General features: G+C 40.3%; 3 protein-coding genes across 6 annotated transcripts; 1 reads left to right on the top strand and 2 right to left on the bottom strand.

Moving 5' to 3' along the window:
• Positions 1-3585: 3585 nt before the first annotated feature.
• Positions 3586-18680, bottom strand: ATMIN (ATM interactor). Its single transcript, XM_059481638.1, has 4 exons — positions 18468-18680; positions 13035-13160; positions 11892-12091; positions 3586-10947 (listed from the first exon to the last, which is right to left on the bottom strand). The coding sequence occupies exons 1-4, from the start codon at positions 18678-18680 to the stop codon at positions 9117-9119; spliced, it is 2370 nt and encodes a 789-aa protein (XP_059337621.1). The 3' UTR covers positions 3586-9116.
• A 1513-nt stretch (positions 18681-20193) lies between these two features.
• On the bottom strand, positions 20194-28872 carry CENPN (centromere protein N). 3 transcript variants are annotated; one of them, XM_059481497.1, is made up of 11 exons: positions 28711-28872; positions 27933-28122; positions 26789-26834; positions 26176-26232; positions 25667-25743; positions 24445-24621; positions 23634-23735; positions 23000-23057; positions 22477-22589; positions 21739-21862; positions 20194-21372 (listed from the first exon to the last, which is right to left on the bottom strand). In XM_059481497.1, the coding sequence occupies exons 2-11, from the start codon at positions 28101-28103 to the stop codon at positions 21257-21259; spliced, it is 1041 nt and encodes a 346-aa protein (XP_059337480.1). In that variant the 5' UTR covers positions 28104-28122; positions 28711-28872; the 3' UTR covers positions 20194-21256. The 3 variants fall into 3 exon arrangements, with proteins under 3 accessions (XP_059337480.1, XP_059337479.1, XP_059337481.1); XM_059481496.1 differs by having other exon boundaries at positions 27933-28114; positions 28711-28814; XM_059481498.1 differs by having other exon boundaries at positions 22477-22586; positions 27933-28114; positions 28711-28814.
• A 104-nt stretch (positions 28873-28976) lies between these two features.
• On the top strand, positions 28977-43553 carry CMC2 (C-X9-C motif containing 2). 2 transcript variants are annotated; one of them, XM_059481195.1, is made up of 4 exons: positions 28977-29046; positions 35090-35226; positions 39312-39383; positions 41296-43553. In XM_059481195.1, the coding sequence occupies exons 2-4, from the start codon at positions 35146-35148 to the stop codon at positions 41368-41370; spliced, it is 228 nt and encodes a 75-aa protein (XP_059337178.1). In that variant the 5' UTR covers positions 28977-29046; positions 35090-35145; the 3' UTR covers positions 41371-43553. The 2 variants fall into 2 exon arrangements, with proteins under 2 accessions (XP_059337178.1, XP_059337179.1); XM_059481196.1 differs by lacking the exon at positions 28977-29046 and adding an exon at positions 32664-32703.
• The last annotated feature ends 20673 nt before the right edge of the window (positions 43554-64226 follow it).

The raw sequence follows: 64226 nt of genomic DNA, 5'->3' as shown, positions 1-64226 counted from the left end.
AAAGTGGCCCCTGTCACATGTGCACTTTAACTTTCCAGAACAGGTTTATATTTAGCAGGCAGATAAAATGGATGTAAAGGCGAAGTGCCTTACGGTTACAGCAGCTTTGGAGATGAAGTTGTGACTCAGTACATGAACTGTAAAGGTCAACTGCTACTCTCATTTGTGCAGCTCCTCTGAAGCTGATGAACTATGTAGGTGTTGCATGAGAATATCACCCCCAAATTTAATAATCTTATGTGACTACATGAATGTCACAATGGTATTTACACCGGCAGTCTGTAAGCCTTGTGTGATACAGTTGTTCTGCATGCTTCTACTTTAAAAATACCTTCCCACACTGATGATTAACTCAGACTTTATTTATTTCCCCAAGAAAATATCTTAGTCACATCTCAAGAAGTGCCAGATTAGAATTAGATAGTGTGCCTGAGGTGTATAAAAGAACAATGGTATTGATTTCTGTGTCAAATACTATCTTTACCAATCAGGTTATGCAGTCTTTATCTATTAAGTGAAAATTCTTTGATTCAGAGTTGTATCAAGGATATTTGATGTCAAATCAGTGAGCTGATTCCAGCAGGCTGAAAGTTCTGCTAAACACTGTGACACTTGGAAAGGGTGCTTAGTGCTTGGGTATTGGTTTCTAGGGTATTGGTTTTGATTTTTGTTTTTTTTTTTTTTTTTTTTTTACATATTGGGATCCAAATGAAGACATGGCATTAACAAGAAAATAGAATTTTAACAGTTTACCTATGTTCATGACCTTGTGAATCTGCCTTATAGTGATGCTCACACAAAATTTTATTAATTAAGCATTAACTGTCTGTTGCCTCCGGAGTGACTTAAGAATTTTGAAGAGGGCAAAACAAAAAAGGCCAGTTACGACAGTGAAAAAGAAAAAATACCCTAGCATATACATCACATTTCTGGAGAAAATTACAAAGAGCATTTATTTTTCTTATAGAAATAATTCTGCACTTTTTAGAAGGATTGAATTTTCTTAACAAGGATTAAGTAACAGCGAGCAGGTTTGGGACTCTTTTAGTCCTAGAATTTTTAACACAACTCTTCACACAAGTATCTGAAAAAATGCACTTAGGGATGTCCCCAAATCCCATCTCCTGGTAAGTCCTTGTGACTCAGTCTTCATGCCATGCTGTAAAATAACCACAGGGCTTTCTATCAACTGCAAATGGTCTCAGTGGCACTAGAGTTCATGACTTTATAGAACCAAAAATAACCTTGTTGCATACTTTATTTTTTTCCCCACAGTTAGAAGAAAACAGACCATTTTCTTCCCTTCTTTGTACCTTTGCCCCATAGTAAAATATTTTCTAATCTGTTTTCCATATTTAGATACAAAATGCAACCTCTACAAAACAAGCATCCTTCACAAATAGCCCCAAGATAAAGAAATTCATATATACTTGTTTCAGTCGCATTTTCCACCAAATAGAAAATGCAAGATATCTATATATATATATAGCTGTGAAACTAGAAACTGTAATTTCTTCCATTCAGACAACTGAAAATAATGCTGCTTCAGTGAGAAAGCTGAAAAATTAATGTGTTACCAATTGAAAGTAAAGCCAAAGATGTTTGTTATACTAATTTTAAATTGCAGCCATTGCAGACAATCAGTTTTTTAGGACTACATAAAAAGAAAAAAAAAAAGTTGCAGGAAAAACTATAAACATTATTTCCATGTTTTGCAGTGTTTCATACCAGGTAAGAGTTTTGCTGTGTTTTTTGAAACTGTCAGATTAGACAGAGGTTTTACTACAACCTGATCCAAGAACACAGACTACACTCACAGATTATTCTACAAGACCCACGGCAGAAGGCCAGAAAAGCTGCTGATTAAGGACCTAGAACAAATAACAAAGAAACAAATACACAAAACTTCAGCCATCATAAACTTAATCAAGTTATGTGCCTTTGAACAGACTGGGTTCTTCCAGCAGAGGAAACAGCAGCTTCTTGTTTTGTGTTAAATCTCTGAAGAACAACACCATTTCTGTTCAAGGAAAGGAAACAAAGTTACAGGCTGGATCAGCCAGAAGTGCTTCCTCCAGTCAAGGTGCCAGAACAAAACACGTGAATTGTTGACAACAATGTGGAAATGCAATGATGGAACACCTGAAAGTTAAATCAACATTTTTCTCCTATTGTTTTAGGTGCAAACATCCAAAGGACAGGTTCACTGTGAAATCCTGGAGCCAGAAAGAAAATCAGCCTCTGACTGCATTGTTCTGATGGAAAACAATCAGCTTGCCAGCATGAAATCTCTTCAAGTGAAAGAAATTCAGGAACTAAACCCAAACCAGTCAGGAACAATTTCACTGCCAGCAAAATTCTCAGCAACAGCAGGCAAGAAAGTAGTTTCAAAATACATGGGGCTTCCCTATCTCTGAACAGCCACTTTCTTCTCAATCTGTTCTCAATCAAAAGTTAGTTCTTCCTGACTTTTCGACTGTCTACCATTTGTGAAAGTTTCCAGAGGTGCAGTCTGTCAAAATAGGTGACTTCTGCCTGTAAGTCAAATCCATTCTAAATGATGAAAAGCCTAAAACAACAACCTAATCTAAAGCAGAACCATCCCTATGATGGAATAGGGCTGTTACTCCAGAAGGATCTTACATATCTGACTGTTCCATGATTTTAAATGCTCCAAACAGGAATTTAGTTTCTAGATATTTATGACATCTTCCCATTTAGAAATATCTCCCCTTCTCCTCTGGAAATACCTGAATGCTGCTGTTTGCAAATGCTTACCTCAAGCTGTGATGGGGCCGAACACAGCAGCCTCCTGCTGTCCATCAGGGAATGCTCCATCCATGACTACAGCTGAGGGAACAGCTGATTGAAGCTGCAGATGAACCTTCAGCCACGAGGCTTCTGCTCATTCACCTCCTCTGAATCACACAGGCAAGACTTACAGGTAACACCAAAAATCAGCATTTTATATCCTCCAACTAACAGAAAATGGTGGGATCATCACTAAGCATGGGAGCTGTGCAGGAAGAAACAGGATAGAGTATGAGACATGCTCAAATCAAGCCACTCTAGGGTTTGGGGTTTTTTTTAATATTTACAGTGGCAAAAAATATTTTCTCAGTTAAATAAAATACATTGTAAAATAATAAAGAGTTAGAATAGAATACCTTGAACACCAACCAGCATACTGCAGGTGAATTTCTACTAGAGATCTTAAATCACCCCTACAGGAGGGGTGGATTGTAAGGTTGAGGAAGAAAGCAAAGGAGCCCTGTCCTGAGAGTCTGTTGTAGAGGTGAGGCATCTGCCACAGAGCTGAAGCTGCAGAAGTTCCCATTCCACTGCAGGTAAAAGGCAAGGATTACATTTTGAGCTGATGAGGTTTGAGACAGAGAACCTTTCTGCATCTCCAGACATCAAGAACTGACACTGTAGGATATGTTTTGAAAGCTTTTCAGTTGGTAGAGATTTTGTAAACTAAACTAAGATGTTCAGGAGCAATGGGTGGTACTTGCCAAGAGGCACTGAATCCCCCACCCAGGCCTGGGCAGGGAGAGGTCATGGCCATTAAAACAGAAGGCAAAAAATGATTGAAGTTAACTTTATTCCAAAATATGTATAATTTACAGGACTGAATAAGTGCTTCATTTGTGAACAAAACATTTCAATACTTGTGAATAACTTACTAGTAGCTTTGTGTAACACTTCAGTTTCCAACAGAGGGAAATATGAAACAGTATTTTGGCACAAGGTTTTCTCTGCATGCAATAATGTAATTACAAGTTTCACAGTTACTAGGACAACATTCCTTCTTTGGGATTGTCACTTGTAAAATAGGTCTAAGAAATGAATGCTTGATTTTGTCTGGTCACTGCAAGTTTACTGGCTTAAATAGCAAGAATTAAACATGAACATACTTTGAAAACTAGATTTGTCTACTAAATAAAAAAAAAAATCCCACCAGTAATGAAAAGAAAAGTATTTTAAGGACATTTCTCAGCCTTGCTGAGATTAACTCACACACACTTTGGGAAAGACTCACCCACATGAGATTTATTACTCATTCATTGCAAATAATTACAAACTTAAATGAGATTGTAATCAGGTGTTGAAGTCTTTAAGCTGTAGAGATATGGCCATATTTCATACCTAGCTTTATCAGAGATGCACTTGCAAATGTCTGTAGATAGAGGTACTGTCAATCTAGCTCTGCATGCAGGTGCTTGAAGCATGTAAAGCACTGGATGTTGTGAAATGTAGAGCTGGCATCACCACAAGCCATCTATTATATTCCACAGCTAGTTGTTGCAGGTGCTGTAAAGCCAGCATATGAAAAATGGTCACAGGTAAAGGGACTTCTGTTATTTAACCCAGCAGATCCTTGAGGCGTTTCCACCACTTCAGGCTGTCTGGTGACATTTCCAGTGCAGTCACACACACAAACACAAACACTCCTCACCCTGACTGCGGGGCTGAGCACTGAGTTCTGTTCATTGCATAGCAATGGCACTTGAAACAAGAGAATTCAGTCCTGTTCTAAGCAGCAAGTCCTTCTTGCACATGTTTAAATTCACATCAACTCTTAAAAAACAACAACAAAAGAAACAGAAGATGCATGATTGCACCATACACTGGTTTGCTACCATTAAACAGCCAAATCCTCACAGTGTTCCTGTTCTCAATGGCAGCCTGGTTACTGGAGGCCCATCCTACCAGGACACAAGCATAGCAGCACCTTAAACCAAACAGGAATGAGAAAGCTTGCAAGGCCCAGAATGTTACCAACAGTTTGGTGTGAATGTATTTGGAACAGTAAATGGTACATTAAGATCATGTTTAAAAAATCAGCACATGTCAGAAACATATTAAAGCAAAGGAAGCTGTACAACCCTCATGATAAAGGCAAGCACATTTGGTTCACTCAAAGTTGCCATTTCAGGAACATGTTCTTTTGCAAGTTCAGCACCCTATGTTGACTCAGTATCAGTTCTACTAAATTTCCCTACATTTAAAAGGCTATTAAACTCCCTCTAGCCCCCTGAGCCCCCAGTCCTGTCAACTCTTACATTTCTACCCAGGTACACAAAAAATCAATTCACATCTTAGCAGCATAAGGATTTAGAACAGTGGAAGGCAGCCATCATTCTTTGTTCTCTTGCTCCTACGTAACTGGGGTCCATATGACTAACAGGGAAATTCAGCCTCTTGTTTCCAACAGAAAAAAACCTGTGTATTGTGCCATGAAATAAAAATCTCTAAGGAGTTAATTACATACATTAAGTTACAGACACTGATCAAGTTGTTCAAAACAAAACGAGGTTTCACAAGGTTTCTTTTACAGCTGTTTAATTCACAGCTGCAAGTATTTACACATTTTTTAATGCATTCATATCCTTTGGAAATGAGAATTTTCTAAACTCAAGCAGCTTTACATAACTAAGAATACGTAGCATTAGCAGACTCTGACTTAAAACTACAATTTTTCTAGGCCAACACAAAGTTTTGGGGAGGACTCCCTCCCTATCCACAACAAAAAGTATTTACAGGTGTATTAGCAGAAATAGACACAAATAAAGCTGTAAGAAGAGGAAACATCTACTGTCAGACAAACTTTTAGCATTCTGACAAACAAATATGGAAGGCAACAAGACAGACCTTTCATTTTTCAGCTTATTTGTGCTTATGTTCTCACAGAGTGCAAGTTCCAAATCTGCTGTTTCTTTTGTTTGACTCTTTATATATTAAAGAAAAGCACAAATGAAACTACAAAAGTACTAATTAAATTTTATAATAGTGTTACACAGGCATCCAGATCAAGATCCAGCAATCACAGCTTAAAAGAATTAAGCAGGAAACAAAAAGGGTAAGTACACATAACATTAGTATCACTTCCAGATAAAAACCTGTGCTAAGAGGCTACAGAGAATCTGATGTTACTTTCTGTATAGCAGCTCTAATGGCAATAGAGGATACAAAAAAGAGTGAGACAGTAAGTCACTGCTGACCAATACTTACAGTGCCTTGAAAATCAAATCAAACTGCAGAAAAAGGGAGATAAGTATCATTTTAGTTCTACCCAGAAATAGTTGTGTCTGAAGTTTATTTTATAACAAAGGCAAAAATAGAAAATCAGCCTTTTTCAAAATTTGTTTAAATGTGAAGAATTCGTAATATTCAGCTATAGTGTTTCAGATAAGGTTTCATGAAGTTTTCTGTGGGATTCACCAAACTATGAAGTCTGGCTGCAGTCCTCACATTTTCACAAAAGTACTTAATAAATCCAAACTGAGTGACATATGCCAGACATACATGATCCAAACCTGTTTTTGAATGAATAATTTTATTATGACTTTAATGAATAATTTATGGAGAACCAAATTAGTGAAGAAAGAAGTTAATTTTGGTCAGAAGTTAATTTCATCTTTCCTAAGACAGTGCAGACATTTAATAATTTCTTAATACTGCACTTTCAATAAATGACTTCATGTTGTAGTACTGTGTTCACCTAATCACATGCAAATTGTTTTAAACATATAGAATGAGTGAAAGGATTGTGATTTGAATGTTCTAATAAAATACACAAAGCTCAAAAAGACTTCTAATTAAAAACTACAATAACTGGGTAATGATTACATTATAAGATTTTGTCCACACAAACTTTTGGGTCTTTTCCTGACAGTCCCTGATGCTAAGGGCTTTGTCTTACACAGTAACATGGCAATTATGACTCTAATTTGTAAATTAGTTTCCAAGTACTTTAAACCTCGCTGTTCTCTCAGATGGCTACAATTCAAACCCTTCAGTAATTCTCCTCAGCACCCAAGGTTCCTTCTCCTGCAGAGTAAAGGCTGACTTTCTAAATTCAGAGGTAATGAACAGCTTCTACAGCTGCGGAAAATACCCTTTTCCCAAACCAGGTTTATAGTGACTGCCTCACTTTCACGTGTCAGTACAGACAACTTGCACATGGGAAACACAGAAATCAGGGTATGAAGAAGCATTCTCTGGTATTCCAGCCAGGGAAAGGAAGGAGAAGGAAAAACACTTCAAAATCTGAAGTTGCAACATTACCAGAAAGATATTGCAATAGAGTAAATTAACCTAATTTTCTTCTTTATCTTACATCTCAGTTTCAAAGTAGGCAAGTAAATATGAGTCAGTCATCTTCACAAGAAACAAAATTACAAGTGAGGCCTTCCTTTTTAAAATATATCCCACCCTTGAGATGAGAACTCTACAGACACTGTGAAACCTGGGGGCATTCCCCACAGCAGAGTAACTTTCTCCTGAGGAACTGCAAGATTCCCATCTGCAGTTTCTTCAGCCAGACTGGAAGTGTCTGAAATCATACCTAGAAATGTTGAAAAATCAAACAGGCAACACAGATGGGGTTTCAGGAGGAAAATATGAGTTTCAGGATTAATCTGAAGAGATTATTTCAGTAAAGACACTGACCACAGCAATATTAAGAGTATTAAGACAAAGGAAAAAAAAAGGAAAAAAGAAAGGTATTGCTCATCTGCAACAAAAACAAGCTGGCTGCAATGGATGAGTAACTCAACTCCCACATTCTTGAACTGAGAATATGCACACAAAGCACAGGGAGTCCTCAAACCTAAGGCTTGGACATACATTTGCTGCTGGGCTGCACAGTAAATATGCAGCCAATACCTCTCCTCTAACAATGGAGGAGTAAAGTCTGTTACAGGCTCAGGAATTTGACACAAAGAGTTTTCCTTTAAGGTTACAGTAAAACTAAAACCTGTCCAGTACAAAACCAGAGGCCTACATTTCACAGATACAGTAAGACAGAAAAATTACTTAAGGCCAAATTCCAACATACATTCACAACTGGCTTAATGTAAATGAAAATACTGCAAACAGGGGCATGAGAGGGGTAACCAAAACATTAAAAAAAAGGTGCCAAGAGGTCATATGCTTCTCTGAAAAATCAGTTTGAGTTTGACTATACTGTGGGAAATTGTGAAAGCTGCAGGAATTGAGGGCTGTAGATCAAAGTGCAAAAGCAAGATAGAGCTGTTCTGGAAGGGCTTCTGTGAGCTGATCTCCCAGCTCTGCTGTATGGATTCCAACTCTTTTTGGAAGTAGGAAGTCCAAAACCAGAAGTCAAGGTGAGTGTTTTAAGGAATTTAATTGTCCATTTTTAAGATTTCTCTTAAGGTAGTAAACCACTGTAACATTTCTGAACTCGTATCTCAATAAAGCTAGGAGAATGTCAGCAAAAACAAATGATTCCAGTCTCTGAGGCACACATATTGTAACATTTGCATCTTCAAGACAGACATAATTTAAGCAAATCCCTTCTGAAGACTCTAAAAATGTCAGTCCCATGTATTACACTAGCTAAAAGGACAACATACTAATTTTCCCTACAATTACGAATTCCAAGTTCTTTTCCTACCCTTCAAAGAGCATCAGTGCCACTCAGGGAAAAAAAAATACCGCTTGCTACACACTTGTTTAATAATAAATATTTTCAACAATTCAAGAATCTCTATGTGTCTAGTGTGTTGGACAGGTATTTGGAAAATGTCAGCTTGTGCAGGAGAAAGAGCTGTGAAGGCATAAAGTAAAAGAAGACAATAGGGCTGATTATGTTCATGCCGGATTTAAAGTACAAGCTACTAAAAAAAGTAAACAGAAGTAGCTTACACTAATAGAATCCTCCCCCGCAAGTTCAGGGAAGCATCTCAACTGAACAGCTCAGGGTTTTGGTCCAGCACATTGGAACCCTGCATGGAAGCCAGGAATAGAGAGAGAGAGAGATAGAGAACAACTTTAAAAGTTCTTCCACTTAGATGAAAGCAGTAACAGGTTCGTAACGAAGTTTGAGGAAAAAACATAGGCACCACATAATTTTTTAAGGTTCAAATGTACATTAACAAGTTACAGCCCCCCCCTTTCCCCTCTATTTATACACACATAGTTATGTAAAGTTACATATTCAATAGAGTACCTTCAGCATGAAAAGTCTCTTAGGTCAACTGCTCGCGACAAGTACATTCAATAATGAAAGTGGATCACTTGGTAAAGCCATCTCTCCCACCCCAATAAGTTAAATTCAAACCACAAGAAACAGTTCTATTATGTAGCACTCAGTGGCTGGGCTTGTCAGAGCTCTGGAACAAGGAGCACAGCTCTTCACAGGTCTGTGTTTCTACTGAACTGAACTGGGACTCCATTGTATTCCAGGCTAAGTCAGCCAGAAGGAAGTCATCCATTGCTGTCTGTGTTTCATTGCTGGTAAGGAATAAACTCCCCAGATTCTCAAAGCAGCTATCCATAGTCTGGGTCTCAGCACTGCTGAGCTGGACTTTGCTTTCAATATTCTGAGCAGGTGTGTTTTTAGTAGCCATATACACTTCTGTCTGGGTTTCTGTATCAGATGAGTCAGTGCTCATTGAGAAACTGGACTGTTTCAGAATACTTCCTAAAGGCAGATGGGTAGTACTGTCCAAAAAGAAATTCAAGTCTGTCTGTGTCTGTGTATCAAACATCTCCAAACCTAAGAAGTTAGAATTGCCTCGGCAGTTATAGGATTGAGTGGCACTATCTGAAAATAAGAAATCAGTCTGAGTTTCAATGTCCAGTGACTCCAAAACTGGCTCAGAGTTCAGGGTACCAAGCTCACTCTCTTCAGTCTGAGTTTGGATGTTGGATGCTGAAAAGAACTCTTCAATGTCGAAGTCTATGCCTGTGCTCTGTGATGGAGCAGATGGAAGATGTGTGTCAGCATTAGAACTCGTCTCAGACAAAAGGCCACGATTATCCAGGGTCTGGCCAGACATGTTTCCTGAAAAAATGTTTTCCAGATCACTTAGCAGGTCCATTGTCTGGGTTTGATTATCTGTTGTATTTTGAGATGGAAGTATATTAGTCTGTGTATTGAAGCTGATAAGGGATTCAGACTTAACCGTATCCTGATTCAGGGTCTTGCAACTACTTCTTTGCAGCAAGGTTTGATCTATATTTGCAGGCATTAAATTGTTTTCTGGAAGTTCAATGTGAGTAGAAACATTGTATGATGAAGGAACATTGTCAAAAATGTCACTGCACATTACAGCCTGGTCCATCTGTACCCTTCCATCAATACAGTCCTGTGTCCTGCTGGTTTGAGTCTCTCTGGAAATGCCACATGTTGGAAAACAGCCCTGGCTGAAAGCATCAGTCTGAGCAGCTATGGATGAAGTCAGCTTGGAAGCAGGCAGCAGTGTCTGTGTCTGCACACTGATGGGCAATGAGACCTGGGAACTGAATGACAGATCTGTCTGAGAACAAGAGGACACAGAAGAATTGGGAGTCCAGGCTGCAGCTGGTACAAAGCTCTGGGAGATGTAAGATAAGTCAGTCTGTATATTTATTGAAGAAATTTTGTTCTTGTGACAAACATTCCCCAGTTCTTGTCCTGGGTTATTTGATGTCACCTTGTCCAATTCAACTTGTACACCAGTACTTACTGGTTCCCGATCACCAGAAGCTGTCACCTTTGAAACAGGCATAGTGTCTTTAAATACAAGTGTTTCTGCCTCCAGGGCTGGAATCAGGATTCCTATAGACTGAGGCAATAAATGAACAGTACTTACAACAGAACCTTGATTATCAACAGCCACTACAGCAGGTTTGACAGAAGAGTCTGTTGCAGATACATACACAGGCAAGTGAGCAACCTGCATCACTGGAAGTTTAACCAAAGCCACCTTGGGCTTGGGTAAAAGCATCTTTGGTGCACATTTTGGCTGCATTTGGTTTGTGAAGTTAGAACTGCAGGAGCCTTCAAGAGAGGCTGCTACTTTCACTTCAGAGGACTCCAATTCCTGAGTGCCAGGAGCAGTACTGTGGGTATTGCTGAATGCTTCGTTTGCCTTCTCTGCCAACTGCTGATTATGAACTGAGGACTCCATTTTCCTTTTCTTACTAGGAGGATCCCTGTGAACATGAGATCAATAATTTATACTTCTTTCCAACACAGAACATCTGCCTTCCATTCTTTTGAGTCACTGCATTGAAAATACCAACTGAAGTCACAGATGAGGTTGGACATGAGAAGACAATTAATCCAGATTAAAACATAAAAAGACTCCATGAAGTTCAATTTTGCTAAATGTCATTCCTCACTCTCTCATTTTAAATAAGAATAAATACTACCCCTTATAGAGACCTATTTCCAAATGGATGTGCAAGTTTAGATGGTGTCTTCCCCTCTCACATTAAGCACACTGATTTGAAGACTTTTAATGTGTTATTGTGACACTGACTCAGACTGAGGCTTGAAGGGACAGAGCTCTTACAATATGTGTACAAGTAATGGTCTCTCATGGAAATGGAAGATAAAAAATAGCAATTCTTCACACAAAACTTAAATTTTGAAGCAGCTGAACCTCAAAGACAGGCTAGGCTTCAAAAAGTAGATTGCCCTTTATGAAATAGATTTATAGTTTCAGTATGTCCATATAAGCATAGGTGGTAAAAAATACATCCACCAACAATTGCAACAATGACTAGACTGTACAAGAAAGTAACCTGAACTGCATTCCACACCTCAGTTACCAGCTATAAATATCTCCAAATCATGTCTACTCTCACAGAACTGGAAAAGCAGATGCAACAAGAACCACCACCATTTATGCCAAGCGCTGCAGTGTCATCAGTACTTTTTGTTTTCTCTGTAGGGAAACCAGATCTTACTGATTAGATGACCACCACTGCTTTCCACAAAACAGAAATTCCTAAAAGCAACAAAGAAACTGCAAACTGCTAAAACAACATGTCCTAATTTCCTATTTAATCAACAGAAAGGAGACAAAAAGGCAGCACATGAGACACACAGGACTTGGTGATGAATTATCATTTTTTCACTGCTTCACTTTTACCTGTGTTCTGCAGGGATTTCATGGCCAGTTCTGTAAATGTGAGACAGTAATGCTGTTCTGCTGGCATAAGGGCACCCACAAGTACACTGGAAAGTCTTGCCACAGACCTCTATGTGCCGTTTCAAGTACCATTCTGTGCCATAGGAGTTACTACATTTATCACATTTGTGCTTCTTTTCAGCATGCATTTTCATAAAGTGCTAGAATACACAAGGGAAAGTAAACATTAGCATTCAGTGAAGATTAAAAGAAGAAAATCACGGTTAGGGAAGAAAATATCGGCAATTTTTTAGTTGCTAAGTAGCACTGAAGTGTAGCATTAATTATTTTTTTAAAGTGTTACTACAAATAAATTTAAAGAAGTCAATAGAGAGAATGTGAAGTTTGCAAATCTGCTGATGCTACATGCATCTTAAAAACACAGATTATCCTCTACCCATTCTAATGCCATTGAAGGATTCCTGTGGACATCAATAAATCTACAGATCAACTTTGCCCAAAGAGCACAGTAAGTCTGTGCTACATCCTACTCCTGAGGATGCACAAGTGAGCAAATAATCTCAAGTCATACAGGTCAACACCAGAGCAAATACTAGAATTCTTTCTTTTCATCTATGGCACCAAGTGCCAGCCACTCAGCTCCTCCAGGTAACCCCAGCTCAGCACAGGTAACCCAGAGCAGCACAGGGCTCTTTTTGCTCACCAATGCAGAAACAAGTCTTAGATGTTTCCTTAAACAGGTTAACTAGTAAACAAATGCATTTTGGTATTAAAGCAGAGAAAAGCTCTTAATCCTTGACCACTTGAAAAAAGCAGTTAAAAGCATCAGCCACAGTTAAAACCTTCATCAGTTGCTACTGAGATTTTTCCCCCCTCTTCTTAAATCTGTCTCCATCTATTTCATTTGTTGAGAGGGGCTCTGATCTAGTTTAGAAGAACATACTGGCATCTGTCTGATCAAAAGGTTCAAGTCCTCAAATATAAACATACAAACATGCAAACTCATGAATCACATGTGCACTTGTTCTCTAACTTCTGCTATGTGCTGAGAGGTTATGCTCGTATCTGTAGGCAAAAGTGCACATTCTTTGGAGTAGAGACAGGACTAAATCAGTGTGAAAATACTTCAGGAAACAGGAATACCTGTTTTACAAGAGAAAATTGGGAAAATGGTCTGTTTGGTCCTCTAGGGCAGCCTTCAATAGGACAGCAGTAGAATTTCTGTGAAGTTTTCAAACCCTTCCTTACTGGTGCATTAAGTTTTCCATCCTGAAAAAGAACCAGTTGAGAGGTTGACAATTCTGCAGGTTTGCATATTCAAGACAATATTCAGAATACCCACCAACTACGGCTCATTGAGTTTACACATCTCAGTGAGCTGGAGGCACTTCCCTATGCGATTTGAAAGTTTAAATGGAATTTTTGCCCTGTGTGAATGCCACTTTGCAAATATCCCATCAAAATTACCAGGTGCAATTACAACAAGCTCAATGGAGCAGTGGTACTGTACTATTTACTTTTACCAAGACACTCCCTGTCCCATGTTTCCTGTTATTTCAGCAAAAAAAAATTTTAGCCATACAGATACTACCCTAGACTGCTGATTCAATGTGGTTTTACTTGTTAGCAGCACAGAATGTGAAGCTCCATTAAGATCAGTCACTGAAACACAACTTCCTTGATGCTGGAATTCTGTTTGCACTTTTTAGAGTTTACTTGTAAAAAAAAAAGAAAAATGCCAAGTATGCTCTGCCACTTAATTTATATAATGAACCAAATCTCATTAAAGTCTATGCAACAACTGGTATGATAATTCTGACCCTCCAAACACTGAGTGACCAATCTATCCAGGCATCCATGTGAGCTGTCTCACTGACCCTCACTTGTACATAGAAGAAAACAACACAACTTGCTCAAAGAGGACCACAAAAGTACATATGAGAAGGACATCCTAGTGGAATTGTCCAGATTGTTCAACCACATAGAATCCCTTCCTGCTGAGGACACTGGCATGGAAACCAGACAAGTCATATACCTCAAGACACACCCTAGCTGAAATGGTCTCAGTGGAAGCATCAGGCATCTGTGTCTAAGCAAAAAATTAAAAGTGAACTATTTAAAATCTGATGCTCAGAGTAGCTATGAGTGGCTGAACTGGGGCCAAACACAGTCCCCAGAGGCAGTTAGTGCAGTCCATGATGGCATCCCCAAGATGATTTTTCAGGGAAGAAATGGGACCATGCCCTGCTTGGACTCTGCACCTGATTTTCCTTAGCAGGAGGACAGTGAGCACAGTCAGTAATGGAAGGTTGATTTCACACCAGGCACTCCCTAACCACCTCTGTGGGCAGATCTCTAGCTGGTGCTGTGGACACAATTACACCAAACACAGAGAATGCACAAAGCACAACAGCCCTCCCAGCGTGAGGCAAACCAAGAGTGCACCTCAGTGCCAGGGCCCAAAGGGCTTCACTGCCCATACCCCCACCTTACCCAGCTGCAGTTACTCACAACCCAACAGTGCTGTCCTCAGCCACCCGTGCCTTGTTTTTGAAGTCCATTTACACCTCAGGAAGCTGGGGATATTTCAATGATTTTGTATTCCCTCAAATTGCCTCTTAAGATAAAATAATCTGTAAAATGTAATCCCTTCAAGCAACATTTCAGTTGTATTTCCACACGACACTGCTACTTGCTGCCATTGTCACAAGTTCATTTTTATCAATGACATATCAGACTCAAACAAGCAACGTTTAAAGCCTCTTGATCAAAATGATCACCTGCCATATCAAGAAAACCCGGAATAAGTCTCTAAAAAGGGAGTTTTCATGTAACATTTTTACCTTCTAAGCACCTTGTACAGCAGTTTTCCCTGTGGACAGCCCATTCACAAACAGGCCTGTTCTATCTCTGCTGAATCATCACTGTGACTATTGTTGTACCTCCTAGAGCCACTGCCCTAAACAGGAACATGACACAAAGAAATCTAGCTGCTCCAGCCCTAATTCCACTTTTTAACCCTGACTTTACACAGAACACTTTCATCACATGTCAAAGTCCTCAGGAAAAAAGATCTGCCTTTAAGTCAAAGCTATGCTTGGCCTCTCCCACTGCAGATGATACCAACATGCTGAGTAACTGGCAATTGGAGTTACTTATTCCTAAATAAAGTTATTAAATGTGTTATATTTAACATCACAACCCAACAACTGACAGGGCAATATGGGAAACATGTTCAGCCACTTCACAGGTAAACCTCAGTCAGGTTATTTCAAATGACTGAAACACTAAGGTATAGAATAACACCAAGTGTTTAAAAGCTTTATAGACACCAGTAAAATGCCTTTTTACAGCTGGAACACAGCCTTTGGTGGCAGAGACCACAACACTTTAGTTGTGACAAGCTGAGACATACTCTACACATGTTAGATGTTGTTTATGGTCAGTAATCCTGCTTTGACCTTTCCCAAGTCCTTGTGGCTGTAAATGGTTAATTCTGCATCTTCTCAAAGCTCATCTGGCCAGTCCTGTTTCAGACATTCTCACAGCTTCCTTCCTTACCCATCTGATTTTATGTCCCATGTTTCTACAACATCCACCCACCACAATTATTGGTAGATATTGGTGCAATGAACTTCTCCCAGTGCAGACACTCGCAGGGTAAGGAACACTGCCATGGCTTGTGACACCAGCTGGGAAGGCAGCAATTAACAGTCCCTGCTGCAGACTGAGTCAAGGTGAACTTAGTGACGTCTCACTCTCCTGCCCCAGAAAGGCTTACTCCAAAGGATTAATCTGAAATGATGCTGCAGTAGACTGTAGTCAACTATTTAAAACATGGGGGTTTTGCAGCAGAAGTTCAGTCATTTCTTTACTAAATAGGACAGGGAGAGAAGTGCATTTATTCTTATGATAACAACCACTGTGGCAGTGCAGTACCTGAGTAACTCACCCCAAGGGTGTGCTCCCCTTCCAGCTCACACTGACTACAGCTCCCAGCTATCACAGGAATCCACAGAATCTCCTCCTTTACATGAACTCTTCTAGCTTCGTTTTAAACTACATACATGTAGTTTCCCTTCTTCCCATAAAATAATATAGCCAAAAGACCAAAGAATTAAAATAAAAAAATTCAAGTTTATATCCACTGCTCTCATTTTTTTAATTAGCTTATCCTCTGTCAAAGAGCCAAAAAAATTATGTATCAACACTTCATATCTTCTTTGCTAGGCAAAACAAGCCAATTTTTTCTAATTTCCCTTTGTCAGAAACACTTGCCATTAATCACCCTTAGCAGTTATTTTCTACACATCTCCCGGTTCATTTAAACTTACTTGAATCAGATTCTTACCCTACAGTGCTGACACAGAATATCCCTCTGCCATATTTTAGGATTGCCCTTTTCACAGCAGCTTTACCCTAAATGCTCATTCGTGTATGACCAAATTATTTTGCAAGTGTTTCCCACCTCAGGTTATTTCTGTTACAAACCAGAGCTGATCAAACTGTTTGTTATCACTTCACAAGACTAACACCTGGTACTGCTGCACTTGACTCTGCTTTTACAGGGCAGTCTCTTTGTAAATGTCCTTCCTTTGCCACTGCAATCCCTCTTGGGTTTTGGTATAAAAACATCCTACTGGTGCTACTTTTATTAATGAAAATTGATCAAGTCATTCTCCCTTTTCCTCAGGAGTGTTCTCTCCTTCCTCAATAGCACCATACCATCTCATTTGCCAAGTTGCCTCTTCATTATTTTAATATTTCACTAATAAATGCAATCTACTAAATATTTTTCATCTGGGAAATCAGCTACCTCTTAATAGGGAATACCAATATTAAAATATTTTGTCTCCCTTAAACCTCAACAACATTTTAGTCTCAATTACAATACCCTTGAAACAAGTCAAGAAGTTTCTGAAAGTCTGCATTCATCCACATTTCAGTATTTACTCCAAGCTATCCCCAGCTTCAGTAATTAGGTATATGGAGTTGCTCTAATTCTACAAGCACTGGTGGCTAACAGCAAGCTGGGTGAGAAAGCAGCATTTGCTCACCCACCATAGCCTGAGTTATGTAACCCACCAGCTGCACTGCACGCTCAGAGCATCAGCTCACAACCAAAATGACTCTGCTGACCTTAAAGAACACTTGGAACTTCTGCTGTACCTCCCCACACACAGACATGGGAGATCTAACACATAACACACAGTGAAGCTGTTGGTTGGCATAGGAAATGAAATGAAAACATCCCATAGAGACACAAGACAGCAGGTACACTTGACACTATTTCCTTTTGTCCCTCGCCAAAGGGGCACGTGTGACCCACGCTTGACTCTGCAGCCATTTCACAGAACAGGGATGTTCATTGTTCCCCCACTGAGGCTGCACTTTCAGAATGCAGCACTCAAAGTTTTCCAGGAATACAATTTGTCCTTGCACACTTGGCATTACAATTTTGGGAAAAGCAAGGATATCTTTCCAAAAGGCCCACTCTCAATGTGTGCCTGCTGAACTGTGCTTCTCCTCCCCCCCAGCACATGCTTAGCTCAGGAGTATTATGGAAATGAGGGCTTGTTTCCAAAATGGCATCCATCTGTTTTGCTGGGGTTTTTTTAGCTCAGACATTTAAAAAAAAAACAAACAAAACCCCAGCATAACAGCCCTCGGCGTTGGGATGGAGATGGTTTGCCAGCTGATAAGGTTAGGAAATGCTGCATGTTTGCACAGCACCTCACAAGCGGGGCTTTAAAGTCTTACTGCAGAAAGATTGGTGATAAGCAAGTAAAACAACAGAAGCTGTGTCCCAAAGAACTCCTAACTGCCTGTGGTATGTTTACAAAAATGTGCAAAATTGGTTATTTTCTGTAAGTAATTTTAGAGGAATCCTCAACACAACTGGCCAGCCCATTCACATACACACTTTTGTATTTATACAGGGACCTGCAAGGGCCTTTCACGAGGGGAAATTTAAACAAAAGACAACGAGAAACATTTCATTATTCCCACCTGGAATCACAGAATAGTTTGGGCTGCAAGGGGACCTTGAACATCATCTTGCTCCATGGGCAGGGAAACCTTCCACAATGCCAGGTTGCTCCAAGCCCCGTCCAACCTGGCCTTGGACACTTCCAGGGATGGGGCAACCTGTGCCAGAGCCTTCCCATCGTCACAGTGAAGAACTTCCCCCTAATATCTGACCTAAACCCACTCTTGCATTTGAACCCGTCCCCTTGTCCTGCCACTCCAGGCTCCTGTCCCCATCCTTCCTGGGAGTTCCCTTCAGGTACCAGAAGGCCTCAGTGAGGTCACCCCACACACCCTCCATTCCAGGCTGAACAACCCCAACTGTCTCAGAACCTCCGGGAAGAATCCCGGTCCTTCTCGGGGTGGGCAATCACACCGCCCCTGACCCTCGCTACCAACCAAACCCAGCACAGCCAACACCGCAGCCGCCCCCCGGCCCCGGTCCCGAGCCGGCCGCAGGCCCCGGGGCGGAACACGGCGCTGCGCCAGCCAGAGCCACGGCGCCACGGTGAGGGGCCGAGCGGCGCCGGCCCGGCCTCACGGCGGTACCTGCAGCGGGTGCGCCTTGCTGAGGTGCATGTTGAGGGCCGGGCTGTTGGGCAGCACCTTCCCGCAGCCGGGCACGGTGCACAGGATGTTGGTCCGCACTTGGGACAGCTCTGTCACCGAGGGCCGCACCAGCTCCCCGGCGGGCGGCACGTCCCTCACGGGCGCGGGGGGCCGCCCCAAACCCCCGCCACGCCGCCCGGCCGCCGCCGCCATGTTGCTGTCAGCTGCTCGGGCCCCGCTCCGCTTCCGGGGCCGGCGGCCAATCGGCGGCGGCGCTGCTGAATATTCATGAGGCACGTGGCGCGGCCCCGCCCCCGGCCCTCAGCGCCCCGCAGCGGCGGCCGCGAGCGGTACGGCCGGGCCCGTGCGCGCTCCCGCGGCACAAAGCGCGCACTCGGCGCACCGGGACAAACGGTGAGGGGCAGCCCGGGCACGGCCCCGGCCCGGCGCACACCGCTCCGGGGCTCCCGTGATTGTGCTGCACCGGGAAGTGGAGAGGAGGCACCGATTTCTCCGCTGGTCAGGGCCGGGACACGAGGGAACGGCCGAAGCTCCGGCGGGAAGGTGGGGCTGGTGTCAGGGAAAGGTTCCTCACGCAGAGCACCGTCATTGGAACAGACCCCCGGGAATGTCACAGCAGCAGCCTGACACAGCTCCAGGAGCATCGGGAGAACACTCTCCGTCACAGGGTGGGATTGTTGGGGTGTCCTGTGCAGGGCCGGGAGCTGCACTTGTGAAGCCTTGTGGGTCCCATAAAATATTCTATGATTTCCTGATGCTGGAATCACCAACACAACACACAGAGGTTTTTCTCCTATAGCTGGCCAAGTTAAGGGAAAAGATGCACACCAGTCTTTGGGTAAGAGCTGTGCCATGGGTGTAGCCCCAGGATGTGTGCTCCTCCTGCAGCCCCTGTGCCCTCAGCTGCAGCCATTCTGCTCCTTGGGGACAGCACAGAATCGTTTGGGTTGAAAGGAACCTTTAAATATCATCTAATCCAACCCCAAACTTCCAAATTGCTGGAAGAGACCAACTGGAATGGGGAAGATAAGATTGGTCTCCACATTGCCCCTTCTCACCTCCTCCATGGGAACACCTGCTCAGCAAGAAGGAACCCCAGAGCTGCAAACGTTTCCTGACAAATTAATAAATACACACCTCCTTGCCTGGAAATGCTGTGTAGTTCCTGGAATATCCCTGCTTACAGGAAGTTAGAGATAAAACATCTCTGAAAATCAGAGATACTAAAAAGGGGATGGAGGCTGCCTTTCCCAGAAACAAGAGGCAGTAGGCCAGGTACTCACAGTGTTCTAGAGCACTTGGGAACTTTACCTTGATGGTAAATCACTGCCCTCTCAGGCATTTAGGTTATTTGGGAGAGAGCATTATGAAGAACAAGTTGCACAGAGTGAAATACATGCTGGAATCTTAATGGACCTGAATCCTGGAAGTATGGTGGAATATGGTAAGAGCCAGCTCTTAATGTCTATCACACCAAACCTGGAATTCTTCCACAATCCTAACATTAAGTACTTTGTCAAATCAACATTTAAATTACCCAGGTGGAATTCCTAAAATCCATAGCACTAGCAGATAGTCCTAAACCCATTTTCATGTGTGAGGTATAGAGATGCTGAAAATCAAACCAAAAATCTGTATATGATAAGTATTGTTTTCAAGTCAGGCCAAACAAATTTTCATGAAATGACTTAATTTACACATTTATTTACAGTCTACAACAAAAAACATGCCCATACAACCTCTGGAAATACAGCTGCTTCTGTACACTGAGATATTGAAAGTATATTGGATAGTCTATATACACCAAGTGTACACAAAACAATCGAGAAAACAGAATTAAAAGTAAAAACTGGTACATTTTAAATGAATCTTCAGATCAAATCAGTCTCAAAAAACAAAGCAGGAAATATCTATACAATTGCCAATGTTTCCCAGCTCTAAAGAATTTCATTGCAAAGCTGTTTGCATTAGTGACTGTTGCCATCTCAATTCCATAAACTTTGTTCTCAAGCAAAAATCCAGTGGCAGCAGGCAAGGATTTGAGAATGATCAAACATTGAGATATCCTAAAACCTGTAACTTCCTCAAAAGAAAATATTGCCTCTTCCATTGTATTCTTCTGAGACAAAATTTTCTAAGACATTAATAGCAACAGGCAGATTTTCAGGTATTTCTTACTGGCTGTTGCCCTTGGTGATAATTTGGAAGGTGAGTTAATGAATCCCTCCTAAAGCTGGATGGCAGCTTGGTGCTGACATCTGCATTCCAAATGTCCATTCTCCCCCATGCCCTGGAATAGTCTCAGAATACAATTTTTGTACTTAGATAAAAACATGCCTGAGCTGCAGCCAGGGAGCCCCACCCATCTGAAAGGGGCTGTGCCCATGTCCCAAACAGGGCAGGTGCTCTGTCCAAAATATGAAATTCTGGAATACTGTAGCCATCTACAGCTATGATAACAAACTGAATAGCTACAGCTATTATTGTGCCTTTATTAACTTCACAAATATTAAAATACAGTTAAGTGCAGTCATCACATTTAAATTGAAAATAACTATCATCTCTGTTTAAACTTTGCAACTAGCTTTTATTAGTTAAGGCTAACTTCTGTTAAAGACAGCTGTGGAAAAATAATTCAAGCAGAGCCATAATATGGAAAAAACTTTAGGGTATTAAGAAAGAATAACTTATTTTTAAATATCTTATGATGATTTAGATTAATACCAGTAATAAATGAGTTGCATATTTCTCCATGAATCAGTTTTAAATTAAGGGCTTACAAAACTTTCTGGATATAAACCTTTTTTCTCTCTAATTTTAAAATAATTCCTAGCTTTATGTGGTATGCATGTCAGGAGTGGTGAGAGTGGTGCATCAGCCATACCTGGGGGGAGAGAGAGACAGATAATTGCAGCTGTACTCAAACACTACTTACCTTTAATAACTGTTAATAAAACTGAAGCACAAAACAAAGCCACTAAAACTAAAACCACAGCCTGAGTATCCATATACAAACCAGTAATTCTAAGAAAAAAATGTTTAGACATAAGTTTTTAAAGTGGTAACATCTTTATTCTACTGTGTTTCTTTTTCTAAACCAACTCTGAAGTTGGTTAGTTGCTCCCTTATGCGAGATACAAGCGGAATGTAAGGTGACAAAAATATTTAAAACTCTGGAATTTCTGTCCAGAGTATTTCCATCCAAAAATATTTAAAACTCTGGAATTTTTTACAGAGTTGGAACACTTACCTGCTGGTGCCAAGGATTTCAGTGATTCTAAAAGATGGGGACTAGAAAACTTGACCAAACATCTGAATGGCTCTTTTTTATCCAAAACATCCAATTTAGGATCACTTTTAAACATCGTCTCAAGCTGTTAACACAAAATTTAACCAGTGAGTACAAGCAATGAATATGTTTTATTTATGTTATTACATATTACACATAAACATTTAATTAGACTGTTTCCAATTTGTAATGATAACATGATTCCAGCTGCAGGAATGTTGTAGTGTTGTAGTAAAATCTGAGGGTGCCACCATGTGGCAGAGTTTTTTGCTGAAAGCAAGAGGCAGCTTGTTCAGCAATACTGGAAAACATTAAGTATTTCTTAGAATTTTCAATTTATCTGTTCATGCAATAAAACCTGTGCATCACTGAGAAGTCAATTATGGTGTCATACACAGGATAAGCTTTGTATGTATGTAAAATAACCCTTATTTCTATGCTTCAACACATTGCTAGCCTAAATCTACTTTTGTTACAAAAACAGGGCAAAATGCTGAGTTCACAGGTCTGAAAGACTGAAACACAATCTAAAACTCTGATCAAATTTCAGCCTGTTACAGAGAATTTTAACTCATTAATTTTTAAAATGTCCTCCCTAAAGTTTAAAAAAACCCATGTATTTTTTAAGTTTGAAATTTAATCTAACTACCACTCCATTAAAATTAGAAAACCCCAAATCAAATGGGTTGCTTTTCCTACCCTGTATTGCGCAAATTCGAGTTTTGGTAGGGGACCACTACCAAAAACTTCCTGGTTCAGTCTGTGGATTCTTTCTTTCTCACTTCTGTTTTCTTCAACTATCCTTCTATCTGCTGCAGGAGGAAAGAGTAGGGAAAAGAAAACAGAAAGACAACATTGTCAGTTGCTGCAATCCTGTTTTTCTGATCAGATTATTCCAATGAAAATTTGTAAATAATAATTTTAATGAATTCATTGCACTCTTTTTTTGGATAAGGTAGTTGTCTCTACCATTTATATTTTCAGTTCTTACCAAGAGAAAAACACAAGCTAATGTGAGATACTGGGCATTGAGTGGATTTGGTTTCCATGTCCAGTACCACTCATGGGAAATACTGACCTCTCCCAGTGCCAGCCACTATAAAGGCACCAGGGATGGATAACAAAATGGGAATGAACATATGTACATTTCCTTTTATCAACATCATTTCACAAGCTAGCAGGAATGACATTTAAACTGCCTTTACATTTCAATTATACATACCATTTTCTGGTTCTACATTCCCTCCTTGAAGAGGTTTTGGAGTGCAAGTTTGGAAGTTCTAAATGGAGAGAGAGAGAGAGAGAGGAAAAATTGGTTTAGTTCAGTTCTACTTTTAGAATCTCTACCTGAAAAGAACTTTAATATATTTCCTTTTATTTTTTATTCTGGAAGAATGATCTTCCAAATTTTGACCATTACTAGAAGTCTGGAAGCCAACATAATTTTGAAAAAAAAAAAAAAAAAAAAAAAGCCTGTCTTAGGATATTTGTGAACATTTCCCTGTTTACAAGTTTTGCATGGATGAGCAGACTAAGCACCCATTCCAACAGCCTTCAACTCATGGCTCTAGGCAGCCTAATGAAAGGATGCTAAAAAAGCTTAGGACTGAATTGTTCATGTAATTTTTAATCTGAGTTTTGCCATCAGGAATTACAATAATAAAGAGTATACGGGATACCAAATAATTACATCCCCACTGCAATGTTACCTTCATGAAAGGCTGTCCACCTCAGTAGTTCAATATTATTTTAACTTGATGGTCTCTTGGAAAAGGTGAATTTTCCCCCTGCTAAGGGGTGAGAACTAGGCCTGAAACAAAAAGCAAGACTTAGGATTTACTTGTGAAGTGGCTCACCTGGCTATACCTTTTAAACACAATATCTTTAAGGGAGTTTAAAGAATGACTTCGAAGCTCCATTTCACGGATGTCATGGTAATTGGAAGCAACAATCAGGGCCTTCAAATAAAAATTGAAATTGTTTTAACATCAGACTTAATCATCACTTTGTAATATATAAAAAAAATAGCATCTCTAGACATTGTGATGTCTTTGTTCCAAGGTAAGCAACTGCCCTTTTACTAGGATTTTCATATCTGAAAAAACGTTGCAGAGATTGTTATACAGCTCAGGTTAATACTTAAAATTAATTTAAAATTTTAATATTTAAAAGCATTCACAGTATTAACAAGCTAAGTCCCATAGTCTTATCAGCTGAAAAATAAACAAACAGACTCAGAAGATATTTGAATTACAACTACAGAAATTTGAGGAAATTTCTAAATAGAGGGAAAAACACTACCAAAGCTGATCATCAGAAATAAACAGAAATGATTCCCTGATGAGCTCATATGCTTAGTTCTTGAAGTTAAAAGTATTGATCTAATATTCTTCCATTTCTCTGATGCAATTTAATGGAATACTGCCTGAGACTTAGTTAAGAAATTAAATTCAGGAGCAGTAAGAATCCCAATAAACTGAATTTATTCACAATGCACCAATCCAAAGATTTGTGTTTTGCCCCATTTTTATCATGAGCTAAGGAGGAAAAAAAATGGGGTTTAGAAAATTATGTTAAGTGAGGTGTCTTTACCAATCCTCTTAAAAGCTAACCCAATTATAGCTCTACATGACTGGGGAAGTCAGTCTGAGCAGTTTTAATCTGTACCTGACACAGCAGAGGCAAGGTGCTCTTCAGCACTGAGGAAGAAATGAAGACATAGGGAGTCTGTGAGTGGTACACAACATAGCTGGGTTTGTACTGGTTTGGTTTTTTATGTGGTGTTCCCCAGGCAACTCTAATCCAGATTGCATTGTCCTCATACTCCTTAAAGGTGATGGTGACCTGAGAGAAATAGAAAAGTTTTGATTTACCAACACATTTGGGTATCCATAAACATTTTCTTATCTCTTACCATCTCTGTTCACAAGACCCAAACATAATTTAGTACCACTGCATGAATAAGGAAAAAACCCACTAAGTGGCGTAAGGATTGGATTTAAATAAAATTTCCACAGAAGAACAACCTCACAAATGGGATAAAAAGAAGAATTACCTTTCAAACTCTATTATTGTTTTTCTTCCTGTCAATATACATTTTTTTTTCTGAAGGTTGAAAATAGAAAATAGCTTGTTACAAAAGCACTGATCTCTCTTTTGGGAAAACAACACAAAGATGTCTGTTTAGAAGGAGGGCTAGTGGCAATAATTCCAATAGGTCCATTTTTGGAGAAACTAAACTTTTGATCAGCTTGTCATTTTAGACCTGAATTTAAGATTTAACACTGCTCAAGAATACACAATCAAAAGTCTAAACATTCCCTTTTCTATTCTTGTTGATTTGCTCCTTGTTTACTTCTTTTTACCTTGACTCAAGTAGGTTGACTTAAAAAAAAAAACCTAAACAACAGAAACCCAAACTATTGAAAAACTTTATTATGAGAGTGATGTGAATTGCAGCTGATTGGCTGTGAGTGTGATTTGGGTTTGTTGCCTCTCCTGTTGTGAGTGGAACCCACTGGGTGTCAGGGAGTGACACAGGTGATCAGCCAGAGGCATTTTCTATTCCCTTGCCCAAATGAAGCTGGTGAGCTAAAGCAACTAAAGGCTCCTGCAAACTGGGCAAAGATTTGATAAAAAACCACCAACACAGTGCCTTTGTTGAAGCCAGTCACATTTTAACACAAACTTGCATTTTATTTCTTTCCAGCACAATTGTGAAGCGGCTAAATCAGACATGCAATACATTTTTCCTATTTCACATGCAGTTCCTATCATTCCCAAATGAATAATTCCATTTAATTCTTGACTCAAACTGTGAGGAACAGTTATGAAAACAACATACTGACGCCAGAGCCATGAAGCAAATTTAGAATGAATTTATTCTTACATTTTTCAAGGCTGACCGAAGTCTTCTTTTAAACTTTTTTTTGAAATCTGTTATATCAAAATATTCGAATTCTTCTCCTGTTACATGAGACAAAAAAAAGCCAATCAGAAATAACATTTGTGTTTACAAGTAGTTTAGAGATGTTTTTAGTTTTGCTGAAACAAAATTAGGCAGAAAAAAAATAAAGTTGCATAACCTTACACAAAAAGCTGTATTTAAATTCTGACCCATGTTATTGTTATACAGAGAAAAGATTAATGTTTAATTAGTAATTACTAATGTGTAATAATTGCTTGAGAAGTTAATGGAAAGTATTCTAAAAACATTAAATGTAATCTCCATTGAAAAATACATACTAGGCTGCAGTAAAATATTAAAAATCTCTCTACAGAAAAATTCCAAATGAAGCTACATGAAAATGTAGGATAGTGGTTAAAATGTAGGATATGAAGCAGCACAGCACTAAGTTGCTGAGAATTGTGGGATTACAGCAAGGAAAGACATCTTACCTGACTTTTTCATCTGGTAAACACTCCACATTCTTTTGTTTTGGTAGATGTGGTTGTCTAGGAAAAATAGGAATTGCCCAATAACATAATGTATTATCAAACAGGGATTAAAGGAAGAAAGAATTTTACAATACTTTTATAGACAGGTTACTTTAAAAAATATGACTTCTGATAATGCAATATAATGTATTACCATTCTTAAACTACCACTCACAGCAACCATAAAAGCAATTTTTTTTTTTTTTGTAATTAAAGAGATGCAAAGTTCTTTTCTAATTTGGTGAGTGGATAATAAAGGGCATCCCTGGGGTTCAATGTTTAAGGAAGGGTTTTACCTCAATTGCCCAATGTAAGACATGTAGACTGTTAAAAAAAAAACTTGAGATTTAAACTATTGTATAAACAAGTTGTGAATTGATATTGGAGTTAGGAGTTATATACTTTTGTTATCTTGAGCTTTTTGTAAGAGGCCACATCCAATAAGATTCATCTAAAATGTGATGTGCTTACCTCAAATGCATCTGTACCCCACAAGGGTCATCTCTATGTAATTAAGGGCATTATCAACTTACTCAAAAAAAATAAATATCATTTTAATTCACTTCATACTTACAAATTATGTCTAGAACTGCTGCTTGCTTGATGTCTGCAGAATTTTCCTAGAAAGAACAAGAGTGCATGATGAACTACAGGTCTGGAAAGCCCAATCACACTGTTAATCAAGTGAAAAATAATCTCAGTATTGGTACTTTAAAGGACATTGCACCGAAGCCCACAGCACACACATTCTCTTCAAAGGCACCACACCTGGTCCCAAGTTGTGAGAAATCAATAATGACAACTATTTCAGCAAGGTTTAAGTGTTCCTCTGCAGAGGCAGCAAGAGGAATGTAATCCTTACAGTGTGATGTACAAGCAATTAGAAAGAAAGTTAATAGGTATTTATGACAATGCATCAGTGACTGGTATTTCACTGTCAGCATTGTAACATACTGGTTATTGCTTATTTATGCTCTATAGCATGAAAGGATTTTTAAGAAACTGCATGACACAATTTGTTACAGATACAAGTATTTCAGAAAAAAATTGCTATTTTAAAATATGGCATTTGCCGTCTTATGAGAATAACTGAAGAGTTTCTTTCCTGTAGTTTGATTTACACTCCAGGTAAGCAATTTTTGAGTATGAAATTCAAGGGAATCATACCAAAAGTTACAGAATTCAAGATGTAGCAGTAATAACTGCATTTATCTGGGTTATGATATTAAAGACTTCTGGTACACTAAATTCAGAGTTAGATAATATAATTTTTTGCTTACAGCATGCTGAATGGAAGTAATTCTGGCCAAGGAAAGTTAAAAAAAATTGAAAGTCTAAAAGATATAAACTAGTGATATCATTACCTATACTAAATAGCTTTAAATCAGGAGTTTGCAATGAGTAGACATCTCAGTCAATACCTTTATTTTACAATTTAGAAACACACCCATTTTTTAAAGGTTTAACATACTGAGCTTTTATCTACCATATGCAACTTAGAGCTCAAAAGATATTTTTGAATACTTAGTATAGGACTGTTCTACACTCCTACAGATCAGACAAAACCAATGGTGCTACAAGCTCAGCTTTACATTTTCCAAACTACAAAGTGCCATTTGAGGCTGTGTTGTGGCCAAAGATTAATGTTTTAGTGTTTTTTCATGATGCTTCTCATGCATCCTATATGTCAATGACATTTTTTGAAGGAGAGGATTTACCTCACAGAGTTGAACAACTTCTTGGGAAATGTTGTCCTTTATCTGGTGGAAATTTAGAGTCTGCAGCTGTGCCTCAGAGAGAAAGCCCCATTTCTGCAGCATCATCTTGATTTCATCCTTTGGGATTTTTAGCACAGTTCTTCGGATGTATTCAGCCACAGTTTCATCCATGATGGAACCACCTGGAAAGCTGAAAGGTTAAAGAAAGTAAAACCAAGCCACAGGCAAGCTCAGGGGACTTGCTCCCTTCAAAGGTGTACAGAGCTGCACCTCAGCATAACTGGCTGACATTGATGGCAGTCCCAAGGGCAGCACTACTACAGACTTAGACATTGGCAAGTTAAAATACGTGCAATAAATTACTTAGACACTGAACTATAGAATATCTTGAGTTGGAAAGGATGCAGAAGGATCAGAGTCCAGCTCCCAGCCCTGTGCAGGACACCCCAGGAATTCCACCAGGAGTCCCAGCGTTCGTCCAAACACTTCTTGAGCTCTGTCGGGCTTGGTACTGTGACCACTGCCCTGAGGAGCCTGTGCCAGTGGCCAGCTCCCCACTGGATGAAAAACCTTTTCCTGATATGCAGTCTAAACCTCCTCTGAGACAGCTTCATGTCATGCCCTGGGATCCTGTCACTGGTATCAGAGATCACTGCCTGCCCCTCCCCTTCCCCTCAGGAGAAAGTTGCGCACTGCCATGAGTTCCCCGCTCAGTCTCCCGCTCTTCAAGCCGAACAGACCAAGTCTCGTCACGCCCTTAGCAGTCTCCCTTACTGACCGAGGCCTGGTGCGAGCAGAGGGCTGTTGCTATTGCTGTTGCTGTCTGTCCGGCCCGATGCTGTCTGTCCGGGGCCCTCGCACAGCGGCCACGGCCGCGCAGACCCCGTCACCAACCAACCGGACCGGATCTGCCCCGGCCCGGCCGTCTCACGCCGCTCCCGCGCCCGCCTTTCGAACCGACCAATCAGACCCCGCGCCGGGCCCCGTCCATCCAATCACAGGGCTCCCCGCCCGCAGCCCCGCCCCGCTGCGGCGCAGGCGCCCTGCGGGCTGTCCGCTGGGAGGCGGCTTCCGGCCGGGGCCGGCCGAATCTCTGCGTCCGCCCCGCAGTGGGGTGAGTGAGGGGCGGCCTCGGGCAGAGCCAGCGGGAAGGGGAAGAATTCAGGGAAAAGAGGGTGTAAAGGGGAGCTCTCCCCCCTCCTGCCCTATTCCGTTCCAAGCGCCTGGCTTTGTGGGGGGGCCGTGCCGAGCCGAGCTCGGGTCCGCCTTCTGGGACCCTGCACTCACCGCGTAACGTCCTGCGGAGCTCCCGGGGGGCTTTGGGAGGGCAGCCCTGAGGGGGATCTGGGGTCTCTCCGCTGTGGCTGCCGTAAGCTGCTTCTCCTCTGTCTGTGTGTCCGTCGCTTCGTTAAGGCCTCCCGGGAGCAGTGAGGAGCTGCTTCAGTGGGACCCCCCGCATTAACGTGGTGACAGCACCTGGCAGCCCGTGGCAGAACCTGAGCAATGTTTACTTTGTGCGAGTGCCGCCTGCCTTTGGTCAGGGATCGGTTTGCTACAGGGATCAGAGCCCGTCATTTCCAACATGGAAATAAATCCTCTTGCTCCCTTTCTCTCTGAAGGGGAAAAGCTGTTTTACGAGATTTTGACAGGTTCATAGAATTCTTCTTCGGGAAATTAATAAAATGGAGATGAGATGGAAGCTTGGTGTGGTGGATGCAGCTGAAGTACGAGAGCAGCTGGCAAAGCAGGAATTTGGTGACAGCGCCGTGTCCTTACGTAATTGTAGATGAGCTGGGTTGGAAGGGACCTCAGAGATGATCTTGTTTCAGCCCCCTGCCCCAGGCAGGGACACCTTCCAATGGACCGTGCTTCGTTTTATGCTGTCTGCATCTTGTCATTCTTAACTGCATATTCTGCACTATATCCCACTAATCGTGTCACAACTCTGCTGATGTTTCTTGTATGAATACGACCTTAAATAATTGCCCGGAAGTGAAAACATCTTCTATTGAGTGCTTTACTCAATCACCTATTCAACCTTAAATAAAATTGTAGAAATTAGTATTCAAGTTAGTGTTCCACCTGCTCTGTTCCTTAGGATTAACACCTTAATTTGTTTTGTTAAGTATGAAATCAGGTATGGTGTAGTTTCATCAGGTACTAAAAGGTGAGTTCATTCTGCTGCTGTGAGGGAAGTTGAATTGTTGGCAGAAAACAGTAATGTAAAAAGAAAATAAATATGAATCTTTCTTACTTATCAGCATTAAAAAAATAGTATTCTTTAGGTTCAGGGAAAGTAAATGCATTCTACATAATTAAAAAGATCTCAAAGTAGACATAATTGACCATTTTTCTGTTTCCTTTCTAGTCTTAATAGACATGTTTCTAAATTATTTTCCCTCATTCTAATAAGTAATGTTGAAAAACGAGTGCACAGTTTTAGAGACTGAAATTCAAGAGGTCATGAGTAAATTTTGTAAGATTTAGCTAAGCTTAGTTTATTAAAGTGGATTTTTAAATTTCTTGAAGATGCTGTAAAGGTTGGGGTCATTCTCAGTGTGCCTAATCATAGCCTGAAGGACAGCAGCACAGAGTGACACTTGAATATCCTGGTCTGGAACATGTTAATGATATTACTGAAGGGTAGAAACAAAGTCCTGAGTTTTGAGTTCCCTTGGGTTTTAAAATGGTGTTTGTCAACTGTGATTTCTCATTTCACTGATCTCTGAGTATTCAGAACTTTTGTCAAAATTCTTTGTGTAGGAAAGAACATTAGGAATGCAGGAGTTCTGCTGAAGTGGCACCAATGATACCTTGAGACAAATACCAGCCTGTTGGGTGTGGAGCTGGATTTTTTATGCTAAAAATCTGTACCATCTTAGAGAAAACATGAGTAAACAAAAAGTTGTTGCGATTGTAAATATTTTTTCCAAACACCAAACAGAACAATACCGTGTAACCGAGAGTGCGAAACTCCAAATGTTTTGTATTAATCAAGTTAGACAGTGACATTAACCACAAAAAGAAATGTTAAACGTGGAGAGAGGAGCGGCGAGTTTGCTCCCCTCCCTGCTGTGAGTCCCTGCTGGGCTCTGCTCGCTCCTGCTGCCGCCTTGTGGGCGTTGTTTGAGCGCCTGCAGGAAAAGTTCGTGTTCTGTGTTCCTGTAAAGAGCTCCATCCTCAGCAACGCAGCTGCTCAGGTGGCATTTTTCATCAGCAGGGTTGCTAAACAAGGATTCGCATTTTGCTTTAAGAGGTCATTTTTCTGAACAGTGGTTTGGGTATTTTTTACCATTCATCTTAGAAAGTTGAAAAAAACTATGATTGTGTTCTTTTCAAATGGAAAAATAGTAAAACTCAGTTTAAAAAATAGTCTACTCACATATTTTAATTAAATATAGACAAAGCATCTTATGGAAACAATTACCTGGATCTAAACCTTCCCTTCATTGTTGCCCCTCAAGCATGGAAAGATTCAGCATTGGGCTAAGCAGCAAAACGAAAGGAACCTAATTCAGTTTTCCTGCTGCATCAGGGAGCTGGTTAGTTCATATTTATGTGAGTTTGTGAGAAAAGAAAGGAGCTTTCCTGACATGCTGACCTCATGGTTGATTTTGGGAAGAAGTGAGAATGTACTGAAGCCTTTGTTTCTCCACACAGGAAGTGTGAGGAAGTCAGGAGGAGAAATTGGCACGTGGAGAGAAATTTTATCCTAAATTTTGGTGTCAAACATGAAATGCCCACAGTGTTTTTCCCTCCTTTTTTGGGTCAGCCTTTGGTTTCTGCCTCCTTCCTGGGTGTCTGCAGTTTTATTTGAATTCTGTAGTACCTGTAGGTTCCTTTTGCATTTAATAGGAAGTATTTAATGTAGTGAACACATATATAGATCAATTTTCAGATTAGGGATGAGTATCACATCTCAATAATTTATATGTTGATTGCTTTTAGAAAATTTGAGATGCTCAGTCTCCCAAGATTGCTTACAAGGAATGATCTCATTATTTTTCTAAACAGAAATACTAGTACTGGAAGTTCAGGATCATTATCAGAAAATTTCAGCTTTAGGCTTTTGAAAAAATCTGGTTTATGATGGAAACAATACAGCTAGAATATCCTATATTTTCCCTACTTAAGGAGAAACCAGGCAGGTTATGATACTGGAATGAGACAATTTCTTAATTATTTCTTACCCAGGATAATAACATAGATCTAGAAACTGGTTTAGGAAGTTGAAAGATTAATTATCTTTATCCATGTTTTCTATGTTCAGAGACTAATAGTTTATAGAAAAGTTTATTTTTGAGGTATTTTAACCAAATTATTGAGATACCTATGTAATGTAATTTTTATCAAGAAAGAAAAAATTGCACTGAATCCCTCATCAAACACATTAAAGGGCAGAACATTTCTGTCCAAACCAGTGAAATACGTCAGTGCCGTTATGTAAAGAGATAATTTCTTCTCTCCAAATAGTCACTTCAGATAATAACATTTGCTTAGCATTTTGCAGTTCTGAAGCAATTCCTGTATTTTCTAAATATTGTTCTTCTACTTCACTTCCAGTATTTCTTCTACAGAAATTGTGTGTTTACCTTGGCATTCTTTACCCACATTTCTGTTAGTAGTTTCCTCAGAGCAATTTATATTGCTTATTCACGATTTTTTCCTGTGATTTTTTTTTTGTTCTGTTTTCTTTTCCCAGTATTCTTTTATGTATCGATTCCCTTTGAGTTACCTGTATAAAATTCTGTCCATTTGGACTTATATTCTGGTAAGATGGCAACTTGGAATTCTTATTTTTCATTAGAATGTTATTAAAAAGAAACTAAGGAAACCAATGTCCTTTCTTCACACAAATTGTTGTTTCTATTGAAGCTTCTGTTTGTCAGTCATTCCCCTCCAGCAAAAAGATTTCAGCCTTCCCTGCTCATTTATAGACCACTGTCTAATCTGCCACTGCTGAACATCAGTTTAATACTGAGCACTGGGAACGCTGCTCTGTCCGAACTTCAGGGGTGCTTAAAGCCTCCAGGGAGGCTCAGAAAGATGTTTTGTTCCTTAGTCCATCACATCCTGCAAGAACTGAGTGCTAGAACATGAAACATTCTAATATTGAATGTTATTTGAAAATGTCAGGAGTACTGATCTGGTGTGACAGTTTAGACCTTTGGTTTGTAGCATCTATTCCACAAGAGGGGACACTGGAAAATCCCTTGGAGTTGTTTGAAGGCTTTTAACCAAAAATGCACCATCACCTCTGGTGGTGGCATTGGTGGCTTTCATCCAGGGTCTGAGAATACTTTAGCAAACAATGGCAGTGATTGCTGTTCTTGGTTTAGAAATAATGACTCTTTCCTTGGAATGCTCCATTTGACCTGCTGGCCTGTGCTGATGTGCATTCCCAGTTTCTCTGGACACTGCTCTGGCTTTCTCCTGACACTGCCAGCTCAGATCACAGCTTGAGCAGGCACAGGCAGAGCTGAATGATGAAGAGCTTTAATAATCATCTGGGTTCCCACATGGTAAAGTAACACACAGCCACGGAGCTGGTCACCCTCTCAGGGGAATGCTAATTCCAGAGCTATCAAAAAACTCTACTGATAAATTTAAAACATATTGACTTTGTGTGGCATGCAATCAAAGGCTGGTGGCAATAACACAGCAGGGTTCTGAATCACTTTGCTGTTACAGTCGTGCTCCTGCTGTCATATTTCTAAAGGTTCATTTGTTAATTTGTTGGAAAGAATGCTTAAGCAACTTGTACAGTTTCCAACAACTTCTGTGCTAAGAGTAAGTGTAGTGTAATATTGGACTTCCAGATAGCATGGGGAAGGTTTTGGAAGAAATCACTACAACACTATGTGGAACATATTCTCATGGTTCTCAAGTGGCTTTTAAATGTTTGGATATTTAAAATTAAGTTTGCTGGTGGGAATCTAACTCTTGTTAAGCTGAACACATAATGGGAAGTACTGGGTATATGAGTGTACATATATATTAAGCTGAATATATTCCTTGAGCATTCTTGGAATAGCAGTGGAGATTATAATTGTCAGACCAGCAGCTGAATTTTGGGATTTTGCAATAGTAAAATGTGACCATTGGCTGCTTGCATTTGTCCAGTCTGTCTAGCAGGAGTGTTAATCCAGGGCTGGCTGCTCACTGCAGGTTGTGGTGGTGTTTGCCTGGTGTATTGCAACTGGAAAGGTGATGCCTTTGGGAGAAGGGGAAATGACAAAATACTAAGCAAACAAACAAACATCTCTCCAATTCAGTGGCAGTATGGGCCATAAAAATAAAATTTCACCAAGATGAGCCCATTTATCCTGGTATGAACTGGATTTTTCTCCTCCCCTTCATGGTGATCTTCCTGAACAAAGGTGTCATCTTCCTTCAGCCACTGTCATATGATGCTTTCAATCCATTTCAACTAAAGAACTTGCTCCCTCCCCACAGAACCCTGCAAGAAAGGGTGTCCCCCTTTAGTGTTGCAGAAAGAAAACATCAGAGAAATCTAAATGCTTCCTTCCACTGTGATGGGGTGGGGGATTTCTGTAGGAGAGCAATCCCATTGCTTTCAAAGGAGCACAGTGAAAGAGCAAGAGGCAGCAACATGGAGTTGCAAGAAGGGACTTTTCAATTCTTTGTGATTTAGAAAAACTACCAATACTGTTTTGATGAAGTGATTATTGGTTTTTAAAGCATCACCAATGTCTGGATTAGGGTTTTTTTGAAGTGTGTAGATAGCTAAAAAAGATGCCAGTTCTCAGAGTGCTTTGTGCTTCCTGTTGTAATCTTTGTGAAAGGTAGAAAGAAAATCACATACACTTAACTTTTTAAAGTAAGAAAACAGAAAATTGAAGTAGGAAGGTGAAAAAATAATCTGGAGTTCAAGAAAGGTTAATGCTGCTAGAGAGTCCCTGAAAATTAAAATCTTAGTTTTGTGTTTGTCTGTGATAGCCAAGATTATAAACTTCTAGCTGACTGTTAACATTTGGGTTGTGTATATCAGACATGTGCTGGGTTTAATGACTGTAATAATTTAATATAAATTATATTATTAACTGCATTTTGATCTCAAATATTGATAAAATAACACAGTGATAATATCTTATGTTAAATCAGACTTGCTAGTGACACTGTTTTAATGTTGGCAGGTGGAAATTTTCTCAGATTCCTGTCCCTGTGCTACTAAAATCATCCCTAACTAAAGATGCATCCAGACCTGTCTCCTCATCTGCACACTGAAGAGTGTAACCTAATTATCAGTCTGCTCAAGAAGTGTCACAGGGAGGTAAGAAGTGTTGAGCAGAGAAAAGAGTGGGTGGGTTGGGGAAATGAGTGTCAGATAAATTAGTGGTGATATTATATGATCATGGAGAGAAAACCCTCCTCTAGGCAGAACAGCCATGAAATATTACTGGTGTGTTTGCACTGAAGAGCTGTCTGATGGCTGTGTAAAATCATGCCAGTGATTTATTGAGGAAATACAACATACCTTAACATTTTCTGTGCTACAGCTTAACACTTAGGGACCTGTTTTAAGAACTGGAATAACTTCTGCATCTCTTAGTGCTGTGAACCCCTCAAAAAACAATGATAAAATCAGCTTCAAATGCCCTCTTTTTGTATGCTCACAGCATCTCCATCTTCCAGGTGTCCCTGGGCAGATGATTCAGGGTGGTTAAAGCAGATGTGTGGATGGGGATCCCAACAGCCACATGCCTGATGTTCAGGGCTTGGAGAGTTAATGGGGAATTACTCCTTGATTCCATCTTCTTATTGAGCACCCACTCAAGGATGTGAAATGCTGAGTTGTCTTCAGGCTTCTCCAGGCTCTTCATTGCTTCAAGATAATGGAATCCTTATCTTACTTGTTCAAAAGCCTTTTTATAAATTTGCTTTGTCTACATCTCCTAAATGTAGAAGATTTGGCCCTTGCATTAAAAGCTTTCTGCAGCATCCTTGCAGTGTTGTTATTTTCCCAGTATATTCTAAGTAGATGTTCTGCAGAGATAATCATGTGGTATTAGTGCATAAAATAGTTAAATTTCATTCTTTTTACTGAGATAAAATATATTTAAGTATTCACGATGCATGTGAAAACTCTTGATTTACACCAGTACAAGCAATCTACAATATTTTCACCTCCATGGTTGGTTGTGATATTGATCTTTTTTTTTAATGCAGTTGGATTCTAAGACAATAAAATTGTTAGCTTTATTGTTTTGAACAGAATTGTAAATTTTTCCTTTCAAAAACCATTGCAGGATGAGAAGCAAGGCTGATAATTCACAAAATGTGAGAGAAAACATTATATTTTGAAGATGGGTAACAACATTTTTGTAAGATTTTAATATAGCTAAAGTAACTTATTAAAAAACATTTTCAGCACCACACTTTGTTATGACTTTTAAATTACAGCAATGAAGGGAGCAGAGTTTTAATACTGAAATTCATTTGCAGGGAGTATATTGTTCTGGTTTTCTTCAGCAACATGTAATTTGTTTTGTTGGCACTTGGAGTGCAGTATCTTGAAAGATGAGCACACTGCAGTCTGTTGATACCATCTCACAGGTGGTACTTCCCCTTCCACTGCTCCTGCACAGAACATCTCCAAGCTTTAAAACTAAAAGTTGAATTGAATGTAGGAATGACGCTTTTCTTCTGAGTTCAGAAATTTTAATTTGCCTAAAAAGTGCTTTAGGTAGTTTGAGAGACTAGAAACTTTTTTCCTTTCATTTTTAGTTGATATTTTTTGCCACAACTTTAATGTTATAATGCAGGTAAATGTTCTGTAGCTAGAATTTAGTGAGAAGACTGCATGTACCTTAAGTACTGTGGTATCAAAAGGATTGCCAAATGACCATCAGTCAGGAGAACAGGCAGCATGTAAGCAGTAAAAAGTGAAACTGTTGGAATTATTTTTTCATAATTGTGAAAACAAATCCAATTAGGAAAGAAAATACATTCAGATTTGTCCTGAATACATAGGGAGCTTTCTGTGCTTTGAGTAGGAATGCAGCAGTATTGATTTACTGCTTGCAAGTAGTGAATGGCTGGCTGGCTTTTTGTTTGTGGTTTGGAGTTGTTTTTTTTTGTTTTAAATGAATGTGAAGAAAGAAGTATCATGGACTTGTGTGATGTTGCTTATTGGACTGCCTTGAGAACTGGCACTAAAGGGTGCACCTGAACTCCCTGGCAGCAAGTGATTCAAAGGAATTTGTTGTCAGTCTGACTTATGAAGGCACTGGGAGCAGCAATAATAATCATGCACAGAATTATATTCTCTTGCTTTTGTTTGAAGTTGGTCTTTGCATGAAGAGGAATTACTTTTGTCAGTCTTGTGCTCAGCTGGGAGAGGATGTTTGTGCTGGCAGTCTCAGAACAGAAAGGGTGAGGATGACTTTTTCACACTCAGCTGAAAGGGAGCAATACTTTTTCATTTGAAATTCAGTGGGAATGTACTGAAATATTCTTTTTAAATTGAACTCACTGAAATCTGAAGTCAGTGGTATTAATGAGTTATTGGTGACTACTTGCTGTTTTCTTAAAATGCCAAAATGTTTTAAGAACCTTAATCTGCAATTTAAATTGCCATTCCTGAGGGATGAAAAGCATTATTTTAAAATTGGGTGTCCATTTTCACAACAGTCAATTTGATTTACTTTATCCCTAATCTAGAACCTGCCCTGTATATCAAGTTTTGTATCAAGTGAGGAGAGGTTAATGGGATTCCTATTTGATGTCACTTCTTTTTTTAATAATTCCACTCTGGTGCCAAGTATGTGCCATAAATAGACGAATTTTTATAGGTAGTAGCTCAAAGAAATGTGTATTGTGTTGCAGTTGTATGACTGTAATAGGTGTAATAGCTATTTTGAGAAACTGATTCTTTGTTTCCCTTATAATCTCAGCCAAGAAGTTGACATTTTAGGAATCTGGCTAAATAAACATAGATTAAACCCACTGTATGCACTAGTCAGAGTGGAGTTAGCTTGAAATGTGAGTGTTCACCTTGAAATTTAACATGCAGGTATGCAAGTAGAATACAAAATTAAATCTGTATTAGCTGGAATGAAAATGTTGTAAAAGCAAGATCGGTGTGCAGTAAAGTGACAACTTGTTCCATGCAACTGCTTCAGTCATCTGATGCCCTTTATAAATCACAGGGGTATAAACAAGCTAATTATAGCACTGCTGTAGTAAAGTGTTTGTCATAAACTTTATTAACCCACTCCTACTTCAGTTGTGTTCTGTTGGATGAGATCTTGTTCATAGTTTGAATCCTTAATAGTGTTCATGGATCACTTGTATGAATCCATCCAGCTGCTTGGTCAGGAAATGCACATAGGATTTCCTCTGAAATGTGGAAGGGACTTCATGTGCATTTGTTTTGTTCTTCTTGGTCTTTTTTGTTTAAATTCATGAGTTGTCTGTAAGATTGGCTGAGTTGTCTCCATTCATTGTGTAGCTGCAAATATCTACTAAAAATCTCCTCCTTCAGGTCTTCTAAATCACTTGGGTGCTCTGCTGCCAGGTCCTGCCCTGAGATTCTGCAGCATGGCACCAGCATGGCCCTGAAAAGGCAGTCCTTCTACAGCCATGCATTCTGAGAGTGCTTTAATGCCCAGAAAAATGGAATTGTTCTAAGGAATACTGGCTAAGAGGACAGATTTCTATGGTGAATACCATCATGTTAGCTGTGGAGAGCCTTCATGAGAACAAGACCTGCAGTTTTTTTAGAAAATAAGGAACACTTAAATGTGCTTAAGGCCCACAATTGAGCTGTGCCATAAAGATGGTAAATATAGCTTATTTATTAACCTCAAGATCCAGAGATTTTTTTATACTGGTTCTGATGTTCCAGTCAGTTAAGCCTGGTGCCTGCATCTTCTGGACCAACAGCACATTGTTCATGCAGCTGGGACAATGGAGCAGTGAATCCTTTGCCTCTCTGGGTCACAAAGAAATAATGAAAACCAATGCAGGGAGGACATTGCCTCTGTATCACAACCTGGAGTTCAGAGTATTTATTGTTTGTATGTTATTTAAACTGGTGCGAGTGAGATTTGTGAGACTGACTTGTAGATCAATAAAATTATGTTCTGCATTTAAACAACAGCTTCAGCTTAGGTGTCCTCCTTTGGTTATGCATGGTGAGTTCCTTCAACTCTCTGCCAGGCAGGGGTGGCTCAAGTGAACTTCAGGGGTAGCTTGAACCTCTGCCTGCTTGGGAAAGAAGTTACCAAACACCACTTTTCACAAGAAAGGGAAAGACCAGGATATGTTGAAAAATGCAAATGAGTTTAAATAAATATAGAGCTTCAGAGGAAGAAACCTTTGAATTGTAATTTTTTTTTCTCCTTAACTCATCAGCACAATGTTTTGAAGTTTTTTGGCCACTGCAATGATATTGACCGTGAGATGAGGAAGTGCTTAAAGAAAGAGGTGAGCAATAAATTATAAATATTGTGAGTTAAATGCTTAATAAAAAATGGGAGAGAACTAGAGTTGTTTTTTACTAAGTAGTATGAATCAATAAATTTAAGCACGTTCTGCTGTGGGCACTTGAGACCAAATCCAAACTTTTAAAAATAAATTTGTCAAATAAAATCTGGCATTAACAAATGGCATGGTGTATTTTTGATATACAGAAATAGGAAAACACATTTTAATGAAACAAATATTGCAGATAGGAACTGATGCTTCACAGATTGCTCCTGACTTTTTTCTCAATTTTTTTTTAGTAGTGGTATTTGCACAGAATTTAATATAAAGCAGTAATGGTCACTTCTGCATAAATAACACTTAAAGCTGAAGTCAGTTACACTGACTGAAACTACTTAATGAGTTGCTGAGTTAGGCCCTAAATGAAAATGTCTGCAGATATGAAGGAATGAAGACAGAGTTTAGGTGCATTAACTGTTTTAATAGGCACATTTTCAGAAGAGTGCTCTTAATATTTATGGTAGTTGTACCTACATGACAGAACATAAAAATGAACATTTCACACACTTTTTAACTTTAAACTGTACTTTCTAATTTTTACATAAATTTCACCATACTAAAAAGTTTCTTTCCACATAATCTTATTATTCTTATTTTTTCTTCCACTGAGGCCTTTACATTAAAGGAGTTCTTGATGATTATATTTATCTGCCTTCTTAAAATGTGCTTATATTGATATGCCATTACTAAGAAGCCCCTGAAAGGTTGTTCACCAATATTGAAGAGGTAAAGATGTAGTTTTTAAAGATCCATTGTTCTCATTCTACATAAAAACATGGATGGGTTATTGAAAAATTAAATATTGGCAAGGGAAAAAGTTAAACATTCTGTAAATGTTAAGTAATGTTTTGGGTCATTATTTCAGTTATAGACCAATCAGTATAATGGATGAAAAACTGCAAATCCTTTTCAAAATCAATTTCTTTTTTAGTTTATTGCATTACATAGAGAATTGAATATTTGTGGCTTACTTGGGTTTTATTCTTGATACCAATTATTAAAATATTGAACAAATATATGCTCTAACCTAAGGACAAAAATAATTTTCTTCTCATGAAATACATATCAAATGATGCATTGATTTTTAATTTTTCATTTATTTGAGCCATGAAAATGTTTCCTTTTTGTTTGCCATGAAAGAAGGGCTCTTCAAGATTCTGCTAGTGCAGGGGGTACTTGAAAGCATGATGATCTTATACATGTATCTAACCTGTGAAGGCTTCCTTGATTGCATTTTACACTGGAGTCCTGCCTCTGTTGTGGTTCTTGTTTAAACCATTAAAAATCCCCACATGCCTTACTCTCATTCAATCCAAATTTGTCTTTGTTCTTTTCATCTTGATATCCTGCTTGATCTGTGCTCGTAGTTAATGACCAGGATCAAAAATAGACCAAGCCTGTGATGACAAATTCATTTTTCAGAAGGCAGATCCACATTAATCAGTATCTTGCAAAAGGAAAAGAGCCTGAGCTGTGCTCTAGAATAGCACCAGTGCAACTTTTTTTTCCTAGTTCGTGTGAAGTGTAGCTGTGTACGTTAGATCACTGTATAATTAAGTTCCTCCTTAAGATTAACTGAATATTCATTATTAGAATGTTCTAATGCTCTTTAGCTTAATAACCTCAAACTTAGAAACCTGTATTTTAATGGAATAAATGTTAATTTCAAAGTACAAATGTTAATTTCAAAGTAAAAACAAACCTATATCTAGATAGCAAGAGCTGTATGTCTAACACATCAGTCAAATGTATTGTTTCTGTTCCTGGGTAAAAAATGCTTCTACAGTTTTAAATTTGACACATGTGTTTAATGATAACAGCTGATCTATTAATTTCCTTCTGTGTCTTGCAGTACGAAGAAAACAGGCGCAGGAACCGGGAGAAGCGACAGAGGATAATGAACGCGCACAGAGCCGCAGAGAAGTGAGCGCTGCTGGGGCTGGGCAGCTGCAGCTCCACAGGGATGTCACTTGTCCAGCCTGTGGTTTGTGAGATGGTGACAAAATAAAGGCATCTAATACATACTCATTCCCAGCAAGGCAAACAATGTGAAAAAATAAATACCATACATCACTCACAACCTAAGTTAATTTTCGACCTCTAAATGAAAACTACGGTGGCAAATCTTTGTTGTGGCACTTTTATGATTGTTAAGTAATGAGGAGTTGGTGTGTGAGGTACTATGTGTTTCTCACTTTGTACTGAGTTGCATTTATCTCCTTGTGTTTAGCAGTTTCTCTTTCATATCATAGGTTTTGTAGGGACTTTCTGTTTGTTTTTCATTGGAAAACACTAAGTTACTTTTTTCATCGCTTTTTGTAGTGTTGTGATAACACTTTTAAATGGATTAGGAAAGAGAAATTTTAAACAGATGTGGCTTGAAATTGGGAATTTCCTATCAAGGAGTAATTGGAGTTCTAGTATTTTTATTGGAGCTAAAAGGATGAAGCTACTGTCTTCAGCTGAGAAGATTACAAATCCTCCCTGCCAACCATATGTACAGTGTAGACTGTTGTAAGACAATTTGTTCATCATATCCAAAACAAGCGGCTTTAGAAATTCAGAATGGAACATTTCCAGGGATTTACAAAGCTTCCCCTTGATTTTTGTTGAGTACAATCAATGTGTGCTGAGTGATTTTTGAAGAGGAGTGCTGCCAAAAAGATAAGCTGAAGTTCTTCCATTTTCTCTGGTACAAAAGTAAAATCACATTATGACAATTGAGGTTGAAGCAAAGCTGACACTGAAGTGAAGAAAAGTGTAACTTTCTCAGGCTAGTCAATGTGTGTTTTGTGACCAGGTTGCCTTGTTAGCCTATAAAAGGTGTTTATTTTCCATCAAACTGCTGAAAGCCCACAAGAAGTCTCAGAATTCAGATGATTTGATATCAAAACATACACTGGTTTGTCCACTGGTGGAGCTGCTTCTCTGTGTGTCTGCTGGATTCGCCTTATTTTTAAATAATGCCTCTGTTCTCTGTTCTGCCTAGCAGCAAAATACTTTTTAAAATATAAATTTTGTTGAGCCAAGTATACAAAGTATCTAGAAAACTTTTGGAAAAAAGGTGCCTATTCTACAGTGAATTACATGGTTTGATGTAAAAACCATTGTTGATACTCAATCTTGAAATTGGGACATGCCCCTGTTTTTGGAAGAAAATGGTATTTTGTGAGCTCTTTTGAAGGGTGAATTAGATAGAATAATTTTAGTTAGTTTTCAATACCTGGATGGACCCAATTAAATCAGTAAAATTAAACCACAAATGTTTTCAGTGACAGCTCCAAGCAAAGCTGAAGCAATTGTTTCTGCATCTTGACATGCTGTTTGTTTCTTAGAACAAGTAAATGATGCACTGCTTGAATTAGTACTTGAATGGTTGGAAGTGGTGCAGCCTTTATTGGTATTTTTCAGAGTATTTTGAAAGAATACTTTGTAGTGAACTCCCCTATCTAGGAACTCTGCATCCATGGTACTTCTTCCATTTGAGATGACACAACCTACTTCAGGCAAGCTCTTAAATAGGATTTGTAGCCTTTAAGTAAATAAATAAATTGAGAATTGTTCCAGAGATTAGGTTGAGAAGCTGATAGCTGAGTGCAGAAGCATTGAAGCTTTTGTTTCCTTAATCAGCTTCTGTGAGTCCCAGTCTTTCACAAAGCAACAAAATAAGAAACCAAGAGCCACTTAACACAGCTCATTAGTCAGAATCATGTTTGCAAAGATCAATGTGCTTAGTGAATGAAAGACCAAATGGCACACACAATTCCTATTGATACTTTTAACTACATTTATTTATAAATCTATTTTACGGATCAGCTTTGTTTACCTAGTGAAAGTCTGATCATGGTCTTCCTTCTGTTTCTCCTTGCTAATTGCCCACTAGTAGTGTGATATGAGAGTGCCATTGATTCCTGTGGGTTTTGTTCCTTTTGTTTGACAGAGAGTTCATGTTGCTAATTTGATCTTGAAGCTGAAAAACACTGGTGTAAAAATACTGATCATTTATCTGACAGAGAAAGGGGTAAGGGTGAAATAGTAAATGTATGTTTTTTTTTCTTGTTTCCTAAAGCAAGCTTGGGTGAAATAAAACTTTTCTCTACAGACTTTGAAGACAGTTTATTGCAATCTCATTTGTGTATAGGAACATTTTGCCCATTGTTCTTTCTGACAAATTGTATTTGAGAGAGAAAACAAATTTCATGGAATTCGTGTTGAATTGCATGTGAAAAGCTCGTGTGTTTCATGGTGGAAAGTGAAGAAGGGGGAAACAGAAGGGGGATATGGCAGCTCTGGCCATAATGATGAGTATTTTCCATATTGAAGTGCCATAAAAGTGTAGGATACATGGACAGGAGGAGGACAGAGCAAAGAGAATTATAACTGTCTAGCAAAATCCCTGTAGTTTTATCAGAAACACCTGGTAACACTATTTGTAGTGTACTTTCTCTTGCTGGAAAACTAAATGACATTCTGTTTTCCTTAATGTTTTTTAAAAAATATATTTTAGTAAAAGGAAAAATATTCTGCTGAATAGCAGCAGCATAGTGTAAGAACAACAGGGTGAGTTCTTGCTCTGGTGTTAATTTCTTTATACAGCAGGGCTTGTCTCCTGTTAAGCTGCAGTGCTGAATGTTAATATATTATGAATGTACCACTCATCTTTCCCTGTAAACTTTAGTTGGTAACATCCTCAAGGAATTATGTCCTTTGTTGCTGATACAGATGATGTGTCATTTCTAGACCTTGAAGCAAAACCTTGATTTAGTTGAGCTGACTGTACAATTTGGGAGAGGACTAGTCCTGTGAGTTAGTTATTCCCTCTGTTACTGGAAGTCACTGTAATGAATATTTCCAATGTGTTATGCACTTTGCTGAAGCTCCACACCTCATGTATAAAGTGTATTCAACAGTCAGGCATTCCTGAATTTGGCACTGCCCATGCTTTAAAAAATCGTGACATCTAATTCAATTTTTTTTTTTTTTTTTTTTTTTTTTTTTTTTTTTTTTTGTTATAAATGAAAACACACTTCTGTGGAATACCTAAAAGGATTTAGGTAAAAAATGGAAAACTGGAAACTGATACCCCTGACAGTTGAGTTAAAAATGAATTACTAACATTAATGCTTAAGCAAAGGAGATTCTCTACTGGGACAACAACATAATGGATTTTAGTGCTGCAACTTAAATTACACACTGAGTTTTATTAGCATGGATTAGAATGGAGCATCAGCAAATCTTCAAATGCCTTGACGAGTACGGGTACGTGTGGCTAAGTTACAATAGCGCTGATACCCCCATGTCATGCACAACACTGAGGTGCTGAGAGCACAGGCCGTGTTTTATTCGCATGACATTAGCGGGCTAATTTTTACAAAAACCTTTGATTGGAAACCGTTTGCTTTGATTTGAAACCTTTGCTGCCAGCAGCCGGACGCTTGAGTTGCTACACTTGAAGCAGATGTGATTTCCCCTCCAGCCCCTGAGGCGGCTGCTCCCCGCGCTGCCCTCACCGCGCTCCGGCCGTGCCGCGATGCCAGCGGTCACTGCGGCTCGGTCCCGGCAGTGCCACTGGAAACCCTCCCTTACAGACTGCCAGGAAGAGCATTGGGAATGTTTTGGTGTTTTCCCCGAGGGCTGGCAGAACTGCTCGCTGTCAGCCGACAGACACCGGACGTGATCGTGCCCTGAGCGGGGCGGCGGCCGCTTCGGAGCTGCACAGGGCGGCCTGCGCTGCCTCCCGGGGCCAGCCGTCAGCGCTTGGCGCTGCGGGACCACCGCGATGGGCAGCGCCGTCTCCTCTCGCCGCCTGGCAGCCGGGAACGTCGCCAGGCTCGGCGGCCACGACGCGGCCTCCCGCATTTCGTATCCCGTGCCCCGTATCCCGCTCTCCTCATCCCGCGCCCCGTTCCGCACCCCGCGCTGCGGGGCTCGGCAGCGCCGCCCAGCGGCCGCTCCGTCCCGCGGGAGGCGGCGGCGTTCCCGCCGCGCGGGCGGGGCTCCCTCAGGCCGCACCGCCATGTTGCTGGGTGCTGCTTCTGCCGCAGCCTGGCGGTGTCGAGGTGTTGGTCTGTGCCCAGGTGCCCGTGCTGTGCTGAGGAATGGCCACAGTCCTTGTAAGAACCGGGTGCTGGGTGCTGGCGAGGTGCCATCGCACCTAGATTCTGTGCAGCCCAACCACAGTGTCTGCCTCAGGTAAAACGACAGCCACACTCTTCCCTCATGCGCCCAAAGTTGTCACAGCTGACCCCCGTGCTCTGTATACTGTGGGGATGCTGCTGATTGCTCGTTGATGTGAATTCTCTTGCACAATCCTACTCCTGTTTATCACCCAATGTTTTTATTTATATAAGTCAAGTCCATGTTGTGCTCAGAACAGCCCAACAGGGCTAATTTCAAGTGCTGAAATTAGCAGACATGGTCGGACTTTGCTGTGTCCAGCACTGAGCAAGGCTCTGGCACAGGGCCTCACGTGTAGCCACAAACCACAGCAGGGATTGACACTGACAATACCAAAAACTCATCCCTGTGGTGTTTGGTAGGGTTAGAAAACTACACCTCAGTCTCTTCCACCCCCTGGATTGGTAGGTACAGCTGTAAGAGATATTTTAGAAACAGCTATGTCGTGCCTTAGTACAGCCACTCCTGTTTTCCATAGTTCAGCATGTTATTGGAACTGGCTGATGCACCTGGCTCTGGAAGCAGCCAGGAACAAAAGATCATCCTCAAAGACAACTGACATGGATGAAGTTTTGATTTATTAGTGATTCATTTTGGGTAGCTTAATGATTGGTTTGTCACTTGCTCTGGGTGTTCTGTAATATTGTAATTATTTATCCAGTGGCACCTTAGACCATGCATGCAATGCACAAAACAACCCACCTCACCTGTGTCTGTTAATTGAAAACTGCAGCTTTTAATTCTTAACTTTCCTGTAGCTTTCTGAGCTACATATTTGTGTGGCTTATTTAGCTGTGTTTTGGTTTGGTTCATATTCTAACATTCCTGGTAATGAATATATAAAGTACTTTGTGTCTAAGTGGCATTAGTTAGACAGCTGCGGTTACAAACAACCCACATAATCATACTAAATCAATATTAAATGTGTGCTACTGAATAGTTGTCTTTGGGATGCTGATGGTCCCAATTTAATTTAAACTTCATCCCACTAGTGCTCCAAGAAAACCTCAGAGGAAAACAAATCAAAAATCAAATCCCCAAATGAGTAACTCCGAAGGGAATAACAGATCTTTCATAATTGGTCCACAGTGGCTTCATTTATGTGGATGTACAAGTGTGTGGTGTGTGGCAGCAAACACTCCAAAACCTCTTGGCTGTTCACTGCAAGAGAGGGAACAACTGTGAAGAATGGGTGTCAAGATGCTTTTTTTTTGGTGATAAGATACTTTATTTGAACTAGGAAAATAGAAAAGGCTCATTTGAGTTATGGTATTTCATGTGAGGAGAAGGTATAAATACTAGAAGTTTCTTCAGAAAGCCACTTTGTCCTCAGTGTGATGCAGCTGTGCTGCTGTTGGTTCTGTCTGCAGGATGGCCAGGAATAGATGGTGAGGGCTGGAGAGGGGCAGCAACAAGGAAACCTGACACTTTCCTCTGGAGCTGCTTGGTATTCAAAATGGAGACTCTTAAATCATTTGGTTATAACAAGAGCTAGACATTCTCCCTTGGACTTTTTTATTTTGTGCTGGGCTTGTGTTCATGGGCTTCTGTTTCTGTTCGTGGGGCTGTGTTCAAGGTGAGGGCAAAAATGATTCAGTTGATCTAAATCTCCTGCTTGGGAAATTGCAAATTATTGCAGGGAATGCATTGAGTGGAAACCAATTCCAGTGTCCAGTACTCACTGGAAATGTTGCAATCTCTTGTTGTTAATTAGGTGTTAAAATGTTTTAGAAGATACTGCATACAGAAGTTGTGTACTAGATATATTACAGGAGAACAGAAGGTGAAGATACCTGCAAGGGAAGTGAGAATTCTGCCTTTGAACAGAACAGCAGGAGGGGAACCTGGCTGTATGAAAATATGTCTTTTAATAGATTGAATATCTGAGGAAGAACTAGGGACATTAATCATTGGGACTTTTATTTGGGGCTTGATGTAGTTACAGATCATCAGGCCAGTTTTAATGTATTGTGGTGCTGCTAAGGTGAAGTTTCCTTGTTTTCTTACACCAAAAATGGTGCTTCAGAGATGTAGGTCATGCCTGGCAAGGATGGGTCAGGTGAACCTGGGTGTCTGCTCTGTCCATTCCTTAGCTGTGTTCCTTCCATTTGTGCTGCTCCACAGGGTGCCCAACAACTCCTGTCTGGTTTATGCAAGGGAGGTATTGAAGAATGGGAAGAGGAAGAGGTAAAGGCAGAAGTGTTGGATTGTTGAAATTATTAGTGGCATCTCCAACTAGATTTGGAGTGGTGCTGTGTGTGTGCCTGTGTACCTATACCTGTATGTGTATAAATGTATAAAAATTGAGAGAAAGGAGATTACTCATTTAGCCAACATTTCCAGTTTGGAAGGGTTTTGGTCCTTGTTCTCTCAAGCTGGCTGATGGATCAAAGCCCAGCAGTAACACAACACTACAGCCTTGGTGAGGGTGTTACTTTTATTTGGGGATTTTGATTCACCATATGAAAACGGAAAAAAAATACTACCAAAAATCAAGAGTGGAAACAAAATACATGAATCTTTCTGTTGTCTTTTGAGACACTGCAAATAGGCATTTTAATTTAGGTGTGTTTGACTTGGCTTTGACAGTGAGAGAAGCTAAAATAGCTTAGCAGCAGCAAGAAGTTCTGAATTATCATCTGCCTCTGTGCTAACCTGCATTTTAGAATTATTTCAGCTAAGTGCAGAATTATGTTCTGAGTCTTAGCATTCCCAAACAAATCAGATCACTGATGTACTGACAGATGTGAATAGTGTACAAATACAGCAAATAAGAGTTTTGCTGTTTTTCAGCCCATGGGAAAGGATGACTGACTAGTAGATTTGCATCTAGACTACACAGATGCTAAGTTTTTTTCCTTAAATAATTACAATAATTTCTTATAACAAATACCTTTATTTCAATTTGATCAGCAATGAGAAGTAATACAAATTATTTTTGTTGATGCTATAAAATCTTTTAAGTTATTTTGGCTTACTCTTCAAAATTAAATCACCATGTTTCATCTTCATTTGAGCTTTCTGCAGAAATGGGGATGGATAAATACTTGAGCACAGCCCCTTGGGCTCTGTGGTACATAGCAAAGATCCAGTATTTGGCAGATAAAGCCAAAAATCAGCCCAGGGAAGCCTCAAGTCTCTTGAGTCCTTTAGATTTGAGCTAGTGATAGGCTGCTTCAAAAGCCATGGTATAAACAGCTGTGAGCCTAAGTTCAGATTCAGATCTGGTTTTGTTTTACAACTTCCTCTTATCTTTGTAAGCAGAACCAAAACCATGGTTTCAAGTCTCTTTTGTCCTGGAGATTAGATGCATGGGCTTGAAACTTAAATCCAGATTTGGTGGTTTAGGTTCATGCTAATTGTTTTTTTTTTTTCTTTTTGAAATGAAACAAAGTATGAACAACCTCAGCAGCTGGCCAGACAAGCTGCCATTTTACCATACCTAAATTGGGATTCTCAGTCTAAGTGTAAAATTGGCCTTTAGGAAAGGGAAGAACACAAAGTGCTGCCCTGAGACAGTTGGCAGGTGGCAAACACAGAGAATCTTCCTCCAGACCTGTGCTGGGCCCTCAGTCTTGCCTTGGAGCTGAGTCCTGGAGCGAGTGTGTGTTGGTGGTGCTGAGCAGGGAGCGCTCCCAGCACAGAGAGCAGCTGTACACACACAGAGTGGGTGCAGGAATCACTACACACACCAGCCATTTTCTCTTACAACTGAGTATATAGACAGGGAATTTGTAATTGTTGTTGATTTGCTGCAGAAATTGTCCTCTGCTATCACATTCTTTTCACAGCAGTATTAGGGAGTTCTTTCAGTTAAACATCTTTTGAAATTGGTTTAAAAAATTGTATTCTTCTTAGTTTACAAACAGGCACTGGCACCAGACTAGTGGTTTTGTTTTTTGCATGGTTGTGGGGAATTGTTTAATTCTCCTTTCTGAGTCCTCTTTCTCTAGGTCAGCAGCCAGCAGTGAGGAACATTAAGTAAAAATAAAACTCCTATTTTTAGTTCAGCTACATAATGTCCTATTTATAATTCTGAAATTTCAGCTACTACCTGGCCCCTTTCAATTCAATGAACCATCTCTTCTCTGTTAGCCCTCATTGCTCTTTTGTCACATCTGCCCCTTTTGATTCTCCTGCAATTATTTTTGTAGGTTTGGGGATGCTTTTCCAATGGGGCTTTTAATTCTGCAATTCTGCACAATGCTGAAGTGATCAGTTCAAGTACTTTGACTAGAAATAAGGGCAAGTAGCAGCGAACAGGGGATACTCAAAACTTGACATAATTCATCCTCAAAATTGTAACACCATGAAACTCTTGGGCGGGAGGTAAAGCAGCTGCAATCATTATGGTGTATCAGTTGATCCAGATAAATATTTTATTCTGCTTTTAATCTCTCATGACCATGAAAACATGATACTGTAACTTCATTTTCCTTAGGATGATTCATGACAGTCATTTTCTTCTTTTCCCCCCCCTTTTGTTTTGTAATAATAATAAACACAGACTAGTGAGAGGGAGACAGAGAAGAGCCCATACACAAACATCTCCTGGCTAGCCAATAAACTGCCCAGGATCTGGAAGTGAAATGGTTAAAAGTGTGTTGAAAACCTCAGAGTGTAGCTGAAGTCTGGGGTTTTGGCAAGTAAAAGATGGCTCTCAACACAGGGCCTTAGGAAAAATGCATTTGTCCAAAGGCAGATTTTCCCTGCCCGCAGTCTTGGAGATAAGGGGGGAATTGTAACAGGAATAGTTCCAAAATACATTTGTCAGCTCCAAGAGCAAGAAGGAAATGTTGCTGTGCCACTGGGTGAGGTTCTGCTGCCGTCAGAGAGTGGGCTTCAAAATGGGGATTTCACTCTGCTTAAACCAAAACTACTGTAGAAAAATTCCCAGTTAGAAGCAGCTTATGAAATCAGATAGACCCTATTATCCACTGGGCACCAGGCACTGAAAACATTTTATTTATTTCCTCCATATGATGCATCTCACTTGAAAGAAATGAAGTGACTTGTAAACCTACAGCTTTTCAACGGGGTTGAGTCATGCTGGAGACTGATGAGAAGTTGGATGGGGGCGGAGGAGGAGGGAAAGTAATTCTGGTAATGTGGAGACCTTGTCATTGTGTGGCAGAGTTGGAGTTTTAAGAGCCATGATTATGCTCGAGCAGAATTTTTGCACGATGTGTATGATACATGGTGCTGAGCTGTGCTGGAAACTGAATACAAAGATTGAGCAAGTACTGAGCCAGGCACGGTCATGCAGAGGTAGCAAAGTCTGATGGCTGCAAACAGCCATTCTTCAGGAAAATGGGGAGCTGCCTTAAAAGAGCAAAATAATATAAAAGCACAATTTAAACCCCTGAACAACAAACCCTGTAACCCACAGCATTCAGTGGCAGAGCTACAGAGCACTTTATGTAATTAGATTCCAGGTACAAAGAGCTCTGCATTTCACAAAATTTCAGTTATCTTCTGAACAACAACAAAAAGCTATTGTTTCTTCTTGTCCTGTTTCATCTCCTTGTTTGAATATAAATCCAAAGAGAGTTCCTCCTTCTCAGACAGCTCTTTTTTTCTCCTTCTTTAATATGTAGAATAAACAATACAAAGTGGAAATAAGTGAGGTATAAATAAAGGAAAAATATCTATCTTATGAGTGCTCTGTCTCAAAATCTTCATCTGTATTTGGGTAAAAGAGTCTTTTTGGAGAGAAGGGTGATGGTTGGAATGAGGTTAGGTGGGATAAATGTGTAATTCCATTGTTATATTTAGTATTGCAGTGTCTGTGAGCCAAGAGAAAGGTAGCAGGGTGCAGGTGTGCAAAAGAGGAATATTTGAGGGTTGTCAGTCCCTGCTTGAGGAGAGGCCATATGAGTGAATGGGGTCGACAGAAAGGTGAAAATAGACAATGTGAGAAAGGGATGGAGTGAGAAAAACCCCTTGGAAAATGTCCCCGGGGTGTGAAGGCAGGAGGAGGGAGAACAGGCCACTGAATGGAGCTCTAAAGAGAGGGGCAAGGAGGAAGCCCGGGGTATAAACTGTACCAAACTGAAGTTTTAGGGAGAGATGGGTAATTTGTGATGTCCAAGATATCAGTGGGGGTGTGCAAGAGATTTGGAGCAGGCAGTGTTGGGTCTGGGATTTACAAAGCTCAGCAGTGATGTTGGTGTTCTAGCAGAAGCTTGAGACTGCATTTCTGTAGACATGAGGTGGAGACTCACAGCAGCTTTCTGAGTGAAGAGATTCCCATTTTTAACCTTCTTTACTTTTAACAAGTTATGATCATTTCATGTCTTGTAACAGACATCCTCCAGCTTTTCATTAAGTGACTAATTCTGCACTTTATACAGTCATCAATGATGTGTGTTAGATGTGACCATTCCTGGCAGAGCTCCTGGTTCTTTTTCCACAAAGTAACATTTGTTTGCCTTCTACCTAATAACAATCAAAGCAGTGAAGACACTGCTGCAGTATTTTTAAGGTATTTGGAGTGTTTACTGCCACGTAATACATTCACTTCTCATTGCATTCTGCTTTAAAGACAAACACCCACCTCTTTCCTGAACTCCCTTCCTCCATTCACCTTTCACTTTGAGAAGAATCCTTTCCAAAGCAATCAGCTGGATCTGACCCAAGTACAAATATGCTAAATTGTGCCATTGTTCTGTTTTCCTGAAGTATTTTTTCCACCCCCGCTCCCTTGTTTAATGCAAACCCATTTGATCCTGTCCCCGTGGCTTTGTAGTACACAGCACATACATTCAGTGTAGCCTTGCAATTATTTCTGTATATTTGATTTCAGTATCACTTTTTGTAATTTGTTTTCATCAACTTTTAAGCCGTTTCAAACTGGTAAACTTTTCAAAGCTCGTGCTCTCCATGTTTATAGAGCCTGAAGTGGCACCTTGGTATATCTACATCCACACATGCAATTAAACTTCTTCACTTAGAGACTGGTTTAGGACAGGAGAAAAATAGTTTGGAAAACTTGTCATTCATAGACCCCATGGTAATTTCCTCCATTCATGTTATTAGGGAAGAACAGTTCATGGAGGCAGTGATGACTTTAAATATTTTCTCTTAATTAAATGAAAAGCTGCTATTGCTGTAGAACATAGAACGTGACCACTGCACACCTGTGCTCTGCCTGCTGTAGAGGAAAGGTCCTGAGAAGTAATGACAAAAGTGTGTGAGAACAGTTCACATCCCTGGATCTTTGATTCTTCAAGGTCACCAGTGCACTGCATGGCATTGAAAATACTCTCCATAAGCAGAGAGGATTTAGGAATGTAGCTGATGAATGATTTCTTATGGTGATACAACTGTTCAGGCCTGTCTCTTTCTTAGATATTAATGGAACAGATTGGGTTTGTTCCCTGGCAAAAGGGACCAGTGCCTGTCTGTTGGGCTGGATCAACCACAATTATCAAACAAAACTCAAGGTGAAATTCCACCAGGAAGGCAGCTGATCCTCTTTTTCTGGTATGTGTGAGAATTATGACTGGTACAGCGCTTCAGATTTGCCTTAAATGTCTTGTTTTTTTTTTTATTAATATGCAAAAAATCACTAAGATACATGAGAAATACAGATTCCTTTTGATATTTGAATATGTATGAGAAAGAGAAGGCTATTGTAGGGGACATCTTCATATAAGAGAGTCTTATTCACAGGAAATTGGGAGCACAGTTCAGAGAATATATTTAAGAATGCAGCATTGAAACAGCCAGAAGAGGATGTGTGATGAGAGAGTGCTGCACTCATAATAAATAGAAATACAATGCTACTGCAGCCAGTCATGACATGGAAAACAGTATGGAACTGTCTTCCACTGAGATGGAGATGATGAAGCAGAGATAAAATAGGATTTAAGCCTGAGATACAAACTGTGCCTTCAGAATCCAGAGGTTGTTCATTAAGTATCTTGGGTACTGAGAGCCTTTGAGATACTGTCTCTTCCTTGAATGGTTTAGTAAAAATTATTACCAAATTATTGCAGAGAAAACTATTCTTCTTATTTTGTCTTTAAATGAGCAATCTCAAAAATTATTTCCTGTCCTAGATGGAAAATGACTAATTTTTATTCAATGCTATTCTATAAAGAATAAATGAAGAAGAATGTTGATAGAATTTTATGGTTTGCTAGCACCTAATTTAAAGTACTGTTTTAGTGTGCATCCTCCAGGTTTTCAGTTCTAAATCTGGTATTCCTGAATAGACCTGTTTTTCTGGAAATCTGAATGATTGCTGGAATTTGGCAAGAGCAATTGTGTAATCCCATTTTGCAAACTAGGTGGTAAAAAAGTTATTTTGTGGAAGACAAAGCAGAGTATGAGTTTGTTTCAGAAAGGCTTTCTTTCTGCCACTCAATATAATATTTGTATAAAAATAGCAAAATATCCTGAAGAGAGGTGTGCATAAACCTTTGGGCACATACAGAGGACCTGGTTTTCATCTGGGGCTCCATACAGAGGACTGGGAATCCCAAGGTCATGAAAATACCACAGGAACTCTGGCTTTGAATATCAGCTTGGCTCCTCTAGAGCCAGAAAAAGAAGAAAGATGAGCAGGCAGGACTTGCAAAAGTTTGATCCTCAAATCTGTGTGTGATGGTTTAAACACCAAGCTCTTCACTGGCACATTCTTGCCCCTTCAGCTGAAATGAGGCTTGGGAGAGCTGCAGACTGCTCTGGGATTCCCGAGTGCTCTGCTCTCCAGGACCCTTTATCACGTTCCTTTGGTTCCTGGGTTCTTCTCCCTTTTGGGAGGAAAAAATCCCCTAAATTCATACTGTGGATTTCTGCTTCCACATGGAGATTCTGTGTGCTTGAGCTCATGTTTCTAAGGGAGTAAACTTGAACAAGAAGGAAGCAAAGACTTATGTATCCCTCTTGTGTCAAAGGCTCAGTCATTAAAATGCACTTAGAAAATTTTCTGTGTAGAGAATATTGTGATATTGTGAAGCAAGAATATTTCTTACATGGCTGAATTGAATTATGGACTTAAAGGGTAGAAACCCACTTAACTAGAAAAACTTCCAGTTGGTTAAAATAGAATATTTTTCCCCTTAAGAGTAGTTTTGAATCTGGTCTGTTCAGCAGATCCTTTTTTTTGGCATTAATTCATGTTTTGTGTATGTGTAAGTAGGACTTGTCTGTTCTGGTGTTGGATGTCCCAGGCTCTGAAGGTTCTCTCTTCAGTGGAGAAACAGAGAAAAGCAATAAAATTATCAGGTATGTCTCTCCTTTAATTCAGCTCTGGAAAATCTGACTTGTTCCATCAGTCTGAGTGACAGCTTTGGACAAGAAATGATCATGTTTATTTTACTCACAGTCATCTTCCTCATTGTTAAAGGACAGGCAAGGAGATATTGTTTCACTGCTGGTAATGTTCATGGCAGCATAGAAAATTAGCTTTGGGTAGGTGTATTTCTGAAATGAATGTTTTTCAGTCCCTGACAGGGATTGGAATCTAGTTGCTGTTATGGGTTTAGTTGCTAGTTAACATATTTTTGTGTTTTATTCCTGGGACCTGTTTCACAGATGTCTGTGGCTCATCAACAAGTGCTCTGTGCATGTTTTGCATGGTAAAATTTGGTACAAAAATTAGGCTTCTCTACAAACTCCCATTTGTTGTGGGTTTTTTTTGGTTTGAAATGAGAACAGAGTCATGGTTCTAATAGTTGTTTTCCTGTTTGCAAATGGTTAAAATTAATTTATTCTACACAGAAATAGAATTAAAACAGATAGAAATCCTCTTCATTACTCCTCCTGTTGAGTTCTCTATTAATGATGGCACATTAAGAAAAGGAGGAATGTGCTATTCATTGTTTCTTTCCTGTTAACATAAAGCAGTTATTCTTGACTGGAATTTTGAAAAAGCAGTGACATTTCTGGGGAATTATTCCTGGAAATCTAATTTTCATGCAGTCTCCTGAATTTTCTAAACTCACTTCATTTTGGCCCTCTCTGCGTTTTTTTTTGTTTGGTTTTGTTTTGTTTTGTTGTTGTTTCTCCATTACTGTGTATAAACATAAATAAACACAAATCAGGGTAGTAAGTACTGTTTGATATGGATATGTGCAATAGAAAGCTTTCTCTGTTGCCTGACCCTTTAAGGATTATATCCCACTGCTGATGTTGTCACTAAAGATTTGGAGAGCAATGTGATCCATTGTGGTTTTCAAGCAGTGAGCTGTGAGATTCCCCCTTGCTGCTTTTCTTCTGGATAGGACTCCTTTTTTAGACAACCACAATTCCTTGTGAAGGAGAGTTTTTACATTCCCCTCCAGTGTGTGCACATTTTACAGGTTTATGAACCTTCCAGACAGACAGAACTTTTCCAGAGCAATGGAGCACACGGTGAGGAACAGCAGAGCCATCCTGTGTAAGCTGCCTTTTCTAGGAATGAACTCTAAGGAGTGTTGGCTCTTTTGTCCTGGCAGTTTGTGTTGGTGCTGTTGCCTCTGTCAGTGATCCAGTATTGATCAGAGCAGCCATGGAGGCACATGAGGTGGTCAGTGTAAAGTGCTGAGGGCTCAGTGTGTGTGGCTGTGCCACATTGTCAGTGCTGAGGGCACAGTGTGTGTGCCTGTGTCACTGCTGTCAGTGCTGAGGGCACAGTGTGTGTGCCTGTGTCACTGCTGTCAGTGCTGAGGGCTCAGTGTGTGTGACTGTGTCACTGCTGTCAGTGCTGAGGGCTCAGTGTGTGTGCCTGTGTCACTGCTGTCAGTGCTGAGGGCACAGTGTGTGTGACTGTGTCACTGCTGTCAGTGCTGAGGGCACAGTGTGTGGCTGTGGTTGTGTCACTGCTGTCAGTGCTGAGGGCTCAGTGTGTGTGACTGTGGTTGTGTCACTGCTGTCAGTGCTGAGGGCACAGTGTGTGTGGCTGTGGTTGTGTCACTGCTGTCAGTGCTGAGGGCACAGTGTGTGTGGCTGTGGTTATGTCACTGCTGTCAGTGCTGAGGGCACAGTGTGTGGCTGTGGTTTGTCTCCATGCCAGGCTCTCCTCTGACACTTCCAGACCCCTGGGACACCAGGCTGGGGAAGCTGTTTTCCTTGGGTACTTGTGCATCCTACCTCATTTTCTCCCTACTTTTCCCTGTGCTGGCAGTGATTCCAGAGGCAACAAAGCAGCTCATTGGCAATCATCCAGGAGGTATTGCTTTGTTTTCTTTATTAAACTGTGAGTTTAACAGACAGAGACAGGAATGGGCTTAGTTGTAGTAAGTTAGAACAGCCTAGAGGGCTTTCTGTGCTACCCCAGCAGTCTCCTGTGTACCACTGGTAATGTCCCTGCTGCAGTGTAAATCTCTGGGTAACTCAGCACACCTTTTATTTAGCTGAGTATAAATAAACACGAGGATACTTGAAAGAAATAACACTCCAGAGAAAACACAATCCTAGTGCAATTACAGCATTTCTATTTAGATAATTGCTCACAGAAATTATAAGCTTGGATCTAATCCTCAAAGGATACAGAAAATTGGCAGTTCCAGGATTATCTGCTTCTTTCACTCTTTTTTCCCCTTAATGCATTAATATCTTTCTTTCTCAAACCCTAAATGCTGAATTTGGCCTTTTTTCCTACTATACTGAGAGTGATACTGCAAATGACAAAATAGCAAAGGATGCCCTAGAGATAATCTAATTTTTGAGAGAATCTGTGTAGTGATAGAAGTGATAACAAGCATGGTAATTTATTGCTGCTTGAAAGAAAAACATGACCTCATGCAGTTACAGAGGGGCTTGCCCTAATTATGGGTGCAGACAAGTTGGTCCCTGGGGTGTTGGTGAGACAAGCAGTAATCTCACAAACAAGTATTTACCTCAATGAGACTGCTCTCTCCTGTGCTTCCTTTACAGGAGTAGGCTTTTTGTGAATATTTTTTTCCATTTCTAAGAGCTGTAGCTTGGTGCTCAGGTGAGGAGGGAGAATTAGGGTTCTGTTCCTGACTGTCCTGTTGACTTGTGCTGTGAGTTTAGGCAGGTCAACCCATCCCTTTGCTTTACTCATGTCTGCAGAGTGGGGATTACCAGCCATGGGTAGAGTGCTTGGAGTTACTTCCCAGGCTTTAGCTTGGTTTCTTTCTTTTCTCTATTGATATTTTTTAATCCTTAAATTTTCTGAGACTGAGACCCTTAAAAGCTGGAAAATTTGGAGTACAAAGAGAATTCCCTGTTACACTACTCAGCAGAATGCTCCAAAAGAATAGAGCTTTGGCCAGAAACAACTATATAAAATACTGATGTATAAAACAAATTACTCCTGTAATCCAGGTCCCCCCTTTGTTCAGTTGTGTTTTCTTAAATATCTCCTCAATCTTCTGTTTTCAATGCATTCTGTGAGACATATTTGTACTTGCAGTTTATAGAAACATTTGCTGCTTTGAACACCTGCCAAAAAGTAGATTTCTAAAGGATGAAACCGAATAAAGATCTTAGTTTATGTTGCAGTTCATCAGATAAAATCAGAAGTTTTTAAAAATAAAACTTCAACAGATTAATTGCTGAAAAATGATTGAATCCATTGATAAAGCAAAATGTGAAGTCAGTTAAGATGTGTATGAAATACTCTTACTGGTATTGGAAACTGGCTTGGTATTTATACAAGAAGGTTCCAGATCAGCAAAATAATATCTTGTGTATGAGTTGGAAATACTTATTGGCTAGAGGGGTGAAATATGCCTTGAAGTAATTTGTCCTGTATGCCATTTTTTCCCTGCATTTTCCAGTGCTCAGATTTTTTTCACAAATATATGAAAAAATGGGTAGGTATCCATATGCAGTTTCTGTGCTTGAGGCCTCTTCCCCAGCTCTTTAACATTTAAGGGAAGGGAAAAATGTGGGAGTGAAAGTACGGGGGCAGATTGAGAAGGCACTCTCTAAATGGTATGGGATTGTGTCATTCTCCCTCATAATTTACATCCTCAAACCATCATTTACTTCTTAATCCTACTTTGGATAATGAATATTCATCTAATCTGTTCTTGGTTCTCCGTGTAACTCCCATTGCTGAGGAACACCTTCCCACAGCCACAGAAAGTCACTCTGGATTTCCCTTCTCAGGACTGCTGGGACTGGGGCTCGCAGGGGCTGCTCTGGGTCTGGGGCAGGAGGAGGAGCTGGAGCTGCTGGAGGGAGCTGGGGTAGATCTGTTCCATCCCCAGAGTGAATCAAACCCCATACAGGCTGAGCCTCTGCCTCACTGACTGCGTTTATTGGTTCAGAACTGGTAAAATACAGGGACAGTCTGCTCCCAGTCCTCCCCATTCACTGTCTGTGACACTCCCAAATGGGTGCAGAGGAAAAGCCACAACAATTGAGGATTCTTCTGAGCTGAGGAAATGCTTGTTGACAAATTTCCTTGATTTTAGTTTTGAATCATACTGTTAGATCAGGGCACAACAGACTTAATGGCTGATGAAGTCATCCACATTCTCCTTTGTTTCTTGTGGTCAGCTGAATGTTCACTTGTGTTGCTGCAGGACACAAGTTTATGAAGTTGATGTGTTGTTATCAAAGCCTTTTAGTGTGGCCATTATACACCTCTTTTTTTCCTCCTCTTTAGCAGTCAGCCATCTGCAAGAGCTTTTTGTTGTATCCAAATGGTTGTGAGAGGATTCAGTGAGGGTATAAACAATGACAGAGCTGGTTTCATTAGCAAAGGCCATGCAGAATCAGTGTCCAGGTCTGATTTCTTCCTTCTTAAACTTGTATCTCTGTAATTCACATTGAAGTGCTTAACTTCTGATTTACTTGAGCTCACGTAAAAATAGATAGAGGTCCACACACTGGCACTATTCATGTTGATGGGAAACCATTTATATTGCTGCCAAATTGTTGGGGTGTTTTATTACAGTGGCTGTGAATAAAAACCAGAGTAAATTTTGAATTTCACTACCTGTTATGTGAGAGAAACTGAGCTGTCTTGTAGGAGCAGCCCTAAACTAATTCACAGCATCATTTATCTTTTTTGTTTTCTGCAGAGATTGACTGAACTTTTTAATACACATAGTTTTATATGGGCACTGATTATAAAATATTGTTACATTTCTCACTGTTAAAACACTTCTCAATGATTATGTAGTGTTTGTCCCAGAGAGGAAAACAGTAGAAGGGCTCCCATGAAAATTTTTATTCCTGTTGCTTCACAAAGAATATTGAAAAAAGTTCTCCTGTATGTAAGCCTTGGCTGTGAAATTTCCACTTTTCTGTGGGGAGTATATAGCAGATGAAGCAGGCATTCTCAGGGGGAATTATACCTCATTACTTGGGAAAGTTAATTGGTACTGCAAACCCCACAGAAGCATCTTACAAGATACCTGAGCTGTCCACAATGACCTCATTTCCTAGCCTTAAAAAGGAAAAACCAGGAAGTCCTGTGCACTTAAATATTATAAATGTGACTAGGATGGTGCTATAAGGGGCTGAAGTGAGTGATCCCACTTGGGGCAGTGCTGAGCGCTGGCAGGGATCACATTCCCTGTTCTCCTCGTGCTCCATGGCTGCTCTGCCAGGCAGCTTTCACATGGAATCTCCTTGGGGCAGGGTCACTGCACGGGACTGAGGAGCACGTGCATGGACATTGCATGGGGATGTTCGGGGAGGGAGTTACCACCAACACCAGCTGCAGGCTTCTCTGTGTCATCAGAGTCCTGTGAATTCATGGCAAGGACAGCGGGGCTGGAAGACAGTGACCTGCCTGTATGGAACATATTACAGAAGGTGTGAGTCAGAGGAACTCAGACACACCAGCATCCTCTGCCATATCACAGAACAGGCTGCCTAATACTTAAAACAATGCACCTGATTTTCCATTTGCATAGGCTTTTCTGAAATACTTTTACTTTGAATCTCCTTTAATGCATATACTGATCTTGTTACAGGAACAAACAGAGGCCTTTTATTTCTATGTGTCTGTGAGGAAGCTCCCCATGTCTGTTCAGTGTCCCAGCTCAATGGATGTTAAAACTGATGCTGACAATATCCTGTCATCACCAGTTCTCTGGAACTCACCACAAGAAACACACTGTTGAGTGTTTCTTACAGTACTGCATTCTAGAGAGTGTAAAATTACCAGTGCAGGAAAGGGGCTGGATTCTGTGTGAAAATAAAGGCAAGATTGTATTAAAATAACACAACATTTACAGCAGCAGAGGCTTCTCAGCATTCACTGCTGTAGCCATTGTTGCCTCTTAGAGACAAGTGGCTATTTCACACCTGGGAAGTCTGTATCATCCCTCAAGGTTTTTATGGTTTTTCTTACTGCCAGTGGTTAGCACACATCGATACCTAAAGCTGTTCTGAAAATACCCTTGTTCAAACTGTTCAATCAGGAGAATAACTGCTGATTTAGGTACTTCAGACAGGTTTGGGGATACAGGAGATGCTTTTGTGTGAAAGCAGTTTCAGGAAAGTGCCATTCTCTGCCCCGAGTTGTGGCTCCAGCACTGCTTGCTTTGTACCTGTGCAAAGTACAGGCAGAATGTCACTAAATCCAAAGGGCTGCTGCTTCCACAGGGACAGATCCATTGAGGAGGGATTGTTCCTTACCTCCACCTCTGCTTTGCATTGCCTCTTTGTATGCTCTCCATGGTCACATAAGCAGCTGTGTAATTCCTAGATCCACACTGCAGCTGTTTCTGCCTTTATGTCATTTCATCTGCTTCAGAGGTTTCTGTACCATAAAATGAAGCTTATTTTTCTGAGCTACAGGGGCAGTTTGGTGACCTCAGAAACTTTTCTTTGTCAGAGGTTTCTGTATTGCAGTAGAAGCCATGTGAGCATTCCATGGGAAATTCTTCCTAGAGGTGTTAATCCACCTTCACTGGAGGGCACAGTCCTGGTGGATATTGATGAGAAGGTAGAGATGGGTGTAGACTTCAGCTGAATCTGGCTAAGATGTCTGTCTGTGATTTCCAATAGTTTGTGGACAGGGGGCCATCTTCCAGCCCTGCAACCTATTTCTGTCAAGTTAGAGACCTCTTCTACAGCTTTTTCTTGTGCCATGTCAGATTTAGTTGAAACATTTGGGGCAGTGCTTGTTAAGCGTGTCTGAGGAGATGGTGGTGCTGGCATGGCGTTGAAGGATGCAAATTCCTTCTAGACATTTGTGTGTTTACAAGGTTTGTGATATCAAGCCTGTGTATGCAGATGTAGCCTGTGTTGGTTCATACCAACAAAAAATGTAGCCCATAATCCTGGAAAAGCAGGAAAAACATATCACAGTGAGGATACAGAGGCTTTCAGTGGTTTTTCTCCCTTGCACCACTTAGGTCAGGCTCTTTCTTCTCTGCTGGTATCTATTGTTGCTGTTCTTTGAGACAGTAGAGTGTTTTGGTGTTAAAATATAAGGCCAGGATCATCCAGAATAGGAAAAGAGGTAATGTTATATTCCAGCAATAATAAGAGGGCTGGATGAGCTAAAGAAATGAAGTGCTGTGTCACCTTAGCATGTCTCATCTTCCCTCCTCTCAGCTTGCACTGACACTCACAGCTGAGGTATAAAGGCTCCAGGGCAGGTTATCCATTGGGAAATGTGAAATACCAGCTCAGGGGTGAAGAGCCAATGTTGTGAAGGGGGTCTCTGTCATGAGGCTTCAATATTTTCTTTGCCCCAGCACCTAAACCAGCTTGTGGTGGGAGAGCTGAGCTTGAGCTGGAGTTCTGTGCTTGGAGGGGCCACAGATCAATACACCAATGTTGGTGACAAAGGAAGAGCTGACTCCGGGCTGTCACTCCCATCTGGCAGCCGAGGTCAGGGAGGGTTTCTTGTGGGGGGAGGGACGGTTCGTTCTGTGGAACCGCAGCACAGGGGGGGCTGGCAGCGGTGCTGATGCTGACTTGAGCCACGGCACTGCTGTCTCCTCACAGCCACTCTGAGGCACATTGGCTTCCTTGTTTCCCTCGCTGCCTCTGTGCAGCGCTGGGCTCGCTTTGAAGAGCTCGGCAGCGGAGGAGGAAATGCGCACACGCGCACGCAAGCACGGACACACACGGGGAAATCAGGAGGAGTCAGCAAAACAAGGAAGAGTCCCCAGCCAAAAGTCATAGCAGAGAGGAAAGAGAAGCATCTTGAGGAAGTCTTATTAGAGGTCCTTTTTGAATCAAATATATGTTTTAGTGACGAACCCACCAAAAGGCTTACTTATCTTACAACAAAGAGACGGAAAAGGGGAGGATTCTGGATGGTGCTTTTTTGGACAAAGCAGGCAGTATTTGGATGAAGTAGACCTTTATTGTTTTGACAATAAAGTAGTGCTTAAAGCCATATTTGGTTTAGTACTCTTCACTGCAGTATTAAAATGCCCCTACCTTCTGCCCTGAGGAGCTTACAATTATATAGGCCAGGCAGAGGAACAAGGTGGTGTGTGAAATTATGAGGACTTACTGTCATTTTTGAAACAGATGGAATAGATCAATAATTTTCAAGACTGTCTATGGTAGTGATTTTTTGAGGGAGGATGTTGTTTAAAGGGGCTACCTCCATCAGGGCCAAAGAGAACATTGTTCCAGGGCACTGTATTTGAGAAGTGCCTCAGCTGCCAGAGATACCTGTTGTATTTAGCCTCTGTTATTGTCAGTGAGCTCAAGCAGACTGATCCTCAGGGATCTGTTCTGCTCTTGTCCTCTGGATGTTATTGATCCTGCTGCAGTGCTACTTGTACTTGCTCTTTTGAGGTATTATTTGACTGGCTGAATAATGCACTTCTGGCTTAATACTAATATTTTGGCACTTAAAACATTTTAGCTAGCCAGCTTTCAAGGAAGGAGAATGAGCTGATGTTTCTGGAATTGAGTACTTGGAGTTAGGATATAGAGTTAAGCTGTCCTGGGTATATGTCTCAGGAGGAAAGATTGATGTTTGTGCTGGAATGAGAAGACCTTGGGCTCCAGGTATGGAGGGAAGGGACTGTGAGTAACCCTCAGTGCTTTATTTGCTACTTGAATTCACCTCAGCTGTGCCTCAGCTGTGTGAGGGGACAGGGATTGGCTGTATGGGGGGCTCAGCTCCAGCTGCCATTTCAGTGTGGAAGGGATGAGACATCTCTTCTTGGGTCACATCAGTGTTATGTCCAACCTGGTGTTTTTGCCATGGGTTACAAACACAATTACTCAGGCCTTACCTTCTGCAAGAAAAGCTCATATTTGAGTTCTGTGCAGGGCAGTTTAGTGAATGGGTTCAGTTTGTCACTGCAAGATTTTTACTTATTTCTTTAAAACATGTTAGTTATGACCAACACTGCTGGTGAGGGTTATCTATGCAGTGGGCAGGAGAAACTGGAGAGTCCAGAAAGTTTTGGTCCGAGTTTGTTGCCATTGTGTTACAGAAGTGCACTTGCCATAGCTGAGGTGTAATTAGCTTTTAGGTTAATAATTTAAGGCTTTTGCATTACCTTCCCTAAAATCCACAACAGTTCTTCCTTTTGTTTTCCCCTTGCCCCACATTAGACACTGAACATCAAAAAAATGCACTTATGTGCAGAACACACTTGCACTGTTATTTCTCTCCTTATTTTTTTTTTTTTTTTTAACCAAGCAAGCACTTGAACTCAGACAAAAAATTAAATGCAGGATAAATGCTGTAGTTATTATTTGCGTAAG

This window comes from Ammospiza nelsoni, chromosome 13 (assembly GCF_027579445.1).
Source record: "Ammospiza nelsoni isolate bAmmNel1 chromosome 13, bAmmNel1.pri, whole genome shotgun sequence".
NCBI lineage: Eukaryota > Metazoa > Chordata > Aves > Passeriformes > Passerellidae > Ammospiza > Ammospiza nelsoni.
This window is presented reverse-complemented; position numbering and strand designations above follow the sequence as displayed.

What these genes read in the sequence shown, in the direction of transcription:
- ATMIN (XM_059481638.1), bottom strand. Translation starts at nt 18,680, where the DNA reads ATGGCGGCGGCGGCCGGGCGGCGTGGCGGGGGTTTGGGGCGGCCCCCC. An exon ending in GCAAGGCGCACCCGCTGCAG is followed by an intron (nt 13,161 to 18,467) that starts GTACCGCCGTGA and finishes GTTCTTTTTCAG; the next exon opens with GATGGAAAACTTAATGCACC. An exon ending in AATTTTCTCTTGTAAAACAG is followed by an intron (nt 12,092 to 13,034) that starts GTATTCCTGTTT and finishes TGTGTATTCTAG; the next exon opens with CACTTTATGAAAATGCATGC.
- CENPN (XM_059481497.1), bottom strand. Translation starts at nt 28,103, where the DNA reads ATGGATGAAACTGTGGCTGAATACATCCGAAGAACTGTGCTAAAAATC. An exon ending in AGCAGTTCTAGACATAATTT is followed by an intron (nt 26,233 to 26,788) that starts GTAAGTATGAAG and finishes TATTTTTCCTAG; the next exon opens with ACAACCACATCTACCAAAAC. An exon ending in TTACCAGATGAAAAAGTCAG is followed by an intron (nt 25,744 to 26,175) that starts GTAAGATGTCTT and finishes CTCATGTAACAG; the next exon opens with GAGAAGAATTCGAATATTTT.
- CMC2 (XM_059481195.1), top strand. Translation starts at nt 35,146, where the DNA reads ATGCATCCAGACCTGTCTCCTCATCTGCACACTGAAGAGTGTAACCTA. An exon ending in TCAAGAAGTGTCACAGGGAG is followed by an intron (nt 35,227 to 39,311) that starts GTAAGAAGTGTT and finishes TTAACTCATCAG; the next exon opens with CACAATGTTTTGAAGTTTTT. An exon ending in GGAAGTGCTTAAAGAAAGAG is followed by an intron (nt 39,384 to 41,295) that starts GTGAGCAATAAA and finishes TGTGTCTTGCAG; the next exon opens with TACGAAGAAAACAGGCGCAG.